Source organism: Sceloporus occidentalis, unplaced genomic scaffold (genome assembly GCF_023333645.1).
Source record: "Sceloporus occidentalis isolate IW3139 unplaced genomic scaffold, rSceOcc1.0.p SCAF_57, whole genome shotgun sequence".
NCBI classification, from domain to species: domain Eukaryota; kingdom Metazoa; phylum Chordata; class Lepidosauria; order Squamata; family Phrynosomatidae; genus Sceloporus; species Sceloporus occidentalis.
In genome coordinates, this window is record NW_028317037.1 from 3524517 (window position 1) to 3596605 (window position 72089).

General features: G+C 43.7%; 1 protein-coding gene and 1 long non-coding RNA gene across 2 annotated transcripts; both read right to left on the reverse strand.

The window, feature by feature from the left end:
- Window positions 1–19832: 19832 nt before the first annotated feature.
- On the reverse strand, window positions 19833–37420 carry LOC149287722 (uncharacterized). The gene is made up of 4 exons (XM_089492480.1): window positions 37283–37420; window positions 35914–36080; window positions 25195–25315; window positions 19833–21301 (listed from the first exon to the last, which is right to left on the reverse strand). Exons 2-4 carry the CDS (start codon window positions 35986–35988, stop codon window positions 20400–20402), a joined length of 1098 nt encoding a protein of 365 aa, XP_089348606.1. The 5' UTR covers window positions 35989–36080; window positions 37283–37420; the 3' UTR covers window positions 19833–20399.
- Window positions 37421–47249: 9829 nt separating this feature from the next.
- Window positions 47250–52256, reverse strand: LOC149287723 (uncharacterized). Its single transcript, XR_016277442.1, has 3 exons — window positions 52115–52256; window positions 51156–51276; window positions 47250–47383 (listed from the first exon to the last, which is right to left on the reverse strand). It is a non-coding gene; the product is annotated as an uncharacterized LOC149287723 (long non-coding RNA).
- Window positions 52257–72089: the final 19833 nt, after the last annotated feature.

Below are 72089 nucleotides of genomic sequence, written 5' to 3' on the forward strand. Positions count from 1 at the left end.
ACACAATATTATTGGGTTTCCACTGAATCAAATCTTTATATATTATCCATCTCTTCTTGAAGCCTTTAGTTCTTTTGTAAAAGGCTTCTTGGGGCGATACCCGTTGTAGAAGATTACTATAGAAAAGGTCTTTAACCTTCTTCCAGACATAAAGCAGAGCATTTCTAAGAAAACGATGTTTAAAGTCTTTATGTTCTTTGACCTTTTCATACCACAAATAGGCATGAATGCCAAACCTCAAGTCACAGCATTTTAAGATAACAGTCTATCATTGCTTAGATCAGGGGTAGGCAATCTTTTTGAGCTGGGGGCCGGGTTGCTGTCCCTCAGACAACTGGGGGGCCGAAGCCAAAAAATAAATAATTAACTAATTTTAAAAAAATTTAAATATATAAATAAACCAGGACAAATGTAGTACAAAATTTTCAAATGGAAGACACTTTTTTTAAAAAAATGGAGGACACGCAAAAAAAAATTGCTGATTTTTTAAAAAATGTTAATATAAATGCATGTTTCTGAGGCTTCTATAGACAATTGCCCCCCAAAGGCCCCAGCGGCAATCGGCAGCAGGACTGGGTTGGGGCCAGTCCCAAGGCCTCGCTGGGCCGCATCCGGCCCGCGGGCCGCAGGTTGCCTACCCCTGGCTTAGATTAATCCAGTTCTCTAGCCAACACAGACAAGATGCATAATAATATAGCTTAAACTTTAATAAAGCACAACCCCTCGTCATATTCGTCTGTCAAAATTTCCCATCTCACCCTAATAATAATAATAATAATAATAATAATAGGATTTATTTATATGCTGCCCAATCACTGGGAATCTGAGGGGTTTACAACAGAGGGGATAATAGACGGTTCCCTGCCCTCAGGCTTACAATCTAAATTTGGCTCATTGACCTTCCCAAAGAAATTTAGAGAACTCTTTTTGCCAGATTGCAAAGTGTTTTTCTTCGGCTATAATTGGTATGTTCTGAAATAAGTACAGAAAACGGGGGAAGGATATTCATTTCTAACGTTGCTATTCTCCCATAGAATGAGAGATGCAATTTGGACCATGAAGACATAGCCTTTGTTACTTCATTCCATAGACTTCCATAGTTGTTGTGGAGCAAGTCAATGTTTTTGGTCATTAAGTATATTCCCAGATATTTAGCTTTATTAACGACTCTATACCCAGATACATTACATAACTCCAGTTGTTCTTCTTTGATTAAATTATTTGAAATAAACACAGTTTTGTTTTGATTCACATTTAACCCCAATATTTCAGCAAATGCCTCCAGAGTATAACTGAGAGCCAAAATGCTATTTAGTGGGTTATCTAAGAAGCAAATGAGATAGTCAGAAAATGCTCTAGCTTTATGAACATAATTCTTAATCTTCACTCCCTTAATGTCCACATTGCTTCTCATATTATTTAATAACACTTTGAAGGCAGCTATAAACAAAAGAGGTGATAAGAGGTGACACACACACACACACACATGGAATGTTTCAAGACTATAGATCTTGCATACAACACCCATAGATACATCTATAGATACCCATAGATATCTGTCTGAACGTGTGCATGTGTACGCACACTTATTCAAACATATATATATATATATATATAGAGAGAGAGAGAGAGAGAGAGAGATGAAAGCACATGTACACATATATGTTGGATCATATTATATATAACACATTTATATATATATACTCTTCTACTTGCTTACAATTTAAACATAAAGAAATGCATAGAGGAATATGTAAGTACATATGAATGCGCATGTATACACCCCCCAGGTTCTGGTCAACATCAGCATGTATATATAATTATAATTGTATATATGTTTACTTCCGGTCATAACAGCATAACTGCCCTGCAATTGCTGTAATTGGAAATTTATACTTTGTGATGGTTTTATGATATGTATTTGACACGTGATTGGCTCCTGAGGACACTCTGAGGGCTGCCATTGGCTGCAATTCCCTCCCTCCCACCATCCCTGGCCCTGATTGGCTGGAATCCCTGTCCCTCCCACCATCCCTGGCCCTGATTGGCTGGAATCCCAGTCCCTCCCTCCATCCCTGGCTATTTTGTGTTCTGGCAGCCATTTTGTGTTCCAGTGGCCATTTTGTTCCAGAACTTTCTGTGAGGCCTCAGTTGAACAGAGGCCTCTCTTTCTCTCCTGAGGCTCCAGAGTCAGAAGGAGGCCAGGCTCCTTGGGCCAAAAGGAAGGAAGTGTGTCTCTTTTCTGAGAGGGTTTTCTTACACAGCTCTGCTCCTTCTGGGGAACATGGGTTTTAAAAGGGATCAGAAATGGGGAGCATAGTTTTAATACAAGCCTTATTATTATTATTCTTCACAAACATTGGGCTTTGGCTTCTAAGAGGAGGACTGCCCCCCAAACAAGGCCAAAAGTAGCTCCTTTGGAAGGTTTTAAAAGTCTCCCCAGTTTCCTTATTAAGAGACTTTTAGGGAAGAAGGAAGGAGGCAGACCAGACCATCTCATATTATTCCCAAATAAAGATAGAAACAAACAAGAACAACAAAAATAAGGATTAAACAGAAAAGCAAACTGCTTCTTTCTTTTAAAGGAAAGCCATTATTAGGAAGGTAAAAGCAAGACTTGGGTCTTTTGCCCTTTTACAACCAACTCAGGCTGTATCTGCACCGCAGAAATAATCCAGTTTGAAACCGCTTTGACTCTCCAGGCTCCATCCTGTGGAATCCTGGGATTTGTAGTTTGTTGAGGCAGAGAAGGCTAAGTGTCCAAAGGTGAAATCCCAGGATTCCATAGCACTGAGGCTTAAAGACAAACCTATTACTTGCATTTACCATCCGCTGCTTCCAAACTACCAGACTAACTTTTATTCTATCTCATTCATTTTTGAATTATCTGTTAATAAGTAAAAAGTAAATATATATTCTTTTACTTATACTTATCCTTACGAATCATTTATTTTCTCTTTCAGTCCTCATTTAAATTGTAAAACAGTTGATACAAAATCGCTCTCATTAAACTAAACATCATTGGGCTTTTAACCTTCCAACATACTTCTGTTTTACAGCTGTTATATTTCTTTGAATAAGTTAAAACACTTCAACTTAAATTAGTTCTGTCTCTAAAGTAGCATTTTCCCTCCATGCTTCTGGAGATATTCAATTATATTACACCAGTCTCCTTTATATAAATTTGACGCTCCATTCTAATTCCTCATGAGAGTTTGTCCATTTCCATCATGTCCAGAAGCTTAAATATCCAATCTTCTTTTGAAGGTATTTCTTTAGTTTTCCATCTCTGAGCAAACACTATTCTTGCAGATGACAACATATAAAATAATATTTTACCATGGTTTTATTCCTTTGGATTGTTCTATTATATTAAGCAAAAAAATTCAGCTGAGAATTTAAAAGATATAGTTACAACTTTCTTAATTTCAAATTAAATCAACTTCCAAAACTGTATCTCTTTCCCACAATTCCAAAACATTTGATAGATTGAGCCTTGCTCCTTTTCACATTTCCAACATGAATTTCTGCAATTCTTATACATCTTGCTTATTCTCTCTGGTGTTAAATACCATCAAAAATGTTTTATAGTAACTCTCTTTGATGTTTTGGCTGCAAGTATAGTTCAGTCTTTTTTCCCAAGTGTATTCCCAAGGGTCTAATTCAATTGCAAAACCAAAGTTTTGAGACCATCTGATCATATTTTCTTTAATAACTTCCTCTTATGTACAGATTTTAAGAATACAATTATAAAGTCTTCCTAATAAGGCATCTTTATTCAACATTATTTCCTGTTCTAGATCAGAGTCTGATTTGCAAATACCGTATTGTTTTTTATTCATTAGGAAGACCTCTATAATTGTCTGTCAAAGAACCATGAAAGATCATACCGTGATCATTAGGATCTTCTCATGTCTTTATTCTATAACCAGTTCTATCTACTTGCATTGATTCTTTGTAAGAGATCCAATTTGCGTCCTTTTTTGAATCTCTGGTCTCTTCTCTCAGGAACTTCATCTCGGCCCCATTGGACACAGCTTTGGGGCACCGTATGCTGGAAGTGACCCAAGTGCAAGACCACCAGGACCCCTGCCCACCTGATGGCCGACACAGAGGCCAAGAGGAGGGAGTTGGGCTCCAACAGAAAGAGGATGCAGAGATACAAAAACTCTTTGGTGAGTCAAGGTTCTTGACTATTAGTTTCATCTGTGTCACTGCTGGACCAGTTCATGAAAGCAAGCGGAGAACATACTCTCCCAATTTAGCAGAGACAGTCCTGGTTAATCCTCTGTCACCCCACTTTTTCAGGGGCTTTTAAAAATGTCCCAGTTGCTCTCTCCTCCCATTTCCCCCCTTCTCAGCTCACTTCAGTTCCTGAGTGCCATTCAGTTTGCACCCCATCAACACAAAAGTGGGGAAAGGAGAGGAAAGAAAGAGGCAGGATATTGCCCTTCCCAGGAGGCTGAAGCAAAAGCAAACTGCTGTGCCCTTCCTAGCTTGTGTGATCTTCCTCATAAACAACTTTGGCCATCTTGACCACCTTTTGGTGTTGCTTGTCCACATGTGTCTTCCTTTTCCCATCTGTGAAATGTTGGGGGATATGGGAGAACATCTCTGGGTCTAAATATGGGGTGGGCCCAGTGGACCTCAAGCCCACAGTGCTCCCCAAAACAGTTTGTTAAAATTAACTTTGGCCTCTGAAATGTGGCAAGAAATGTCTAAATGCACTATAATTCTTTGGTGGCTAAATGTACTGTATGTGTTGGGATAGTGAGTATCATAATCCATCCTCTATATCCCAGCCATGGCCTAAATTATATTGTATTTTATATTGAAAGGATTCAAGACAAACTGGATCTCGAAGGCAGTAGTTGTTTTTTTTTTTCTTGCTGACAGAATGTAAAGTTTATTTCCTGGACTGAATTGTGAAGTGATGAAATAATATTTGGGATGCACCATGGGCTTTCCTCCCCTTTTGCTTAGTCACTTTCTGGATGAGGGCTATTTTCTGTTGCAGGTGACCTTTGCAGATGTGGCTGTATATTTCACTGAGGAGGAATGGAAACTGTTGACGAACAAACAGAGACTGATGTACAGTTATGTGATGATGGAGAATTATCAGAATGTGGCCTCTGTGGGTAAGGAACCGTAATCCATTCTCCTTTCTATGAAGACTGAGGTCCCTTTTATGCTAAATTATCATGGTGCTATGATTCCACTAGCATTATAGAATCATAGAGTTGGAATAGACCACAAGGGCCATCCAGTTCAACCCCCTTCTGCCATGCAGGAATACACATTCCAAGCACCATCCAGCCTCTGTTTAAAGGACTTCACCAAACTATAAGGGAGTATATTCCACTGTTGAATTGCTCTTACTGTCCCAAAGTTCCTCCTAATATTTAGGAGGAAGCTTTTTCTCTGTGACTTGCATCCATTGTGGTGTCTCTTTTTCTCTGTAGCAGCAGAAAGCAAGCTTGCTCCATCCTCAATATGACCCTTTCCAATATTTAAACCTGGATATCATATCCACTCTTAACTTTCTTTTCTCCAGGGTAAACATACCCAGCTGTCTAAGTCACTCCTCATAGGGCTTGATGGTTTCCAGATCCTTCACCACATTGGTTTCCCTCCTCTGGGCATGTTCCAACTTCACAACATCTTTTTTGAATTGTGGGGCTCAGAACTGGACATAGGATTATTCCAAGAGAGGCCTGACCAAAGCAGAATAGAGTGGCACTATTACTTTCCTTGATCTAGAAATTATACTCGTATTGATGCAGCCTAGAATCACATTGGCCTTTAGGAGTCCTATATCCCTTTCAAGCATAGTTTAATTGTGATAGTAACATCCTGTAGAATATTTGAATTTGTAATTTAGCGAGGCACTATTGGAGAGACACCAAAGGAGAGGGGCCTTGGGGATTGGGAGACAGCCATGAACTTGACAGATTTTAAGAACTGGTTTAAGAGAACCTCTGAGAATCGGCTCAAATCTTTGTTTTCAGACATAATTAGGGGTTTCATTTAGCAATCATGAGTAAAATCTATGAAGGGAGAAAAGGGGGACACAAAACCTGCTTTTTCTTTAATGTTTCTTTTCCTACCTGAGCTTCCTTAGTTCCATGGTTGATTCCAGAGGCCCTTTGTTACCCAGAATGCTGGAGTCTGGGGAGAACCAGACTCCCAGAATGGGAGAGAAGTCAGTAACTTCCATGGCAAGTGGGGTTGGCGAGTGCATTGAGGTGCTTAGCAATGTAAACCGACAGACTATCTGTCTGTAATTGGATTGTAATTGGACTGACATCAAACAATAGCCAGTCAGGGCAGATATTTATACTGTAATTGTTTCTTGGGGTCAGAAACCGAGTGTTCAAAAAGGTTTAAATCGTTTTTGAATGTTTCCTGGGGGATGGTTTGAAACCAAATTGAATGCAATGGGTGCTTGGTGGAAATATCTCGGACAAAAAGGATTAGCATAATGGCTCTTGGTCCTTCTTGGCTCTGAATTCTGATCACATTCACAAGCCAATATACTGCACAATCTGAGGGTGGCACTCCCAGATGCAGCCAACAATAACATAGCAGAGTATGGAAACAAATGTCCAGATATAGATAATGGCAATGCACTGGCCACTTTTCACTTAAAAATAGAGTCACAAACATAGTTGATTTCATTGAAATCCTTGGAGGTTCTCTATCTTGAGTTGCAAAATAATACAAATATATGCAAGCTCTCCTCTCTGACTTCCTTCATGTTCACCATCTCTTGTATACACAATCCAATCCAATCCAATCCACATGAATCTGCATGTGAGCTGCATACTGTATTGGTTGTGGATCATCTCCTGGTGCCAAACAGCATGAAGCGTCCCCTGCATTTAGCTTGCATCATGCCTTGGGCTCTGGCTCAGCACTCTCTGGCAGTCTCACAGGAAACGATGCCACTTTTCAATCCAAATATTTTAACATATATTTAATGGAATATTTTTCAATTGCCTGACTCTCTGATTCCACTGATTTCCTCATAAAAGTTCCTTCTATCTCTTCTTTGCTAGTTCCTATGAGTAAGGATGCAATCATTATATGTATTTGGGAGCATCCAGAAGCAGTTATGATTGGGTCACTTACACCAACTTTTTAATTTAATCTGAAATAGGGAGGGATGAATGTGGGGCTAGATCTTGGGATAACATTTTCCTCTCTTAACGCTGAGATAGTCTTGTCTGTCATTTTCCTTGTTTACAGAAGAACTTGTCAGTCATGAAAGAGTCCACACAAGAAAGAAGTCACATAAATGTCAGCATTGTGAGAAAAATTTTGCTTACAAGTCAATCCTAGTCATGCATCGGAGATTCCACACAGGAGTGAAGCCATACAAATGCCAGCATTGTGGGAAAGGTTTTTCTTCGAAGAGAGACTTAGCGAGACACCAGAGAGTCCACACAGGAGAGAAGCCATACAAATGCCAGCATTGTGGGAAAGGTTTTTCTCAGAAGTCATACCTAGTGACACATCAGAGAATCCACACAGGAGAGAAACCATACAGATGCCAGCATTGTGGGAAATGTTTTTCATTGAAATCAAACCTAGTGACACATCAGAGAGTCCACACAGGAGAGAAACCATACAGATGCCAGCATTGTGGGAAATGTTTTTTATTTAAATCATACCTTGTGAGACATCAGAGAGTCCACACAGGAGAGAAGCCATACAAATGCCAGCATTGTGGAAAATGTTTTTATTTGAAGTCAATCCTAGTGACACATCAGAGAGTCCACACAGGAGAGAAGCCATACAAATGTCAGCATTGTGGGAACTGTTTTTCTCATAAGTCACACCTAGTGACACATCAGAGGTTGCACACAGGAGAGAAACCATACAGATGCCAGCATTGTGGGAAATGTTTCTCTCGGAAGTCACACCTAGTGACACACCAGAGAGTCTACACAGGAGAGAAGCAAGACAAATCCCAGCAATGAACTGTTAGGAAGGATCAAATTAGGGGGATTTTAATTAGCTCAAATTTAGCCAAGAGGTGGCCCTAACAATGCCATGTGCCAGGATCGGGTCCCTATGTGTATACCAGCGGTCGCCTAGTCCACCCCCAAGAGAAAGAGACTCTGATACCAGTTAGGTGCAATTAATCTAATAACATTTATTAAAGCACAAATAAAACCACTCAGCAAAAGGGGACACACTGTCTCACACACACACATTCAATGCTATAGCAAGGGAGGGGTGAGTTTGGGAGAAAGGTTGAGAAGGAGAGGCACCACTAGGGAATACTACCTTAGACGTCTTCTCCTGAAGTCGGATGCAGCTTGGATGGACTGTGGTATACGGCCGCGGGAACGATGGAAGTGAAGCCGTGGAGGCTTAAGAGCTGAGTTCAAGCGGGCGAAGGCTAACTTGCGACCCGATTACAGTGAGAGCTTGGCTTAGCTGAGTGATTTCAATGGAACACAAGGCTTGGAGAACTCAGGCTCAAACAACTTAATGCTCAAAAGCCCAAAGAAGACTTGAAAACTGAACATATCCCAAGGCTATGAGACTTGCTAGACAAAGGCGTTGATTGCATGGGCTTTGCTAAGCCAAGACCAAGCAATGAGTTGCACAATGCAATAGGTCTGGACACAATTTGGAAGGGCAGCCGCCTTGATTGCTGAGCCGTTAAGCTGATCACTGGCACATTAAGGAGGAAGCCAAAGCTCTTGTCTTCCTTGGGCTAACGGGCGAATCTGGTTTGGCGACTCCAAGACTTCCTGCAGAAGTTCCCCATTTTAGCTCTTTCCCTAAGGCTCTGCCTTTGCAGGGCAAGATGCCTACCTGGTCCCTCCGCTCTCAGGTTAATGGCGGTTCCTCTATGGGGTCAGTCAGGGCTCATATCACAGACCGCATGTACCCAAATTTTATATAAATCCAAACTTGGTAACAGAACTAACATTATTTTTGTCAATAAGGAATACAAACAATATATTTTCAGTCCAGCGGTGCTAAGAAAGGGCCCTTGTGATTTTGTTTGTAAGGTTTGTCTGGCCATATGTCTGTTTATGTTTTAAAGTTGTATATTGTTAAGTTTAAAGATTTTAATTGCTATAGCTACAGATAGTTGCTTTGGGTTGTAAATTTAGCTGGGGATTATGGGTCGTGGTATAGGTTAGCAAGATGGGAGGCTGGGATTTGTTGTAGCTGTCTAGTATAGTTATGGGAATGATAGATTTTGCAATGTGTGGGATGTTGGGTGAAGAATGTTGGAGGCTGGTATTAAGAGAAAGGGGTCTAGTTTCTGGGAATCGCACAGAAGGCCTTGTTTCCTGTGGGGCAGAGACTGTGGGAATTGGAGGTGGGGGCTAGGTTTGGAAGAGGGTGGAGTTTTAGGTTTGGGGTTTTTAATGTAGTTTGCTTGGAATGGGCAGTTCTGGTTTAAACACTGAATATCTGACTATGTGTTTTCAATAAAGTTCTTTGCTATTTCAACCCACTGGACTCTTTGATGCACAGAAGTTGTGCATTTGCACAAAACTGACCCTTTATTCTCTCCTCAGTCCTCAGCTCCATTCCCAGCCATAAGAACAGCAGAGGCAAACACACACACAAACATACAGGATACACAGAGAGAGCTTGATTTCCAAAGCAGAGCCTTCCTTTCCTGTCTTTTCCTCCTGAGTCCAGCGCTGCACCTTTGGCTCCATTGCGGTCTCCTCAAAGGAAGAAGGAAGGGGAGGCCGCTGAATCCCCGGCACATACCTTCCTTTCCCGCAAAGGCCACAGCTAGGCCCTGGCAATCCCTGCGCATGCTGAGGAAGGGCCTTCGAGGGGGATGTTGTGGTCAGCCAGGACCAAAAGCCTAGGCAACTCCAGCAGCAGCTCAGAGGCCAGTTGTGTCAGCTTGGCAAGGGAGTCTGTTAAGGAACAGGGAGGACAGTAAACTAACAGATTCCCCAGACTTTCCTAGTCTTTAAACTGAGGTAAATACATTCAATGTGGTCAATCATACGGATAGGTATCCTGATCAAGGCAAGATTGTCTTTATGGACCAAAGGCACTCCCCTTACCTGCTCATTGACAGAGAACCCGGCTGGAAAGGCCTGATCCCAGGTGGCTGAGCTATCATCACCCAGCCAGGTCTCTGTGAAACAAGCCAGGTCAGCCTCTTAGTCCAGAAGGAGATCATGGACTATCTGCGTTTTAGTTTTGACTGACATGGCATTACACAAGAGCAGGGAAAGGTTCTGTGGTTGGTTTGGTATGCTCTCCAGCCCTTTTGGGGTAGCAGGGTGAATGGGAGAGAGATATCTGTCAGGGTCCTAATTGCAGCCCCTCTTGCAACACAAAAAGCAAACAGCTTTTATTGAAGAAGTAGATACATGTGATAGAAGTGACTTTTTTGTCAGGAATTAAAGAATTAAACTTATCCCGTTTATAACCATATGAATCCAACCCACTTCATTTACCAATGAAGCTAATTAATTGGATAGCCCTTTCCCGCACAGTGTTCTCCCGCCTTTTCTGCGCAGTGTCCTCCCATCCGGGATTCTGGCAGCTTTTCTAAAAGCAATTAAGCTCTCATGTGCCTTTTCTCAACCACTGCACCTGTGGCCTTGGACCACAGAACTCAGCCACACAACGGTTTTCATTAACATTTTGACTTAACAATATATATAGCTATCTATAATATAAAACCCTATCACTCTCCACATAATATGATACCATGTGAAAATATAATAAGCACAAACCCATAGCAACATAATGTAATATAAAAATATCCATAACTCTCTATGTTCCCCCTCCTTTTACAGAGACCAGTCTTTTAAACTCAAGCCTCTGTTAGAAGGGTGATTCCCACACATTCCAATCCTAGCAAAGAAGCACATTCTTTAGCCACGATATCTCTATCTGTTTCTAGTATCTTCTATTAAAGCACATATTTAAACATATTATTTTAACCCACCATAAATCCCATCTATCTTAATTCTACTCTAAACCTAAACCTATAACCCTTATGGCATGAATCCCTAAATGAATAAATGCATGACATATTGTGACTTCAGTCTGATGCTCCTTACCTGAATAATTGAGACAGTACTATTGTGACTTCATGGTGGTGCTCTTTACCTGAAGGATTCAGACTGGCCCATTGTGACTTCATGCTGATGTTCTTTGCCTGAAGGATTGAGACGGGCGAAATTTCACTTCAGACTTGTGCTGTATACCTGAAGGATTGAGACTGACCCATTGCAACTTCAGAATCATTCTCCTTGCCTGAAGGACTGAGACAGGACCGTTGTGATTTGATACAGATGCTCCTTTCCTGAAGGATTGAAACTGGCCCATTGTGATCTCAGCCTGAGGTTCCTTGCCTGAAGAATTGAGATGGTACTATTATGACTTCATGGTGCTGCTCTTTACCTGAAGGATTTATACTGAACCATTGCAACCTCAGGCTGATGTTACTTGCCTGAAGCATTGAGACAGGAGAATTGTCACTTCAGACTGGTGCTGTACACCTGAAGGATTGAAACTGGCCCATTGCGTGTCAGAACTAGTGTATAAGATTTGCAGCTGTAGACTGGTTATCAAGGAGGAGTGAAGCTGGCTTGGGAACACTGCTCTTCAAGGTGAGGCTGTCTGGGAGAAGGGAAGGGGAAGTAAACACAACCTTGGTATCTATGCAACCTCCGCTTGTGTTCCTTTAGCTTGGGAATTGGGGGCTGGCTTAGGGAGGGGTTCAGTGGGTTAAGAAGGGAGCAAGTTCCTTTGGACTTCAGACTTTGCAAAAAGGTGTTAATGGATGTTTCTGCCTGGATTTCTTTTCTTTCAAATGAGTTTTATTTTTTGAGCACAGGAATGACTCCAGATATCACAGTTTGCAAAGTCTCACAGTTTTAACTCCAATGGAGACCCAGGAACAAGAAGAGTTCTTGGGGAAACCGGTGTTTCTGGAGATCCCGGAGGTGGAGGAGCAGGTGCCTTCTTCAGAGGAACTAGGGCCAAGCCCAAGGCTGGGAAACCTCCTGAAGCTCACACCATCCAGGCCACCACTGGAGGATTTGGGTTTCCGGCCCCAGACTGGGGAAAGGAAGACCGTCGGGGGGCAGAGTGACAGCCTGGGACCTGGCAGTGGGGGAGTCACTTGATAGCCGCCCCAGGATAGAAGAACCTCAGGTAGACGTTTATCGAATGGAGGAAGACATAAAGGAATTAAAGGACCTTATGGAGTGGATGGTGCCCAAGTTAAAGATGCGGAGGAGGAAGATGTCAGAGGCGAACCAAGGACAGCTGATGCTCCTTGCCTGAAGCATTGGGACTCTCCCTTTGTGATCTCAGGCTGACTTTCATGGATGAGAAAGCTGGGCCAAGTCCATGACATACAATGGCCCAGTGAAACAATGTTCATGTTGTAGGAGCCAATGTTGCCTAGTGGTTTGAGCATAGTGGAACTATGACTTTGGAGATCAGGGTTTGAATCTCAGCTCCAACATAGAAACTCGCAGGATGACTGGGTCACACTCTCTCAGCCTTAGGAAAAGGCAATGGGAAACATTAAATATAGACATTTAAATATTGTGATTGCTATGGCTGTTGTTGTTATTGCTGTATATCTATACATTATGATTTTATGTAGATTATTCTTAGAAAAAAAATAAAAAAATAGACCTATTAAAATCAGTAAGACACATGAGTCTTACCCAGCCCTCCTCCTATTGACATCTTTGGGAGTGATGAACCTGGGGCCAACCCTAAGACTCCAATTCTAGCCCCATTTTCTGGAAATAGCGCCAGATCGGGGCCACGACAAACGCTGCTTTTTGCAACTCCTTTTTGCACTATGCACTATGATAAGGCTACACTGTGGCCCTGATCTGGCCTTTCCATGGTGCAAAAGGGAGCTCCTTTCTGCGCCGGGGAAAAAGTGCCATATCCGCCAATAGTATGGCTTTTCTGCACTCTTTTCGCACTGTGTCATCTGGATGTAGTGCTAGAGGAAAGCCGTGATGTCACCTGCGATGTGGTGCAGTGTGCAGCATCACACCGGCATGTGGGAAGAGTCAGGAATGCGCTGTGCACATGCCATCTTCACCTTCATGCCGGCTAAGGATGCTGGTCTGTACGCCCCAAAAGGCCCAGTGAACTGTCTTAGTCTTTCAGCATTCACAAGATTCTCTCTTTGAGGGTTTGGAGGTGAGACTAATAATAGTAATAATAATAATAATATCAATGATTAATATCCTTTCCAACGGATTTGTTTTGAATTTTAGGGCAGGTTCAGGTTTGATTTGCCCTTAGCGCTGTTGAATTGTATTTTCGGTGGTCTGTGAAATGTGCATAAATGTGTGCACATAAAATCACTTTGTATTTTCTGCCGGTGTAGAAAGAACCAAGATGCTTCCAAAGGAAGGGACAAAAGAGAAAGGACCCTCAATTCCTCCTTTGTGGAAGAAACTGGAGGAAAGAAGACCTCTGGACAGGTTAGTGTCCAGACCTCCTTTTTTGTGGTGGAGCCATTGGGAATTTGACTGACTAGGATGCAATGGGGTGTTATTTACAATCCTCTGTCTTTCAGCGAAGGCTATTTTCTATTGCAGATTACCTTTTGAGATGTGGCAGTGTTCTTCACAGAGGAGGAATGGCCACTCTTGAGTCCAAAGCAGAAATTTCTGTACAACGAGGTGATGATGGAAACCTATGAGAATGTGTCCTCTGTGGGTAAGGACCCATTGCCCTTCCTATAGAATGGGGGTAAGTGCTCTAGGACGCTACATTGCATGCAACACTGGTTCCAATTTAATTTTTATAGCAACATCCAGTGAAATCATGGAATTTGTAGTTTGTATTTTCTAGAACTGCCCAGATTACACCGGTTCTTAAATCCCTCCACTGGCTGCCCATTAGTGTCTGGGCAAGATACAAGGTGTTGGTTGTAACCTTTAAGGCCCTACATGGCTTGGGTCCAGACTACTTGCAGGAGTGCCTTCTTCCACACAATCCTCCCCACACTGGAAAAAATCTCCTAAAGCCTAAGAAGACTAGATTGGCTACAACAACCCAGAGGACCTTTTCTTCTGCCACTCCTAGGCTTTGGAATGACCTTCCGGAAGAGATCCATCACATCACCACCTTAGAAGCCTTTAAAAAGGCTGTTAAGATGGATCTCTTTCGGCAGGTCTTTCTAGAACACTGTCACCGACACTGTTATTGATACCGATACCCCGGCTGCCCTGCATAGATAGAAGTTCTCCCCTCAGCCTCTCCACCCAATCTAGTCTTCACATGTCTTTAAAGAACAAAGGAGGTAGGAAGGAGAAAGATGTAGATGGTAATAATAAGAACAAAAATAAGAAAAAGTGTGATGTTTGTTTGAATTGTAATTTTATTGATTGTATGGTTGTTTATTCTGAAAGTAAAAAGAATTTGAACATTATTTACAGTTTGACCTCAGTATCTGCTGAGGTTTGGTTTCAGGACCCCACTTAGTAACCAAAATCCGTGGATGTTCAAGTCCTATTACAAACAATGGGGTTGTAGTATGATGTGCCTTTCACAAAATGGCAAAATCAAGGTTGGCTTTTTGGGGATATATTGAGATGCAGAATCTGTGGATACTGAGAGCTGACTTTGAAAGGTTAAAAAGCAGTTGAAATCATCCCATTAAGAGAAATGTAACCCATGTAATTGGACTCATGGAGAAGTGGTCAGATGGAACCAAGGAGAATGTGTTTCTTTGGCTGGTTTCCCTGGAAAGAACTGAGAATCTTGGCCAAGGAGGGAGTTGAGTCAGTTGAGGCTGAGAGAAGGAGGAGAGACCTCAGGACAAGAGCATTTCTCTGGGTTAGTTTGCCTGTTTCCTATTTTATGTCAGTGTTTTGAGTACTGTCTTTCTTACAGTGGAACCTACTCCTGCTTTGTGAAGGCATCACAAGTTGGACTGGTTGATCTCACCTGAAAGCATCCTTCTTATTCATTCATTCCTATTGTACCTTCTTTGAACTGTATGGTTGTGTTATTTATTACATTTCATCCCACCTTTCTCCCATGGATGGGTCTCAAGGTGGCTTAGGATACAAAATAAAGAATGAACACAATCATTGTTTAAAAAAAGAACACATGCTACTAAAATAAGGATACTGCTGTTCCTTTGGTTGGAAGTTCATTCTCCAAGATCTGCAAGGGATAATCTACAAATGTTAACTGGGAGGGAAAGAGGACATTGGAGGACAATGGCTTGGAGTTATATCACATAGAGAGTAGTGAATGGAGACTTCCATGTTAGTGGGTTGGTGAATCTGCTCTGTCTTTTAGTCTGAGCTCTCTCTGGTGCTGACTATATTTTGGAAATGGGCTCCAGCCCCATGGATGAAAACCTGGAGGAAATTCAATGCCCCAATAATATGGAAGTCACAGTCTGTCAAAGTTTACATGAACTGTGTGAAATGTGTTTTTTTCATCCACAGTCATACAGTGGAGGTGGCCTATGACAAACCTCCTTTGAACACAGACAAATGAATAGCTGCCTTCAACTTTTTCTGAGTTTCACTTAATTTGCTCAGGTAAAATTGGATTTATTTGTTAGACTGTTCTTATCCTTTAAAAAAAATCTTCTCCAGACAAAGGACTTGGAAAGAAGAAAGATCCCTCCACAAAATTGTCTGGCCTTAAGATGAATGAGAAAGGCATCATGCGAAATGAAGAAGAGACGGCGATCGTGAACCAGACAGTTCTTTCTGACCCAGAGGAAGGGATCCAAGTGAGTCTGGGACACTTTTATGCAATAGGTTCTTGGCCTTAGGAGAAAAGCCGCAATATGGAAAAGGGGCACCAGCTCCTCTTTCTACTCTTTGTTCAAATGGACAGGTTTTCTCTGACCTACGGAGTCAAAGCAGACCATTTGGATGTTGAATGTGGATTGGAGGATGACTCACATTTGCCGCTGGGATCTTACTGGCATGGCTACAGAAACATGGATCTCATAGAATCAGAGGACGACCTGGAACTAACTGAGAAGGAACAGAAGAAGCCTCATGCACTTTTCCATGGGGTTTTAGAGTTGGGCAGCGTGTTCGCATCCAGCTGTCTTGCAAAGAGAGTTAGTTATTCCTCCCCACTGAGAATTTATCCTTTAAGTAACAGAGGTCAGGGCAGGGCAACATTAAATCCACCTCAAACTTTTTATTGAACTCTCTTCCCCCCAATTAATTCAATGCCTTGGACAGTCAGAAAACCAATGTTTTCATGTTTAAAATACCATTCAAAAAATATTTTGTAGTAGTTTTTCCTTAGGGCTTGGGAAGCTGTGTATTTTATCCTCCTTTTCCAGGTTAACTCCCATTATTCCATCTCAATATTGTGTCCTGGTTTCTTGGCCATTGAACCATGTTTTCTTGAACCACTTCAGATTTCATATCATGTTTTAACAGGATTGTATACAATCTCCCCACAAGTGGACCTTTCCCGATAGCAAGCACATTTCCTAGTATTTCTGTACTAATTATTTCTATTCCATATGTTTTCATATCCAACAAAAACGTCTCTCTTATTTGCCTGAAAATAAGCCAATTACATTGTTTACCTTCTTCTCTTATTTCCTCTTATGTTTTTAATTTAATTATATTGCCTTGGTTATTTATCAAATCATTGTATTATTATTATTATTATTATTATTATTATTATTATTATTGTGCTTCTCCAAACAGATCAAAGAGGCTAACAGTAAAAGCATAAGTAAAATACAATAGCAACTTATCATTGTTGCATCCAAAACTCTCCCAATTCCTCCCATCCACATTAAAATACAATTAAATTCTTAAACAATTATTAAAATAATTATTAAAAATTGAGCAGAGGCAGTTAGAGCAGTTGTTGAACAATTTATTAAATTAATTGGAGATTGCTGTAATGTTAATCTGGAAAGGCCTGCCGGAAGATATACGTCTTGATCGCCTTTTTAAAGCCTTCAAGACGGGTGATATATCAGACCTCTTCCGGAGGCCATTCCATAAACTGGGAGCAGCAGAAGAGAGGGTCCTCTGGGTAAATGCAGAGAGCCTTGTTATGGTTGGCTGCAGTAACCTTTTACTAGAGGACCTCAATATGTGGGGCAGATTGCGTGGGAAAAGAGGATCCTGTAAGTAAGCTGGACCCAAGTCATGAAGGGCTTTAAAGGTTATAACTATCACCTTGTACTGTCCCCGGAAATTAATGGGCAGCCAGTGAAGAGAGGTTAGTATAGGTGTGATATGGTCACCTCTAGATCTTCCAGTGACCACTCTGGCTGCCATATTTTGGATTAGTTGAAGTTTCCGGACTTGATATAAGGGTAGCGCTATGTAGAGCACATTACAGAAGTCAAGATGTGAGGTTACCAGCGCATGCACCATAGTTTTTAGGTCTTCAGGTTCCAGGAAGGGACGCAGTTGGTGTATCAGTCAAAGATGATAACAGGCATTCTTGGCCATCGCATCTATCTGAGCTGACATCTGGAGCAATGGATTCAGGAGCACCCCCAAACTGCAAACACAGTCCTTTAGGGGAAGTGTGACTCCATCCAGGACCGGTTGACAAACCTCCATACCCAGATTAGGACCTCCAACAACACGCACCTCCGTTTTATCTGGATTCAGTTTCATTCTTTTCTTTCTTTATCCAGCCCACTGCTGCCTCAAGACATTCATTCAGAGGGAGATGCCTTCTTTAGTTGACACTGAGATATCTCTGGATGTCATGAGCATACTGATAGCACCCGCCCAATGCCTCTGGATGAACCCTCTTGGCGGTTTCATGTAGATGCTGAATAGCATTGGGGATAGGAAGGCGCCCTGGGGAATGCTGGATTTAAGCTCCTTTTTAGAGGAGCAACTGTCCCCAAGCATCTTCATCTGGAATCTGCTTGAGAAATAGGACCGGAACCATTGCAATGCATTGGCCCCTATCCCCAATTCTCTCAGGAGTTCCAGAAGGATGCCATGTTCACTAGTATCAAAAGCCACTGAGAGGTCCAAAAGCATCAACAGGGTCACACTTCCACTGTCAATACTCAAGTGGAGATCATCTAAGGTGAGCATAGCAATCTTGACTCTGTATCCCATCCTGAAGCCAGTTTGAAATGGGTCTAGATAATCTGATTCTTCCAAGACTACTTGGTGTTGAAGAGCAACTGTCCTCTTAATCACCTTGTTTACAAATGGAAGATGGGAGACTGGTCTGTAATTGCTAATGTCCAAGTGATCTAGGGAGGGGCTTTTCAGAAGCGGCCGTACCACCGCTTCTTTTAAGCAAGATAGAAAATAGCCTTCCCTAAGAGATGCATTTAAGATATATCTCAGGTGAGTCCTAAGTGCATCTCCTCCTTGAATGGCCAGCAAGGCTTGAGAGGGCAAGTTGTCTTCCTCACACTTCCAAGGAGCTTGTCCACATCCTTGGTACTCACAGATTCAAAATGATCCAGTATGATCTTATTCACAGAGTCACTGGACACCTCACCTATAGCCTCTAATCGAATGTTTTTACTGTTTAACTGTTTTTATACTATCATTGTTTGATCCAGTTTTAGTATTGGGATCGGGGTGGGCATAGGGATTGATTTCTTTTGGATTTTATTGTAATCTCAATGTATTTTATTGTTGTAACCTAGAAATAAATCTATTATTATTATTATCATCATCTTATGCTGGTATCGAAGTTGGTTCTTCTGTGAGAGATTTTATCTGCGAAATGGTCATTTAAAGCATCACACTGAGCTGTGGTAGGCTCTAACAATGGGTTCTGGGAGGTGGATTTCTGGATCAGGTCCCAGATGCTCCCCACTTCAGCAGTCCCTTTATGCTTCTCTGCCCTCGGCACTTTCCCTCCCTCCCTCCTCCTTCCCATCCTTTAACCTACATCCCTTCAAGGGGGTCCAAGGCCCTTTCAGCATTTTCCCAGAACCGGGAGGGGGGTAATCTTTCAGGGGCTGAAGGTCTTTCTCCTTTTCCTCCTTTGCAGGGTTGTTGTGAAGGAAAATCCAAATCTTGTGGGCCTCTATGCCTAGTTCCGAGGTTACCATGGGGGTGTCCCTCTTCCAGAAGGGGCTTTGGGTCCCTCCATCTGCCTTCTCTTGTCTGTGTCCTAAATTTGGGGTCTTCTCTCCTGCCCAGATAGAGCCCCTTCCACAAGACCCCAGGGAAAACTCATCCCACCCAAAAAATGTTATTTCCAATGCTATCCTGTGTGATGCTCTTTATTTGGCACAAAAATATTCTCCAAATGAGGCATAAGAATGGAGGGTCTTTCCTCTGCCCCACTTTCCAGGAGGAAGGGGGCTCCTCAAAGCCCTTTTTACCTTTGGATCCTGATCCCCTCCATGGCCATACCTCTCTCCAAGGGTCCTTCCTGCCCGCTTTTCTCCTAATAACCCCCCAAGTACCTAGGCCTCAAGGAATCCCCTGAGGAGAACAAAGGGAAAGAAAGAAGGAGAGGAGGCCTGGGAAGCCCGCTCCCTTTCTTTGGGGAGAGAAGAGGGGCTTTCTTCCTTCTTATAACCCCGAGCCCTCCCCCCCTGGGAGACCCTCTAGCCATTCCTTCAATAGAACAAGAGCTCTCCCCACTTCTTTGCCTCTCTCAGAACGAAGACTGTGAAAGCAGCAATGGCTTCAGGTGTGAGACTGCGCAAGCACACATACATCGAAATGCCCCTTCTGATCATGCACAGGGATCACCAGGGCCTTACTGCTGCTGCTGTTCATTCTGCTGGCGGCCTGTTCTTATAACTGGGAATGGAGCTGAGGGCTGAGGAGAGAAGAAGGTGTCAGTTTTGTGCAAATTCAGAACTTCTGTGCATCAAAGAGTCCAATGTGTTGAAATAGCAAAGAACTTTATTGAAAACATAGTCAGAAATTCAGTGTTTAAGCCAGAACTGCCCTCCCCAAGCCAAAGGATATATTGAAACCCAAAACCTAAAACTCCACCTTCTACCAAACCTAGCCCCCACCTACAATCCCCACCATCCATCCCCCACTATTAACCAGCCCCACTTTGCCATCCTTCTCACAAGCACAATCTCTCCCTCCAGACATTTGAAGAAGCTGGCTCCCTTTCTCTTACTACCGATCCCCAACTTTCTTCAGCCAACATCCCACAAATTCTGAATGCTATCATTGCTATTCTAGCTAGCTCCAACAAATCCCAGCCCCCCGTCTAACTAACCTAAACCATGACCCATAATCCCCAGCCAAATTTATAACCCAAAGCAATTATCTATACTACTAGCAATTAAAACCTAAACTCAACAAAACATAACTTTAAAATATAAACAGACATATGGACAGACAAACCGTACATATAAAATCATAAGGGCCGTTTCTTAGAACCAGTGGATTGAAAAAAGATTTTTGTATTCCTTCGTTACAAAAAATAATGTTGGTTCACTGCTTGGATTTGTGTGGCTTCTCTCCTGTGTGGATTCTCTGGTGTGTCAGTAGGGTTGACTGCCGAGAAAAACAGTTCCCACAATGCTGGCATTTGTATGGCTTCTCTCCTGTGTGAACTCTCTGGTGTGTCAGTAGGTTTGACTGCCGAGAAAAACATTTCCCACAATGCTGGCATTTGTATGGCTTCTCTCCTGTGTGGATTCTCTGGTGTGTCAGTAGGGTTGACTGCTGAGAAAAACAGTTCCCACAATGCTGGCATTTGTATGGCTTCTCTCCTGTGTGGATTCTCTGGTGTGTCAGTAGGGTTGACTGCTGAGAAAAACATTTCCCACAATGCTGGCATTTGTATGGCTTCTCTCTTGTGTGGACTCTCTGGTGTGTCAGTAGGTATGACTGCTGAGAAAAACACTTCCCACAATGCTGGCATTTGTATGGCTTCTCTCCTGTGTGGATTCTCTGGTGTGTCAGTAGGGTTGACTGCCGAGAAAAACAGTTCCCACAATGCTGGCATTTGTATGGCTTCTCTCCTGTGTGGACTCTCTGGTGTGTCACTAGGTTTGACTTCAAAGAAAAACATTTCCCACAATGCTGGCATTTGCATGGCTTCTCTCCTGTGTGGGCTCTCTGATGTCTCACTAAGTCTCCCTTCAAAGAGAAACAGTTCCCACAATGCTGGCATTTGTAAGGCTTCTCTCCTGTATGGACTCTCTGATGTGTCACTAGGCTTGACTTCAAATAAAAACATTTCCCACAATGCTGGCATTTGCATGGCTTCTCTCCGGTGTGGACTCTCTGATGAATGACAAGGATCGACTTGTAAGCAAAATGTTTCCCACAATGCTGGCAGTTGTATGGCTTCTCTGATGTGTGGACTCTCTCATGACTGACACGTTCTTCTGTATAGAAGGATAATGACAGATAATACTGAATATCAGATTTAAGAGAGGAACGTTTTAGCCCAAGCCCACCTCTCTATGAGGTGAAGAAACCCAAATATCAGTGTTTGGTAATATGCAAGAATCAATGTATATCTAGATGGAATAAAGTATGAGAGTGAACCAAAGTACACAGTTTAGAATAGAGGCCTCTGGGAGAGTGGAATGCAGAAGGGGAGCAGATTTGAAGTTGTTCAAGGTGAAGCATTTGTCCAAGCACTTAAAGGAAACAAAGAGCATTAGGAAAAGACTGCTATAGAATGTAATTTCACTGGCAGAGGTTCCTCTGAGTGCCACCATATCTGATAAGGAGCAATGGGGTGTAGCCAAGGGTATTTTAAAGTATATTTAAATGTATTCATGTATCTGAACTATGATTGTTGGAAATGTATATGTTTGGAGTGTGAAGTGCCCAATAAAGTGATGAAGATGAGTTTTCTTTGTTTATTTTCCTATAAAGGTAGCCATTTTCTTTGGCTCTGGGCCTCAGTTTTGTTAGGAATTCTACTGAGGACAGCTAGCTTTGAATAAATCTGAATTGTTAACAAAATCTGGCTCCTCTGCCTTACTCTATTCTGTCACAACCTTTTAAAGCCTATCATCCACAACACCTATTTGATATTAAATTAATAAAGTTGGAGTGGGTGACCTGAGCAATGCCCTGCTGCTTATGCCCCTAAATACATGGAACGATTGTATCCTTACTCATATGAGCTAGCAAAGAAGAGACTGGATGGGGACTGCCTTGAGGGAATCAGTGGAAGCTGATAGTCAAAGGGCTGTTGAAAAAATATTCCATTAAACATGAGTAAAAATATTTTGATTGACAGGTGGCATCATTTCCTGTGAGACTGCCATAGATTCTTAAGTCAGAGCACATGGCATGATGCAAGCTAACTGCAGAGGATGCTTCATGCTGTGTGGCACCAGGAGATGAATCACAGCCAATACAGTATACTCCTCACATGTGAATTGCTGTGTATAGGATTGGATTGGAGTTGTATATACAAGAGATGGCGAGCATGATGGAAGTCAGAGAGGAGAGCTTGCAAATACTTTTATTATTTTGCAACTCAAGATAGAGAACTCCCAAAGATTCAGATGAAATCAACTGTGTCAGTGACTTATTTTTAAGTGTGAAAAGTGGTCAGTGCATTGCCAAAACCTGTACCTGGAATTTTTTTTCCCCATACTTTGCTAAGTTGAGCTGCATCTGGGAGCATCATGCTCACATTGCGCTGTACATTGGCTTTTGAACAGGACTGGAATTCAGAGCCAACAAGGACCTGAGGACCGGTGTGCTAATCCCTTATGTCTGAGGTATTTGCACCAAGCACCTATTGCATTCAAATTGATTTTGGACTATATTTTCCCCACCCAGAAAACATTCTAAAGTGATTTAAACCTTATAGAAAACTCAGGTTCTGCCCACTAGCAACAATTTCAGTATAAATATTTCAGTCTTGTTGCAGACAGACTCTCTGTTGGTTTACATTGCTAAACATCTCACTACACTCACCAGCTCCACTTGCCTTGGGAGTTACTGACTTCTCTCCCCATTCTGGACCCTCAGCAATTGGAATCAAGTTCTGTCTAGGTTATGTATTACCATTAGCAAAGCCTAACATCTATTCACCACTCCCACCTTTGTTACCTAGTTCTTGTGTGTGCGTGTGAACACTTATATGTGTGTGCAAGCGTGTACAGTGCACCTATGTCACATGCGGGCACGCCTTGGGCGGATTTCAGCATACACTAAAAGCCACACTAGGAAAAAGGGAGGCGTGCCCCATAAGGGTTAATGGTGCCTGTGACTGTGCCGGGCACGGACATTCCACTGCGCGGAGCACCATTCATGTAAATAGGGCTCGAGAATACACTGAGTTCCCCTAATGCCGGGGGGGGGGGGGACGGGATGACTCCCGAGGCCACTGTTGCCCCAATCTCCCCTTTGAACAAAGTATGAAATTCCCCTAAAAGCATAGCACTTGGGAGTGTCCTCCCCAGACTCCAGCATTTCGGGTAACAAAGAGCCTCTGGAATCAACCATGGAGCTAAGCAAGCTCAGGTTGGAAAAGAAACATTAGAGAAAAAGGAATTTTTCTGTCGCCTTTTCCTCTATTCATAGACATTGCTCATAATTTCTAAATGGAACCCCTTAATATGTTTGAAAACAAGGACTTGAGCCGGTTCTCACCAGTTCAGTTCTTAAAATCTGTCAGGGTGGTGGCTGCCTCCCAATCCCCAAGGCCCCTCTCCTGGCCCTTCCCAGAGGTCCCTTCCTCTCCGCACAGAGCTAGGCGATCCTGGCTTTGCTCCTGCCTTCCCCTCCTGGCTCCCATAGCCTGATCCCCTTCCCTTTCTCCCTCTGCTCCCCAACCTTCCCTCTTGCCATCTGCACTGCTTAAGCATCTCATATTCAGCTTCCCTGCCTTTCAATTTTTCACTTTCTCTCCATCTCTCTCTCACAGACACATACCCACAGTGTGATTCAAAAAAAGGATACTTTGAGGCTCATTGGTTGATAATGGCAGGATAAGCAATATACAAATAACTCATTGGCAAAGGCAGAGCAAGGGGGCTGGGACTTGGACTCCAATTTTGGTGAGGGTCAAGCACCAGGGAGCAGCCTTAAAACATTATAAGACAGGCATGGACTACTGATGGGGTTTGGAGGAGACCTCAGGGGCAACCCCACATTATATTGCCTGGGGGAGGGGAGTGAAATAATATTTTGCCCCTCAACATCCCACAGCATCCCTTTGGGGAAATGGAGGCCATTTTGCCACTTTTGGGCCCTCTCTGAGCCATTGCAGACCCAAGGGAGGTCTTTCCCCCAAGAGGACTCTCCAGAGCCTTTAAAGGATGGAAGAGGGGCCAAAAGAGGTAGGAAACTTGCCCAGGGATGTGCTGAGTACCATTTGGGTGAGAAAAGCATTAATCTCTATGGCTTTTTCCTACAAAATCCTGTAATAGGCAGTTTAGGATGGAGTATTCAGAATCCTTAGAAACTGGAGAGCAATAGTGCCTCAGTGAACTACAGATTCAAATATTCTACAGGATGTTGCTATCACAATTAAACTAGGCTTGAAAGGGATCTAGGACTCCTAGTAGATCGCAAGTTGAACATGGGCCAACAGTGTGATGAGGCAGCTACAAAGGCCCATGTGATTCTAGGCTGCATCAATACAGGTATAGTTTCTAGATCAAGGGAAGTAATGGTGCCACTTTATTCTGCTTTGGTCAGTCCTCACTTGGAATAATCCTGTGTCCAGTTCTGGGCCCCACAATTCAAAAAGGATGTTGACAAATTGGAGCATGTCCAAAGGAGGCCAACCAAAGTGGTGAAGGGTATGAAAGCCATCAAGCTCTATGAGGAGCAGCTTAGAAAGCTGGTTATGTTTATCCTGGAGAAAAGAAAATAAAGAGTGGATATGATAGCCATGTTTAAATATTTGAAAGGGTGTCATGTTGCGCAAGCAGCAGGCTTGCTTTTTGCTACTACAGAGAAAAGGAGACACTACAATGGATGCAAGACACAGGGAAAGAGGTTCCACCAAAATATTAGGAGGAACTTCATGACAGTAAGAGCTCTTTGACAGTGGAATATACTCCCTTAGAGTTTGATGGAGTCCTCTTCTTTGGAGGTCTTTAAAGAGAGGCTGGATGGCCATCTCTTGGGGGTGATTTGAATGTGTATTCCTGCAGGGCAGAAGGGGGTTGAACTGGATGGCCCTTGTGGTCTATTCCAACTCTATGATTCTATAATTCTAGTGGAACCATAGCGACATGATAATATAGTATGAAAGGGACCGTAGTCTTTATAGAAAGAGCCATGGATTCAGGTTCCTTACCTACAGAAGCCACATTCTCATAATTGTCCATCATTACATAATTGTACATCAGTCTCTGTTTCTTGGTCAACAGTTTCCATTCATCCTCTGAGAAATATACTGCCACATCCGCAAAGGTCACCTGAAATAGAAAATAGCCCTCATCCAGAGAGTGACTAAGCAAAAGGGGAGTAAAGCACATGGTGCATCCAAATATTATTTCATTACTTCAGAATTCAGTCCAGGAAATAAAGTTTAAATTCTGTTAGCAAGCAAAAAGCTACTGCCTTTCCCCCCCTTTTTTATTGTGGTAATACATCTTTTTTTTTTTTTTTTACAAAGCTTGCATGTTTACAACAAGATAAATAAAAACATATATCAACAAGCTATAAATCTGTTAGGCTTATTCCTGATAACTCTCCACAAGAAACTTTTAATACAACATCTTATTCCCCTATCTCTAGGTATGAATAGAAAGGTTTTGTTTCTTGTACCTCTCCTTACTGAGCAGCCGCTAAATAAAGTCTTACAGCTTCCCAATCCTTTCCCCATTTAACCATATCCTTCTTGTTTATTAATGCTGTTAATCTGTCTAGATCTTTCAATTCTTGAATTTCGTTTTGCCAAGTCTCTATTTCTGGGATTATTATAGGTAATTTCCAGTTCTTTGCTATTATCCTTCTGGCAGCCGATATTAAGTATAATAATATTTCCCAATATTTCCTTTCTTCCTCTGGGTCTAGTAATAAGGTCTTGTTTAACAGATATATTTCTGGTCCAAACTCAAAATCAATTTTTAATATTAACTTTATTTCCAAATGAATCTTCACCCAAAAAGACTTTATATATGTGCTTTGCCACCACATATGTAAATATGTACCCATTTCTTTTTGGCATCTCCAACACCGGTTATCCTTTAATTTATAATTTTTTCTAGTGAGAATGGTGTTTGATACCATCTATTTACAACTTTCAAATAAATTTCTTTTATTTTTTGTGCTACAGTAATTTTTTTTTGTTTTTAATCTAGCTTCTTCCCATTTTTCCAAGTCTAAATTGTATCCCAATTCTTGTGCCCATTTTGTCATAGAATCATTAATTTCCACTTCTTCAAGGGATCTTTTCAGTAAGATGTTATATATTTTACATAATATATTTTTTCATCTTCTGTCATTTTATTTATGCAGATTATATAGGAGAGGTGTCCTCCGAAGTGTTAGGAGGACGACTTGCTCTCTTGATCCCTGTCCCTCATGGCTGGCAGCTCAGGGGGGAGATGCGGTGCGACTTATGTTACACCGCATAATCAATACATCTCTAAGTGAGGGTCAGTTTCCAACTAAATTAAAATCAGCAGTGGTTAAACCCCTGCTAAAGAAGCCCTCCTTAGACCCTCTGCTTCATAACAACTATAGACCCATCTCGCTGCTGCCTTTTTTGGGGAAGGTAATCGAGAGAGCAGTCGCCTTCCAGCTTCAGTCGATCTTGGATGACACCGATTTTCTGGACCCATTTCAAACCGGCTTCCGGGCTGGCTATGGAGTTGAGACTGCCATGGTCGCCTTAGTTGATGACCTCCGTCTGGGCATGGACAGGGGGAGCGTGTCCCTGTTAGTGCTTCTGGACATCTCAGCGGCCTTCGATACCATCGACCTGTGAGACTCGGGAAATACTCTGGCCAAAGATCCACAACAAACTTCAGATGAAACAGAAAATTTATTGATAGAACTGGAACAAAGTATTCTTGCCACGTCTTTGCCAAAACTGAAGACTCAGAATGAAATCAGAACCTTAAGATTCCCTCCAACCCCTCCCATTGAGTTGTTTCCCAGCACCTTTCCCTTTGATGTAGAAACCCTTTCTTTGATCTGTAAAGTAAGGAGGGGTTTTTTGACCATTTGGTTCCTGGCTTTTCCTATGGCGCAGAGAGCTAAGGCTGTATACCAGATTGGCCTCAGATTCCCAATAGCCCCTCATAATTTACCTGCTGCCATGTCCTACGTGACCATCCGGCTCGTTCCCCATGGAACCCTTCCTCACTCGTTCCAACGTTGCTGCCCGTTTGGTTATCTATCTATCTATCTATCTATCTATCTATCTATCTATCTATCAATCTATCTCTCTATCTATCTATTTATCGGTCTATTCTTCTATCCATCTATCTGTCTGTCTGTTTGTCTGCTTGTCTGACTGTCTGTCGGTTTGTCTATTCATCTCTCTATTTATCCCTCTATCTATCTATCTATCTATCTATCTATCTATCTATCTATCTATCTATCTGTCTATTTGTCTATCAATCTATCTATCCCTCTATCTATCTATCTCGTCATTTATCTATCCATGTCACTCTCTATCTGGCCATCTATCTATCTATCTATCTATCTATCTATCTATCTATCTATCTATCTTTCTGGCAGAAGACACCCTGAATACTTAACTGAAGGTGGATTCTGACAGTCTGCCTCCCCAAGCCCTATCGCCCTCCTTTTGGCTTGTCAGGATAAGCCAGATGGAACTCTTTAACCAACTTATCAGCATTTACATCTTTTACGTTCACCCATTCAGCCATGTCTACAGGGAAATGTTTCCACTGCACCAAATATTCTAATTGCCCCCGCATCATCCTAGAGTCCAACACTTTTACAATCTCAAAATGCTCTTCTCCTCCAATCAGCAGAGGCAGTGGTTCCATTTTCTCCTCGTCTTCGTTACTCCTCCCAATCGCTGGTTTCAACAAACTGAAATGGAAAACATTGTGTAAATGTTTATACATTTTTGGAAGGTCTAACTCGGCCGTCACCTCTGTGATTAGCCGCTTGACCTTAAAAGGTCCCACAAACTTAGGTCCCAATTTTTTGCACGGCAGCCGACACTTCAAGTTTTTTGTCGATAGAAAAACTTTGTCCCCCACTTTGATATCCCAACTTGGTTTCCGGTGTTGATCCGCGAACCTTTTGTAGTCTAGCTTAGCTTGCTTTAGAGCATCTTCAACCTTCCCCCAATTGTCTCTTAATAGTTGGCTCCAATTCCCCACTGACACTGGATCCTCCGGGGCTGGAGTTAGTTGAGGGATGACTCTTGGCTCGTAGCCGTATACAGCCTGAAATGGTGACACTCCTGTACTGGCGTGTACCCCCATGTTAAACGCTACCTCCGCGTGAGGCAACAGGTCCATCCAGTTGTCTTGCAGGTGGTTTACATAACATCTAAGGTATCTTTCCACACACTGATTAGTGCGTTCCACCTGACCATCTGTAGCTGGGTGAAAAGCCGTGCTCAGCGCTAATTGCACCCCTAATTTGTCCTGTAAGCACCTCCAAAATTGAGAAATAAAGGTTCCTCCTCTATCGGAGACTATCTTATCTGGTAAACAATGTAACCGGTACACATTTTCTATGAACAAGTCTGCCAACCGTGGCGCGCTGGGTACCCCCTTACACCCCACGTAATGCACTTGCTTGGAAAACAAGTCTGCGATCACCCAAATGGTGTCCTTGCCCTTGCTGTCAGGCAAGTCTGTAATAAAGTCCATGCCTATGTGTTGCCAGGGCCGAGTGGGGGTTTCCAATGGCCTTAACAACCCACTAGGTTTCCCTGTGTTAGGCTTAGCTCTGGCGCAAACCACGCAGCTTTGAACATAGTTCTCCACCTCTTTCCACACCCCTGGCCACCAATATTTGCTTCGCAGAGTGTGCCAAGTTTTCACAAATCCCCAATGTCCCGCCGCCTTGACATCATGGCATGCTGCCATTACCTTAGCCCTTAAGTCCTCGGGCACATATATCTTATTGTCCTTGCCCCACAATCCATGCTCCGTCTGCTGTAATTCACTTTTCAAATTATTGATTTCTAGATCCCCTTCGTAAGCTTGGAGGACCTCTCGTAATAGGGGGTCTAAGTCTGCGACTGCCCGCTCTTGTTCCCTTTTTGTCTGGCTTCGTGTGGTCACCCCTAGCCCCAGCTGTTGTGCTGTGAACAGGGCCTGTTTCTCCAACTCCTCCTTCTCCCCAGGCCCGTGCATCCGTGAAAGCCCATCAGCCAGCCCATTCTCCCTCCCTGGGATGAATTTTATGGTAAAATTGAATTTAAAGAAATCTTTAGCCCATCGGCGCTGTTTTGGGCTTAGCTGCCTCAGAGTCTGCAATGCCTCTAAGTTCCGGTGATCAGTCCATACTTCGAAGGGGTGGGGAGCCCCCTCCAAGAATTGCCTCCAAGTGTCTAAAGCCCACTTAATAGCAAATGATTCTTTTTCCCAGCATGGCCAAAGGGCTTGCGTCGAATCAAACTTCTTGGAGGAATAGGCACAAGGTCTGAGCTGGCCCCCCTCATCCCGCTGCAATAATACTGCCCCCACTGCTGCATCCGAGGCATCTACCTGCACTACGAAAGGCTGCTCGGGGTCGGGGTGCTTAAGTATTGGCTCTGAGCTAAACAACTGCTTCAGAGCTGCAAACGCCTTAGTGCATTCTGGAGTCCAGTTAATCTTGTTAGATGGCTTGGGTTTCTCTATCCCTGGGGGGCCCTGCCCTCGCTGCTTTCTCCCTTCCCCCTTAGAGGTTTTTAACAGATTAGTAATAGGTAACGCCACTTGAGCAAAATCAGGGATGAATTGTCTATAAAAGTTTGCAAATCCCAGGAACCTCTGCACCTGCTTGCGCGTCTTGGGTTCAGGCCAATTCAGAACGTCTTGGACCTTGTGGGGGTCCATGTGCAGTCCCTGAGTAGACACCCTGTACCCCAGAAAGTCAAGTGTGTCTGTGTGGAAGTGGCATTTGGACAGTTTCACATACAGTTTGTGGTCCAGCAACCTCTTCAGCACTTTTCTGACTAGTTGTACATGGCTATTCAGGTCCTGAGAATAGATCAAAATGTCATCTAGATACACTAACACTCCTTCAAATAGCAGATCATGCAATACTTCGTGTACAAGCTTCATAAAGCACGAAGGACCTCCCGAAAGGCCAAACGGGAAAACCAAATATTCAAACGCCCCCAAAGGACAATGGAATGCGGTTTTGTATTCATCTCCTTCCTTGATTCTTACTCGGAAGTAAGCATCCCGCAAATCCAACTTAGTGAAAATCTTCCCTGTGGATAGCCAACTCAGCATATCCTTCATCAGGGGAAGTGGGTATTTACTGCAGGTGCTTATGGCATTCAGGTTTTTATAGTCCGTTACCAGTCTCAAAGTCCCATCCTTCTTTTCCCTGAAAAATACTGGAGCCCCGAAAGGCGAGCTGGAAGGGCGAATAAACCCCCTGGCCAGGTTTTTCTCAATAAATTCCTTGAGCGTGCTCATTTCCCGGGGTGTCATGGGATACATTTTTGGTTTGGGTGGGGCAACCCCTGGGTTCAGTTCTATTGCGCAGTCTGTGTCCCTGTGGGGGGGCAGCACATCACATTCCTTTTCTTCAAAAACATCCCCCAAATCTCGATATACCCCTGGGAACCCTAACAGAGGTTGGACCCCTGTCCCTGCGCTCATGGCACAGGGGCCCCTCATTTTTACTGTCAAAGCTTGACTATTCTCGGCTGACGGGTGTCCATTCAGCCTCAGATGCTGCTTGCATCCTGGGTCGTTAAAAGTCAACAGCTTGTTCCTCCAGTTAATAGCAGGATTGTGCTGCGCCAGCCAATCTATGCCTAGCACCAAGTCCCAGCCCTGAGTTGCTCCAATTACGAACTGTATGGGTTCCTGGTGTCCAGCAATTTTCAACGTTAAAAGTTCTGTTTGTGTCCTACTGGGCACCCCCCCCATCATGGAGCCATCCATCTGCATGAACGGGATCTCCTCAGGTAGAGGCTCTTGGTTAATTCCCCATTCCTGCACTGTGCTAGGGCTCATTAGGCACCTGGTGCAGCCCGAGTCCAAGGCTGCCAGCAAAGTTCCCATAGTTCCTTTGCGCTGGTGCCCAAGTTTCACTTCCAAAAAATAAATGGGCACTCCCCCACTCACCACATTTGGGATGTTCCCGTCCTGGTCTGTATCCTTCTGGTGCGCCTCAAAACGTGGAGCTCCAGTTCCTGGGTGGGTGATTTGCCCCGCAGTCTCCCTTCTTGCTCCTCCTCCGGAGCTCGGCGGCGCCTTGCCGGTGGCCTTGTCGCCGGCCCTTTCTGGACACTTGGCGATGAGATGTCCCTTCATGCCACAAGCCAAGCACAGCCCCAGCCTCATCCTGCGCTGTTTCTCAGACTCCCTCATCGATTTTGGGTGCTGTTGGGCGCCTCCTCCGGAGGACTTTACCATAGCCTTGCCCTGTTGGAGAGCCGCCCGCTGTTTGGCCAGTCGCACTCGCTCCTTGGTGGTCTCGGCTTCTCCAGCCCACCGCATCCATTCCTGCAGCCCCGCCGGGTTCCCTCTCATCAGCACCCACTCTAGTATTTCGGAGTTGAGTCCGTCCTGAAACTGACGAACCAGCATGGGCTCTGGGAAATCTGGGATCTGGGCGGCCACGCTTCTAAACTCTAACACATACTCCCCCACGGATCGCTTGCCTTGTTGCAGCGTCATGAATTTAGTTTTAGCGCGGTCTACTCGGAAGGGATCTTCAAATCGTGCTCGAAGCGCTGTCATGAATGCCCCCAAGTTCTGCAGCTCCGGAGCCCTGCAGTCGTAGAGCTGCACCAGCCACTGGGCCGCCTGGCCCTCCAACCTTCCAGCCACGCAGCGCACCTTTTCTCCTTCATCCGGGAAGTAATCTCCTCTGGTCCTCATGTGTCCCGCCACCTGAGCCAGGAAGAAAGGGAGCTGTTCCGGGTCCCCGTTAAATTTGGCTTCCAGTTTACTAGCCAGGAGCTCCCTCAGCGCCTCCGTTTCTCCTCTCCCCCTCCTGGGGCCCGCGTTTAGACCGCCGTGCCGTGAGTGGGGTCGCGAGGTAGTCTCTGCCTCCTCGTCGCTCTCCTCCTCCGAGCCCTCGCCGAGCGCATCCGTCGCCGGCTTGGGGGTGGAGTGATTCTCCCGCTGCTCTGACTCTCTGGTAGTCAGTTGAGACATCAGGGATTTCAGTTCCCTCAAATCCTCCTTAAGGCCCGCCACCTCATCTGCCAGGTTTTCCTCCCTTGGCGCCCTCAGCATGGCCTCTCCCACAGCTTGGTCCCAAGCTGTTACTCTGCCGGCTCTGCGGCGTTTCTTCTCGTCCTCCGGGAGTGGGAACCACAGCTCCTCCAGTAGTCCGCCTCCCTCGCCCATTTGCTTGGGTCTGGCTCCCCGCTGCTCAGCGCCCTCGAAAGATTTCTCCCACTCCGAGATCCCTCCTGAAGCGGCTGGCACCTTTCCGGGTGGCGGAGATTCCCTGGTCGTCATTTTGTGTGGAGTTTTGGCAAACTGTGAGACTCGGGAAATACTCTGGCCAAAGATCCACAACAAACTTCAGATGAAACAGAAAATTTATTGATAGAACTGGAACAAAGTATTCTTGCCACGTCTTTGCCAAAACTGAAGACTCAGAATGAAATCAGAACCTTAAGATTCCCTCCAACCCCTCCCATTGAGTTGTTTCCCAGCACCTTTCCCTTTGATGTAGAAACCCTTTCTTTGATCTGTAAAGTAAGGAGGGGTTTTTTGACCATTTGGTTCCTGGCTTTTCCTATGGCGCAGAGAGCTAAGGCTGTATACCAGATTGGCCTCAGATTCCCAATAGCCCCTCATAATTTACCTGCTGCCATGTCCTACGTGACCATCCGGCTCGTTCCCCATGGAACCCTTCCTCACTCGTTCCAACGTTGCTGCCCGTTTGGTTATCTATCTATCTATCTATCTATCTATCTATCTATCTATCTATCTATCTATCTATCTATCAATCTATCTCTCTATCTATCTATTTATCGGTCTATTCTTCTATCCATCTATCTGTCTGTCTGTTTGTCTGCTTGTCTGACTGTCTGTCGGTTTGTCTATTCATCTCTCTATTTATCCCTCTATCTATCTATCTATCTATCTATCTATCTATCTATCTATCTATCTATCTATCTATCTATCTGTCTATTTGTCTATCAATCTATCTATCCCTCTATCTATCTATCTCGTCATTTATCTATCCATGTCACTCTCTATCTGGCCATCTATCTATCTATCTATCTATCTATCTATCTATCTATCTATCTTTCTGGCAGAAGACACCCTGAATACTTAACTGAGGGAGTTGGGAATTGGGGGCACTGCTTTGCAGTGGTTCCGTTCCTACCTCTCGGGCAGATCCCAGATGGTGGAGCTGGGGGACTGTCGCTCCGACAAGAGGGCCCTGACATCTGGTGTCCCTCAGGGAGCAATTTTGTCCCCTATGCTATTCAACATCTACATGAAGCCGCTGGGAGAGATCATCCGGAGACATGGGGCGCGGTGTTATCAGTACGCTGATGACACCCAGATAATTTTCTCTATGTCTCCGACTGATGCAGTAACTAAGGATGGCATCTCTCCTCTAGATGCCTGCTTGGCGTCGGTAATGGGCTGGATGAGGGAGAACAAACTCAGTGTGAATCCAGGGAAAACGGAAGTACTGGTGATAGGTTCCCCGGTTTCGGGTGGTGAGATCTGTCACCCGGTCCTGAATGGGGTCACGCTCCCCCTGAAGGACTCGGTGCGCAGCTTGGGAGTACTCCTTGATTCGTCGCTCCAGCTGACTTCTCAGGTGGATGCGACGGTCAGGAGTGCTTGTTATCAGCTACGGCTGATACGCCAGCTGCGTCCCTACCTGGACCGAAAGGACCTTGAGTCTGTTGTACATGCTTTGGTAACCTCTCGATTAGATTTCTGCAATGCGCTCTACATGGGGCAACCCTTGTACCAAACCCGGAAGCTGCAATTGGTGCAGAACATGGCAGCCAGATTGGTCGCTGGTAGCTCCAGGTCGGACCATATAACACCTATTTTAAAAGATCTTCATTGGCTGCCTATTTGCTTCCGAGCTCAATACAAGGTGTTGGTTTTGACCTATAAAGCCCTAAATGGCTTGGGCCCAGGGTACTTGGAGGACCGCCTCTCCCCACATAATCCGCCTCGCACGCTCAGAACTTCCGGGACCAAATTGTTGGAGGTCCCTAGGTCCAACTTGATGCGGACCTCACAGAGGGCTTTTACTATTGCTGCCCCTTCTCTTTGGAATAAGCTCCCTGCAGAGCTTCGCTCCGCCGCCTCATTAGCTGTCTTTAAGACACAGCTGAAAACATATCTATTCCGGCTGGCCTTCCCACCTTAGACTGTCTGTTTTTTCCTGCTCTCCTTTTCCCTTTTGACCTCCGGACCATTGTAAAGTCCTCCTCTTTTCTTCTTGAACCTGACATGTATATTTTATCGTCTTCCTGTTCCGTTTTTGTACTAATGTTTTTAACTGTTATATTGTATTTTTAACCTGTATTGGCATGTTTTAATATTTTTGTAAGCCGCCCTGATCATACCTATGGAAGGGCGGGGTAGAAATAAAATTTATTATTATTTTATTTATTAATATTCATTATATTCTTTCTCAAAACCAAATAAACTCTTATCCTTTGTAAATCTGGCTTGGTAAACCTATTGTGACAAGGTCTATCATGCATATGATGAATTGGGCACCAGGCCATGAAGGTTCATGTTGCCAATCTCTTCCTTTTAGTTGGTTTCAAGGTGCTACAAGATTGCTTTGCATACTGTTGGGCATGCTTTGATTGTGATTTCCTGCATGGCAGGGGTTGGACTTGATGGCCCTTGTGGTCTCTTCCAACCCTACAATTCTGTGATTCCTTCTTTAAGTTGAATATAATTCAACCAATTCATATGGCCTATTTTAGTTATGGTTTCTTCCTTTAATCTTAATATAACATTTCCTTCATTATCATGAGTTAATATGTCTCTGTACCTTATCCATTTCTGATCTTTTCCCCATTGGCCTAAAAAAGCCTCCTGTGGGGAAACCCAAAGTGGAAGTCCAACGTAAAACATTTTTTCACAGTTAGCCAGTTATTAATGAAAGGTTTCCTCAATAGATGTTCATTAAAGACTTTGTCCCATTGTGCACATCATATGAGACGTATACAAAAAAGGTACTGCCTTTGAGATCCAGTTTGTCTCAGATATTTTCAACATAATATACAATATAATAAACAGTATAATTTAGGCCATGGCTGGGATATTGAGGATGGATGAGGAAGGATACTGACATTCCCAAAACATATAGTACATTTAGCTACAAAAGAATTATGGTGCATTTAGCCATTTCTTGCCAAATTTTGGAGGCAAATGTCATTTTAAAAACCAGTTCTGGGGAGCACTCTGGACTTGAGGGCCACTGGGCCCACCCTCAGTTTAGATCCAGAGATGGTCTCCCATATCCCCAAAATTTCACAGACAGGAAAAGCAAGGCACATGTGGACAAGCAACACCAGAAGGTGGTGAGGATGGCCAAAGTTGTTTATGAGGAAGATCACACAACCTAGGAAGGGCACAGCAGTTTGCTTTTGCCTCAGCCTCCTAGCAAGGGAAGACCCTGGCAACCTATCTCCTCTCCTATCCCCCCTTTTGGGTTGATGGGTGCAAACTCCTTGGTAGTCATTTTTCACCGACCCAAGAGAGCTGAAGAGAAGGGGGAAAGTGGGAGGAGGAGAGAGAAACCGGGACATTTTTGAAAGCCCCTGAAAAGGTGGGGTGGCAGAGGATTAACCAGGACTTTCTCTGCCGAACTGGGACAATATGTTCTCCACTTGCTTTCATGAGCTGGCCCAGCAGTGACACAAATGAAACTAATAGTCAGGATGTCAACTCACCAAAGAGTTCTTGTACTTTGCCAGCCTCTTTCTCTTGGAGCCCAACTCCCTCTGCTTGGCTTCTGTGTTGGCCATTAGGTGGGAAGGGGTCCTGGTGGCCCTGCACTTGGGTCTCTTCCAGCAAAATATGTCACAAAGCTGTGTACAAGGAAGCCGAGATGAGGTTCCTGAGAAAAGAGACTAGGGTTAGGCTTGGTTTGTCAAGAAATCCTGCATCACTCAAAGACACAGAGAACAGCATGCTGCTAGTGAGATATGTAGGTGACATATGCCTCCTTTGAGCTAATGCAGAGGTGGGTATCCCCTTCCTCTCTCTGCACCAAACAAAGCCCCCTGGACCTAGCATAGATTCACTGCAGCTCCCCTACACAACAGATAGTCCATGTTAAAACGCTTTTGATGTTGCTATGTTGCGCAGCACGTGAGGCAACACGTTAACTTAACATATGGCGCCAGATACTCCACCTTGACTGTAGTCAGTAGCTGGTGAGCTGAAGAAACACCTGTCGCTTTCTCAGTAAGCAAAGAGACACTGTAATCTTCTCTCAGATGAGGCTTTTATTCATATAAGAAGTTCCACTGTGTACAACACTATATACATCGACACCCTCCACCATCCACACCAGTAACAACCCACTCTGAGGCACACACTGTCTGACTCTTCCTCAGAGACAGTTGAGAATGACAGGTGACAGTTGCATCAACATTCCAATGATGCACTGTTTAAATGCTGACACATCTAACTGCTACTAGAGCTGTAAATGACTCCCACAACAGCTCCATCTAGTGGCCACATGCATGTCATTTCCTCAGACCTGTTCTCCATGGTCCTGACACTCCATGCCTTGTGAGAGTGGAGGGGGGTCAGGGGATGGGGAATGGGAGAGGACCCTGGCTATGTCCCTGTAGCTAGATGTGAAATGAGCGCATCATCTGCTGAAACCTCCTGACCTGGCTCTTTGATCTTTATACATTGCCTTTATCCATCTTAAATAAGAAGCTCCTGTTTAGATTTTTTCAAGTCTTGCAAATGACATATCCCATCCTATGTTATCGAAGGCCTTTTCTAAATCGACAAAGATAAGTGCAAGTTATTTTTTATAAACCCAGTGAAACAAACACCTTACAAAGCTCTAGTAAACACCATGTACACACACAGTCCCCACACAAAGGAGTCACTGGCTCACTGTGTGTCTGGGTCTGGAAATCTCACTTCCACCTTCTGGGAAGACAATGTTGCCAGAGACTGAATTTGGGGCTTTATGCCTGCAAAGCATGGGTTCACTCTCTCAGCTGCAACCCTTCCACACAATCCTGGACTGATGCATTTAAACAAAGTCCTGCTTCAGCTCCAGGAATAAAGGCCTACCTTCAGAACAAAGACCCTGATTCCTGCAGCCCCAGAAAGGCCTCTTCTGCGGTCCTTTATGGCCGGAGCTTCCCTGGGTCAGAGTCCGTCTCCTCAGCCGTAGAGAAGGGTTGCTCTGAGTGCGAAGGAGGAAGAGATCCACAGGGCTGACGGAGGGAAGGCAATTTGGAAAAGATCAGTGTCAATGGCCATGGAGGGCAGAAAGTGACAATGCCTAGGAAACTCCCCTGAGTCCCAGCCATTCTAGGAATGAGTGGCAGGAGTGAGTCCAGGGGGCTGAGGGGGTCTCCTTTCCCAAAGGGGGAGGCAAGGACCGATGGACCCTCCCCAGCTAGGGCCCAAAGGGAGGGTCTCTTTCCCCACCTCTCTCTCCCAGCCCCGAAAGCCCAGCCCTGGGTCCCCTGCCTCCCCTTCCTCAGACCCCCACAGGCCCCTTCCTTCCTTCCTTCCTTCGCCTCAAAATGGAGGGTCAGAGGCACAAAGGGACACCCTTCCTTTTTGCCCAAGGAACCTGGCCTCCATCTCACTCTGGAGCCTCAGGAGAGAAAGAGAAGCCTCTGTTCAAATGAGGCCTCAGAGAAGGTTCTGGAACATTATTTCCCACAGTCACAAGCAGCACAAAATGGCCACCAGAACACAAAATGGCCGCCTCTGCCTCAGCGCTTGGCAGTTTTCAGTTTGTGGCCTTCAGGGAAACCAAAATGGAGGATGAAAGGGCCCCAAAGTCGGAAGGGACCCAAACAGGACTTCTAAACCTTAACAAAATCTAAACATTTTCCTGATGCTATTGAAAGGAGGAACCTGATTAATTACAATCAATAGTGAAAGATATCAATATTAATATTAAGAGTGTCCATCGTCCACAACCCAGCTCAGGTCTTGACCGCTCAGGGAGGCCAGTCCAGCTGCAGGTGGCCCTCTGTCTGTCCGTCCTCCTTTCCTTCTGCATTCCTCCTCTTTTCCCCAGCATCAGCCCCTTTCCCAAGAAGGCTGCATCTGCACTTTAGAAATAAGGCACTTTGACACTGCTTTAACTGCTCAGTGCTATGGAATCTAATCTAATCAGAGTGATTTTGTCTCAAGTGTTTTACAATTTTAATGAGGACTGCAAGAGAAAACAAATTATTTGTAAGGATAAGTATAAGTAGAACAATATATATTTACTTTTTACTTATTAACAGATAATTAAAAAATGAATGAGATAGAAATAAAAGTTTGTCTGGTAGTTTGGAAGCAGCGGATGGTAAATGCGAGTAATAGGTTTGTCTTTAACCCTCAGTGCTATGGAATCCTGGGATTTTACCTTTGGACACTTAGCCTTCTCTGCCAGAGAGCTCTCATGCCACAAAAACTAGAAATCCCAGGATTCCATAGGATGGGACCAGGAGAGTTAAAGTGGTTTCAAACCGGATTATTTCTGTAGTGCAGATACAGCCAAAGTCGGTTGTAAAAAGATAGAAACACCCATGTCAAATTTTTATCCTGTTAAATATGGTTTTGCCTTTTTTGAAATATAAGCAGTTTGTTTTTCTGTTTTATCCTTATTCTTCTTATTTGTGTTTGTTTGTATGTTTGTATGTATCATTCTTGGTAATATGAGATGGTCGGGTCTGCCTCCTTCCGTCTTCCCTGAAAATGTATTAATAAGAAAACTGGGGAGACTTTAAAAAATTCCAAAGGAGCTACATTTGGCTTTTTTGGGGGGACAAGCTTCCTCTTAGAAGCCAAATCCCAATGTTTGTGAAGAAGAAGAATAAGGCTTGTATTAAAACTATGCTCCCCATTTCTGATCCCTCTTAAAACCCATGTTCCCCAGAAGGAGCAGAGCTTTGTAATAAGAAAACCCTCTCAGAAAAGAGACACAAAAGACACACAAAGAGACACACTTCCTTCCTTTTGGCCCAAGGAGCCTGGCCTCCTTCTGACTCTGGAGCCTCAGGAGAGAAAGAGAGGCCTCTGTTCAACTGAGGCTCAGAGACGGTTCTGGAACATTATTCCCCACAGTCACAAGCAGCACAAAATGGCTGCCAGAACACAAAATGGCCACCAGAACACAAAATGGCTGGGTCTGCCTGAGTAGTACATACTCCAAGGAGATATTTACTATAAATAACAAAATATGACTGAAATATAAGTCATACAAGATATTAAGAATCTTTCAGGTACAATATTTGTAAGTATATAATATTCAATTCCTACAAGCTATTAAAGAAATAAATAAACCGAAGCCTCCAATTCTGAGACTAACTTCCAAGATCCGCTCTTTAACTCTCATTCTCGATCTCCAACCGACACAATTCCCCCAACTGTCTCTTGGTCTCTCAGGCCTTATATCTCCTTCTCATGGAAGCTTCCAGAAGAACCTTTATCTTGCTCTCTGATTGGTCAAGAGAGCCTTCCGTAGCAGTGATGTCATTCTGCATTTGCATAAACCTCCCTTTTCTGCCTGAAGAAGACCTCCATTGACTGGAGCCCAGTCATTACACTTTCCCAAGGCAAGGCTTGCCCCTATTTCCCAATGTTGTTCTTGGGGTCTGCCTTCCAGTTGTTTCCAGGTCTTATGGTGACCTTTTGGGAGTCTCTGAAGGGGTTTTCTTGGCAGGTTCCTTCAGAGTGGGTTTCCCATGGCCATCCTCTGAGGCTGAGAGAGTGCAACTTTATCATCATCATCATCATCATCATCATCATCATCATCATCATTTATTTCTATAGCGCTGTAAATGTACACAGTGCTGTACATACAAATGATCAAGTCAATAAAAATAAAACCTGACAATCTACAAAACATGTATAAAACAATAGGCAATAATATAAAATAGAATTGGTTAAAATAAGCATCAACATCAACATGAGGGACGTTTTCGCCATGCTTCTGGGAAGCAAGCGGAGGACACCTCATCTTATGGTGTTAAATTGACCCAGGGGTCCCACAAAACATGGCGGAAGTGCCCCTCACATCCCAAGATCATGAAAAGACCCCAGACATTTTTGACCGCTGTGGGTTACAGAGAAGTCCCTGATGCATGGAGCCGTGGGTCATGCTTTGCCCACCACATTTTAACCTGAAAGGGAAGCCCAGGGTGGGATGGGGAGAATCTGGTGTCACTTTTGAGGCATGTATTATTTAAGCATGAGCTGTTTTGCATCATTTCAAATGTGTATTTTTATTTCTTGCAAAGTAGTAGGGCCCAGGGCAGTTCACCAATGCTCCCAGAAAGAGATTTCGGAGAGGACTATTATGGGTTCTTGGTGGGAAGAAGCCATTGTATTCCATGGGCACAAAAGGAAGGTCCCAGAAAGTCCAATGCTTCAGACAGCAACTCCTCCTCAGAGGCCCTGCTCCTAGGTCTCTGGCCTCTCATCCTGGAGAGACACAGCTTCTTTCCCAGGGAGCTCTCCATTCGGCCTCCCTCTCTCCTCTCCCAAAATGGAGGACAAAAGAAGGTTCTGGCTACTAGGGTTGCCATGACTCTCTTCCACAAAACTCCAGACGCAAGTCTACAAAAGCATATGCTACAACTTTTTTCACTCCGTTAGTCTCAAAGGTGCTACAAGATCCCTTAGGATACTGATATTCCTGAATAACATGGCTTATGGTTGAATCTGCACTGCAGAATTAATGCAGTTCAACATCGCTTTAACTGCCATTTCTCAGTGCTATGGGATTCTGGGATTTGTAGTCTGTTTTCACACCAGAGCTCACTGACATTAGCTCACAAACCTACAGATCCCAGATTTCCATAGAATTGACCCATGGTAGTTAAAGCAGTGTTGAAGTGCACTATTTCTGTAATGCAAATTAAACCTCTGTCTCTGAATCCTAGCCCCTTGGAAGAGACCTTCGCAAAGGTGAGTCGAGTCCCCCCTTGACTATTATGGGGCAGAGAGGAGGGAGGGAGAAAAGCCCCAAACAGCCATGAGACGAAGAGGGATTCCTACTCTAGGGATCATATCCAGAGGTTGCCATGCTGGCTGGACCATACAGCAAACCACAATCACACCCACAATCCACAAAACAGGGATACCTTTAGTATGCTGGGAAAATATGTGGATATTGAGGAGGATTTGATGGAGGCACAGATTGATAAGATATTTAGACTTAGCTCAAAGATAGCAAAGGAAAGGAAATTGGACAGAGACATTACAGTATGTTTTACAAGCTCAAGGATGAGAGAGCAAATATTGCAAAGAAATTATGAGAAAAAATTGATTGTGGAAGATAGAATAGTGGAAATTTATAAGGATTTACCATTGCAAATAATTAGAAAGAGACAGGAATATAAATTCCTAACAATATTCTTTTGCAGTAAGAATGAGATACTGTACAGATGGGATAAGATAGAAGGAGTGATCTTTCATTACCATCAGAGGAGATATAGGATAAGTACAATAGAACAAGGAAAAGCCTTTTATGAGAGATTAAGCAGAGATAACAGAGAGCAAGAAAAAAGAAATAAAGAAAGGGACAAGAAGGAAGGAGAAAGTGTAAACAGACAAAGAGAAGAAAAGACCCAGAGAAAAGGGCAAGGAAGGAGAGATAATCTAGGGATTAAGGAGGTAAATACTGACAATTTGGGAAACAAAAGCTCAGAAGAGGGTTACTCAGGAGAGATAGGAAAGTCTACATAAAAGACATAAGAACCTCTCTAAAAGGAAAATGGGGCTTAAAATAGTTTCGTGGAATGTAAAAGGAATAAGCCAAGAGAGAAGGAGAAAGCATGTAATGCAGTATCTAGGGAAGAATAATTTTGATTTATTGTGTTTACAGGAAACAAAAATAAAAGATGGATATATAAAGAAGAAAGATAAAGACGGTAGATTCTTGTGTGTGGAGATTTTGATAGATAATGTTAAATATGTACTGATTAATGTTTATGGGCCATTAGAGAAGAAGGAAACCTTTTATAGAAATTTGGCGGAGGTTAAGAGAGAAGTTGATAATGACAAATTAATCTTGACAGGAGATTTCAATGGAGTTCTAAATCCAATTTGGGACAGGAAATCCCAGAAAAAAGTAATTAAGAAAAGACAAGGAAAATTACCAAGAGGTTTTTTGTTTTAAAAGAGGAATTTAATTTCTTAGATGTTTGGTCACATTGTAATGGGAACAAAGGAGGGTATACCTTCTATTCAGATGCACATAAATCCTTCTCAAGGTTGGATATGTTTTTCGTGACGAAGCAACTGGTTACTAAAGTGAAAAAAATAATGGAAATTTGGCCAAGGACGATGTCGGATCATAATATGATAGAGCTGGAATTAAATATAAATTGGGACAAAAATATAGGATGGAGAATGAAAGAGGATGACGAAGAATTTGTAAATAAGGTAAAGAGAGAGTTAAAGATGTTTTTCAAAGAAAACAGTGGAAAGGAGGTAAAAATGAAGGTTGTATGGGATACTAGTAAGGCATTTGTAAGGGGACTGTTTATACAAAGAACAATGGAAATAAAAAATGAGAAAAGCAGAAAGAGGAAAAAATTAGGAATGAATTTAAAATTAGAGAACAAAAACTACAACAAACAAAAGGGGATAAAAACAATGAATGAAATAAAACTATTGAAAGAACAATTAGAGAAAAAATGACAGAGGAAATAGCTATAAATTTAAGAAGATCAAAGCAAAATCAATTTGAGAATGCTAATAAAATAAGCCGACGGATGGCTAATAGATTAAAGAATGAGAGAGAAAAGAAAATGATAACTAAAATTAAAACAAAATAACACAATCATAACGGAACAAGGGAAAATTGAAAATACTTTCATTACATACTTTGAAAAATTATTTGAGGAAAAAGGTGAGAAGATATATTCAGAAAATCAGTTAATAGAAATAATTGATAAATATAATGAAATAAAATTAAGATCAGAACTGTAGTTTTTAGGTCTTCAGCTTCCAGGACTGGGTGCAGTTAGCATATCAACTGAAGGAGATAATAGGCACTCCTCGCCGTCACATGTATCTGAGCTGACATCTGGAGTGATGGATCCAGGAGCATCCTCCAAACTACTAACATAGTCCTTTAGGGAAAGTGTGACCCCTTATACAGGTGGATCACACGTCTCAAACCTCCATACCTGGATTAGGATCTCCAGCATTACGCAGCTCTGTCTTATCTGGATTCAGCTTCATTCTGTTTTTTTCTCACCCAGCCCATTAATTCTTCAAGACATTCATTCAGAGGGGAGATGCCTTTCTTAGTTGACGCTGAAGTCCGGGACATGGAGAGATATATCTGGGATTCCTCAGCGTACTGATAACATCCAATGCCATGTCTCCAGATGATCTCTCCCAGCAGCTTCATGTTTATGTTAAACAGCATTGGGGAGAGGATGGTGTCCTAAGGAACATCAGATTTAAGCTCCCTCTTAGAGGACCAACTATCCCCAAGAATCTCCATCTAGAATCTGCCCAAGAGAAAGGACCAGAACCACTGCAATGCATTGCCTCCTCGTCCCCAATTCCTTCAGACGTTCAAGAAAGATGCCATGGTTGATGGTATCGAAGGACCCTGAGAGATCCAAAAGCACCAGCAGGGTTGCACTTCCCCTGTCCATACTCAAGCGGAGATAATCTACTAAGGCGACCATAACAGTCTCGACTCCATATCCGATCCTGAAGCCAATTTGAAATGGGTCTAGATAATCTGTTTCATCCAAGACCACGTGGAGTTGAAGAGCAACAGCTTTCTCAATCACCTTGTTTAGAAATGGAAGATGGGAGACCGGTCTGTATTTGTTCATGTCCAAGGGATTTAGGGAGGGCTTTTTCAGAAGCGGCTGTACCACCGCTTCATTTATGGAAGATGGAAAATAGCCCTCCCTCAGAGATGCATCTATGATATATCTCAGGTGAGTCCTAAGTGCATCTCCTCCTTGGATGACTAGCCATGAAGGGCAAGGGTTGAGAGGGCAAGTTGTCTTCTTCACACTTTCAAGGAGCTTGTCCATGTCTTCAGTACTCACAGATTTAAATTGATCCAGGATGATCCCATTCACAGAGTCACTGGACACCTCACCTATAGCATCAGCAATAATGTCAGCATCCAAGTTGGCTCTTATCTGAGAGATTTTATTTGCAAAATGGTCATTTAAAGCATCACAGTGAGCTGTGGAAGCCTCTAATAATGGGTTCTGGGGGGGGGGGAGTGCCTGAGTCAGGTCCCAGATTCCCCCCTCCTCCCCCCAAGACCCCAGAGAAACCCCCCCCCCCCCGAATAATGTTGTTTCCAATGCTATTGAAGCCTATGCTGTGTGGTGCTCTTTATTTGGCACAAAAATCTTCTCCAAATGAGGCATCAGAAGGGAGGGACTCTCCTCTGCCCCACTTTCCAGGATGGAGGGGGCTTCTCAAAGCCCTTTTTATCTTTGGACCCCCCTCCATGGTCATGCCTGTCTCCAATGGTCCCCCTTCCCTCTCTTCTCATGATAACCCCAAGTACCAGGGCCCCAAGGAATCCCCCGAGGAGGGGCAGGGAAGGAAAGAGGGAGAGGAGACCTGGCAGGCCCCCTGCGTTTTGGTTGGGGGGAGAAGAGGGGATTCCTTCTTCTTATAATCCCCAAGGGCCCCCCCCCCCCCCGAAGACATTCCAGCCATTCCTCTGAACAAAGAATGGTTTCCCCCCATTTCCATCCTTCCTTCCCTCAGAACAGAGTGTGAGGGCAGCAATGGCTTTAGGGCTGAGACTGTGCATGCGCACATATATCTGAAGACCCCTTCTGATCATGCGCAGGGATCACCAGGGCTTTACTGCTCCTGCTGTTTATTCCATTGGCGGCCTTTGAGGGAAGGGAATGAGTGTGCCGGGGGTTCAGCAACCTCCCCTTCCTTCCCTATTTTGAGGACACTTCGAAGAGGCCACAATGGAGCCCAGGAAAGGCAAGAAAGGAAGGCTCTGCATTGGAAATAAAGTCTATGTATACACACACACACACACACACACACACACACACACACATAAATGTACAGTAGTGCCTCGGGATACGAAATGATCGCGTTACGAAATTTCCGGGATACGAAAAAGTTGGATTGGAAAAAACTGTTCCGGGTTACGAAATATTTTTCGGGTTACGAAATTCATTTCGGCGCGAAATTCAAATGCAAAGTGCAGCTATAGGCTTTCCAGTGCTAACGGAAAGCCTTTTCGGGTTACAAAATTTTCGGGTTACGAAAGGAATGGCGGAACGAATTAATTTCGTAACCCGAGGCACCACTGTATGTGTGTTTGCCTCTGCTGTTCTTATAGCTGGGAATGGAGATGATGGCTGAGGAGAGAAGAAAGGGTAAATTTTGGGCAAATGCAGATCTTCTGTACACCAATGAGTCCAGTCTGTTGAAACAACAAAGAATTTTATTGAGAACACATAGTCAGAAATTCGGCGTTTACGTCAGAACTGCCCACTCCAATCCAAACAATACATTAAAACCCCCAAACCTAAAACTCCACCCTCTTAAAACCTAGCCCCCACCTTCAATTCCCACAGTCTATGCCCCACAGGTAACAAGCCCCCCTTTGCCATTCCCAGAAACTAGCCACCTTCCTGTTAATATCAGCCTCCACTTTCTTCAGCCAACATCCCACAAGTTCCAAACGCTGTCATTCCCAAAACTATTCTAACCAACTGCAACGAATCCCAGCCCCCCATTTAGCTAACTTATACCACGAACCACAATCCCCAGCCAAAGTTACAACCCGAAACAATTATCTATCCTATTAGCAATTAAAACCTAAATCTAACAAAATACAATTTTAAAACATAAACAGACATATGGACAGAAAAACAAAATCACAAGGGCCTTTTCTTAGCACAGCAGGACTGCAAATATATTTTTTGTATTCCTTATTGACAAAAATAATGTTAGTTCACTGCTGGCATTTTTATGGCTTCTCTCCAGTGTGGACTCTCTGATGTGTCACTAGGTCTGACTTCTGAGAAAAACATTTCCCACAATGCTGGCATTTGTATGGCTTCTCTCCTGCATGGACTCTCTGATGTGTCACTAGGTTTGACTTCGAAGTAAAACATTTCTCACAATGCTGGCATTTGTATGGCTTCTCTCCTGTGTGGACTTTCTGATGTGTCACTAGGTTTGACTTCGAAGTAAAACATTTCTCACAATGCTGGCATTTGTATGGCTTCTCTCCAGTGTGGACTCTTTGATGTACCACTAGGTGTGACTTCATAGAAAAACATTTCCCACAATGCTGGCATTTGTATGGCTTCTCTCCTGTGTGGACTCTCTGATGTGTCACTAGGACTGACTTCATAGAAAAACATTTCCCACAATGCTGGCATTTGTATGGCTTCTCTCCTGTGTGGACTCTCTGATGTGTCACTAGGACTGACTTCATAGAAAAACATTTCCCACAATGCTGGCATTTGTATGGCTTCTCTCCTGTGTGGACTCTCTGATGTGTCACTAGGACTGACTTCATAGAAAAACATTTCCCACAATGCTGGCATTTGTATGGCTTCTCTCCTGTGTGGACTCTTTGATGTCTCACTTGGTGTGACTTTGAAGTAAAATATTTCTCACAATGCTGGCATTTGTATGGCTTCTCTCCTGTGTGGACTCTCTAATGTGTCACTAGGACTGACTTCATAGAAAAACATTTCCCACAATGCTGGCATTTGTATGGCTTCTCTCCTGTGTGGACTCTTTGATGTCTCACTAGGTGTGACTTCATAGAAAAACATTTCCCACAATGCTGGCATTTGTATGGCTTCTCTCCTGTGTGGACTCTCTGATGTGTCACTAGGTCTGACTTCTTAGAAAGACATTTCCCACAATGCTGGCATTTGTATGGCTTCTCTCCAGTGTGGACTCTTTGATGTATCACTAGGTGTGACTTCATAGAAAAACATTTCCCACAATGCTGGCATTTGTATGGCTTCTCTCCTGTGTGGACTCTCTGATGTGTCACTAGGACTGACTTCATATAAAAACATTTCCCACAAAGGTGGCATTTGTATGGCTTCTCTCCTGTATGGACCCTTCGATGCATGACAAGGATTGACTTGTAAGCAAAATGTCTCCCACAATGCTGGCATTTATGTGACTTCTTTCTTGTGTGGATTCTCTCATGACTCAAATATTTTTCTGTAAAGAAGCACAGTGACAGATAAGACTGAAAATCAGTGTTAAGAGAGGAGGCTGTTACCCATGATTTAGCCCTCATTAACCCCTCCTTATTAGAGATTAAATTAAGAGAGTTTCTGTTAGTAACCCAAGGATGACCGTACTACTTATGCCCCTAAATCCATGGAACAATTGTATCCTTATTTATAGGCGTTAACAAAGAAGAGATTGGAGGGGGACTTAAGGGAATCACTGGAAGCAGATAGTGAGAAAAAGGAATGTTGCAAAAATATTCTATTAAACATGTGGAGAAATAGTTTGATTGGCAAGTGGCATTATATCCCATGAGACTGCCATAAAGTCCTGAGTCAGAGACCAAGGCATGATGAAAGCTAACTGCAGAGGTCCCTTCATGCTGTGTGGCACCAGGAGATGACTCACAACCAATACAGTATACAGCTCACATGTGGATTGGTGTGGATTAGAGTTGTGTGTACAAGGGATGGTGAAGTAGATGGAAGTCAGAGAGGAGAGCTTGCAAATAATTGTATTATTAGGAGCAGGTAACTGTTAAAGTTGCCAGATATTGTGCATCTGCGATTATTTTTTTTTTAACAGATGTAGAAACACCCATGAAATATCTTGAAATAATTATGACCCAGAGTCAGGCTATTACAATTTTATACAACTTCCATTTTGGAATTAATAGGATTGTATACGGTGTTTTCTGCACTATATCCATTTGACTGTTCTGTTTTATATGAATCATTTTAGAAGTTTGAAGTTAATGAGTGGGTTGCCACTATAAACACTATAAACACGCCATGTGCAGCTTGTATTCTTCTTGAAATGTTATATAACTCAGCTTGGGAGATACTCGATTAGGATACAACTTTCTAAGCAACCGTGCCAAAGCGACTATTTTAAGTCTATATTTCTCAAAGTTATTTGGGACAATTTTTACCTGCCAGGTTTAGGATTTCATTTTATGGATTGATGTTTACCCTTATTGCTACAATACAAATTACTTCTTGTGATGCTTTGTGTGTTTTTCAAGCTAGGCGATCCTGGCTTTGCTCCTGCCTTCCCCTCCTGGATCCCAGAGGCCTGATCCCCTTCCTTTTCTCCCTCCGCTCTCCAACCCTGCCTCTTGCCCATCTGCACTGCTTTACCATTTGACCTTCAGCATCTCTTCCCTGCCTTTCTGTTTTTCACATTGCCTCCATCTCTCTATCACAGACACACACCCACAGAGTGTGATGCACAAAAGGGACACTTTGAGGCTCATTTCTTGAGAAAGGCAAGACAATCATTATACAACTAATGCATTAGGAAAGGCAGAAATAGGACTCTGGGACCTGGTTTCTGATATTAGTGAGGGTCAAGTGTGAGAGATGAGCCTTAAAACAACCTTAAGGCATCTCTAAGACAGGGATGAAGTACTGTTGGGAAGTGGGGTGGTCACATTGGACCCCAGGGGATCTCAGGGGAAACCCCAAATTGTGTTGCCTAAAAATATGGTATAATGTTTTGCCCCTCAATATCCCACAGCATCCCTTTGTGGAAGTGGAGGCCATTTTGCCACTGTTGGGCCCTCTCTGATCCATTGCAGGGCCAAGGGAGGCCTTTTTCCCATGAAGCCTCTCCAGAGCCCCAAAAGGCTGGAAGAGGGGCCACAAAAGCCAGGAAACTTGCTCAGGAATGGGCTGAGGACCATTTAGGGGCAAAAAGCATTCATCTCCATGGCTCCTTCCCACAAAATTCCAGAATAGGCAGTTTAGGATTGGATACTGAGAATCCTTACAAAGTGGAGAACAATAGTGCCTCACTAAAACTAGAAATTCCAAGATTCCACAGGAAGTTGTTATGGCAATTAAATTACATGTGAAAGGGAACTAGGAATGGTAGTAGAGCACAAGTTGAATATGTGTCAACAGTGTGATGCAACAGCTAAAAAGGCCAATGTGATCCTAGGCTGTATCAATAGGAGTATAGTGTCAAGATCAAGGGAAGTAATAGTGCCACTCTATTCTGTTTTGGTCAAGGCTCACTTGCAATAATCCTGTGTCCAGTTCTGGGCACCACAATTCAAACAGATGTTGAGAAGCTGGAGCATGTCCAGAGGAGGGAAACCAAAATGGTGAATGGTCTGGAAACCATGCTCTTTGAGGAATGACTTAGGGAGCTGGGTACGTTTAGCTTGGAGAAGAGAAGGTTAAGAGTGGATATGACAGCCCTGTTCAAGTATTTGAAGAGATACTGAGTATGCAGCAAGCTTGCTTTCTGCTGCTCTAAAGCAAAGGACACAGAACAATGGACGCAAGTGTTAGGAAGGATCGAATCAGAGGAATTTAATTAGCTCAAATTTACAAGAGGCGTGTCCTAACAACGCATGCAGCGGATTGGGTCCCTATGTGTATACCAGAGGTCATATAGTCCAACCCCAAGAAACAGAGACTGCAATGTCAATGAGTTGCAAATAAAATATAAACATTTATTAAAGCCACACGACCAAAAAGGGATCACACACGCACACGCACATTCAATGCTAAAGCAAGGGAGGGGAAGAGTTGGGGGTAAAGGAGAAAGGATAGAGGCACCGTTGAAATATTTACCTTAGGAGTCTTCTCCAAGCGACAGATGTGAGGGATGTTGGTAAGTGAACACGGCAGCAGGGAACAGAAAGCAAGCGGCAACCGCGATGGCTAGGAGCTAAGTTCCAGCGGGCTAAGCTAACAAGAGGCCCGAAAGAGACAGTGGGCTTTGGCTTGCCCAAGTGATTTCAGCAGGGCACCGTGCCCAAGAGAGCTCTGGAGCGATTGCTCGACAGAGTTGAGGTTTGGAAGTGTAGCTCAGAAAGCCCAAAGGAGGGCTGGAATCTGGATCTTATGTATACTGCGAAACGTATCCTCAGGCTATAGCTACCTGCAGAACAAAGGTCTTCATGGCTATCTATTGACTAAGACTAAAGTTAAACAATGGATACACAAAAGGGTCTGCCACTTCTTTGGGAGAAGACTACTATGTAGATGGCTGGGTATTTAATACCATCAATAGGTGAGGCAAACTTCCTTTGTCCTCATTCAGGTTGCCTGCGACAATGGCAACTCCCAGAACTGGTTTTAAAGGTTTAAATCTACCTTTCTGCTTTAGCCATGGCCTGCTAGGCTTGTCTGGCTATGTGGTCAGCTCGCTTTTGGGATAATGGCGGCTGTGATGGGGTCAGTCAGGGGTCATGATTTTTGATCGCTTGGTACCCAAAATTTATATAAATCCAAACTCGATCACACAAGCCACAGGAAAAAAGGTTCCACCAAAATGTTAGGAGGAACTTCCTGACAATAAGAGCTATTCAACAGTGGAATATACTCCATCAGAGCATGGTGGCATCGCATTATGGTTGTTATTATTATTATTATTATTATTATTATTATTATTAATTTCAAATTAATGGACATGGAACAATGGATGCAAGCCACAGGGACAAGAGATTCCACTTAAACCTTAGGAGGAACTTCCTGATAGTAAGAGCTCTTCAAAAGTGGAATATACTCCCTCAGAGTTTGGTGGAGTCCCTTTCTTTGGAGGTCTTTAAACAGAGGCTGGATGGCCATCTCTTGGGGGTGCTTTGAATGTCTATTCCTGCATGGCAGAAGATTGAACCGGATGGTCCTTGTGGTCTATTTCAACTCTTTGATTTTATAATTCTAAAGTGGAATCATAGCACTCTGACAGTGAATTATGATAGGGCCCTCCGTCTTCAAAGGAAGTGAAATGGATTCAGGTTCCTGACCCACAGAGGCTACATTTCCATAATTCTCCATCATCACATAACTGTACATCAGTCTCTGTTTCTTCGTTAACAGTTTCCATTCCTCCTCAGTGAAATATACAGCCACATCCGCAAAGGTCACCTGCAATAGAAAATAGCCCTGATCCAGAGAGTGACTAAACAAAAGGGGAGGAAAGCACATGGTGCATTGCAAATATTATTTCAACACTTCAGAATTCAGTCCAGGAAATAAACTTTAAATTCTGCAAGACAGCAAAAAGCTACAGCCTTTGACATCCAGTTTGTCTTGAATCCTTTCAATATAATATACAATATGATAAACAATATATTTTTGGCCATTTCTGGAATATTATTGATTGATTAACATACTGGCTATTCCAACATGTATATTAGTTTTCATCTAGCCATATTTCACCTAATTTCAGAGGCAAATTTCATTTTTAAAAAACAGTTCTGGGGAGTACTCTGGGCTTGAGGGCCACTGGGCTCACACTCAATTTAAGTCCAGAGATATTCTTCCATATCATCCAGCATTTCACAGATGGGGAAAGCAACACACATGTGGACAAGCAACACCATAAGTGGGTCAAGATGGCCAAAGTTGTTAATGATAAAGATCACACAAGCGAGAAAGGGTACAGCATTTTGCTTTTGGCTCAGACTCCTGGCAAGGGCAAGACCCTGCCCCCTTCTCTCCTCCCCTCTCCCCTCTTTTGCATTGATGGGCTGTAGACTCTTTTGAACCTGGAATGCACTTTGCAGCAACTGAACTGACCTGAGGAGAAAGGAGGAAATGGGAGGAGGAGAGTGAAATAGGACATTTCCTAAGCCCCTGAAAAAATGAGGAGACAGAGGATTAACCAGGACTCTCTCTGCCAAACTGGGACAGTATCGTCTCCGCTTGCTTTCATGATCCAGCCCAGACACAGATGAAAATAACAGTCAGGATGGCAACTTACCAAAGAGCTGTTAAACCTCGGCAGCCTCTTTCTGTTGGAGCCCAGCTCCGTCTGCTTGGCCTTTGTGTTGGCCATCAGGTGGGCAGGGGGATCCTGGTGGCCCTGCACTTTGGTCACTTCCAGCAAACAATGTCCCAACGCTGTGTACAAGGGGATCGCGATGAAGTTCCTGAGAAAAAAGACCAGGGTAAGGCTTGGTTTAGCAAGAAACCCTGCAGCACTCAAAGACACAGAGAACAGCATCCTGCTGATGACATACGCAGGTAACATATGCCTCCTTTGGGCCGATGTAGAGGTGAGCATCCCCTTCCTCCCTCTGCACCAAACAAAACCCCCTGGACCTAGCACAGACTCACTGCAGCTCCTCTACACAACAGTTACTCCATGCCTTGTGAGAGTAGCTGGGGATCAGGGGATGGGGAATTGCAAAGGGTCCTGACTATGTCCTCATAGCTGGATGTGAAATGAGTGCATTATCTGCTGAAACCTGCAGAGGTCCCCAGTGGCGCTCAGAGGAAGATTTCTTCATTTTGCTTCTGACTACAAAAACACAACTGGATGCTTCTCTAATACCTCACACCAACACTCTCACCAGGCATGGAATGGGTATGCGGGATGGCTTCCACAACTGTATGGTAGGACCTGGGTCACTGAATGGCCAGTTGTAGTCTGATTCCACTCGGAGCAACACTGGAGCATAGAGGGTTTTGCTGGGTCAGGCTGTCTGGCCTGGTGGTTCCTCATTCTCCCAGTGGCCAAACCAGCAGAACTCTCTATGCTCCAGTGTTGCTCTGCGTGGAATGCGTCTAAAAATGGCCCTTCCCCAGGGAGGCCCCTGGTCAGGAAGGGCAGGAAAGGAGCTCTCTCTTCTCAGGTTGCTCCCCTTCCATGGGATCCAGCCCTTCTCCCAGGATCAGGGGGCACCAGAGGATTGAGCTGATGGAAAGGGAGTACCCAATTCCCATGGCAGCCTTCTGCATGCAGAGAAGTCACAATTCTGATAGTGTCTTTGCCCATGTGGAGAGTGCCCATTTTCCACATTGTTGCCTGTCCATCTTGTCTTGGGAATATCCTGTTCCAGCCACATGCAGACCTAAATCCTAGCCTCTATCTTGTGCCTAGTCCTGATCAGAGTAGAATCACTGAATCAGTGGGATTTATCTATAAATAATAATAATAATGTGTTTTATTTATATACCGCTATTCCAAAGATCATAGCGGTGAACAGCAAGTAAGCTAATTAGCAAGTAAGCTAATTTGCCCCCAACAGTCTGGGTACTCATTTTAGCGACCTCAGAAGGATGCAAGCCTGAGTCGAGCTTGGGCCCTTTGCTGGTCTTGAACTCGCAACCTTGTGGTTTCGAGTGAATGGCTGCAGTACAGGCATTTAACCACTGCGCCACCAGGGCTCCTATAAGTTGACTCACCAGTCACTTATGGGTTCAGTGGGTCTACTCTCTAGGGATAACCAACAGGATTCAGGACTCCTCAGATTTTTGAATGCAGGAATGCAAATTTTTCATGCTATGTTATCCTCACTGATGAGAATTTGACTTCTCTTTCACACAGAGGATGAGGGGGAGGACCTGCTCTATGTCCCAGGTGTAGAACCTGTAGCTCTTGGGCTGGATGAGACATGAATTACTTTACATATCTAATCCATGCCCTCCCCTCATCATGGCCCCCTCCCCATTTAAACACTGGTCAAAATAATTACTTTATTTTTGCAGATGAGACTATTTTTCTAAGCATAACTGCTGCGTTTCCGATGTCAGTCATAGCAGGAGCATGAAGTATGAACCTCCTCCCTCTTCTTGCTGAAGCCACATAGAAATTGAGGCATGTACATTTGTGTGCATTGTTTCTGAATGGATCTATTGTTAAAATCACAATTTCTTCATTTTTCCTTGAATATTTTTTAAAAAGATGCACACTGCTGAATATGTTGCACATGATATAACAAATGTCTATAAATGTATAGGTTTATGACTTGAATATTGCACCCTGGATTATGCTCATTTGGGGTAAGTGAAGATGTATATAAATCTCCCTTCCACCTTCTGGGAAGAAAATGCTGTTAGAGAGCGAATTTGGGGCTTTATGCCTGCAAAGCATGGGGTCACTCTCTCAGCTGCAACCCTTCCACACAATCCTGGACTGAAACATTTAAACAAAGGTCCTCTTTGAGCTCCAGGAATAAAGGCCTACCTTCAATACAAAGACCCTGATTCCTGCAGCCCCAGAAAGGTCTCTTCTGCAGCCCTTTACAGCTGGAGCTTCCCTGGGTCAGAGGCCGTCTCCTCAGCCGTAGAGAAGGGTTGCTCTGAGTGCGAAGGAGGAGGAGGTCCACAGGGCTGAGGGAGGGAAGGCAATGGGGAAAGGTCAGTGCCAATGGCCATGGAGGGCAGAAGGTGACAATGCCTAGGAAACCCCTCTGAGTCCCAGCCATTCTAGGAATGAGTGGCAGGAGTGAGTCCAGGGGGCTGAGGGGGGTCTCCTTTCCCAAAGGTGGAGGCAAGGACCGGTGGGACCCTCCCCAGCTATGGCCCAAAGGGAGGGTCTCTCTCCCCACCTCTCTCTCCCAGCCCCCAAAGCCCAGCCTCCCCACTGGCCCTGAGTCCCTGCCTCCCCTTCCTCAGACCCCCACCGGCCCCTTCCTCCCTCCCTCCCTCCCTCTCTCCCTCCCTCCCTTCCTTTGCCCCAAAATGGAGGGCCAGAGGTACAAAGGGACACACTTCCTTCCTTTTGGCCCAAGGAGCCTGGCCTCCTTCTCTCTCTGGAGCCTCAGGGAGAGAAAGAAGAGCCTCTTGGTTCAACTCAGAAAAGGTTCCGGAACATTATTCCCAACAGTCACAAGCAGCACAAAATGGCCGTTGGAACACAAAATGGCTGCCTCTGCCTCAGCGCTTGCCAGTTTGAGACCTTGAGAAAACTCAAAATGGAGGATGAAAGGGCCCCAAAGTTGGAAGGGACGCCAAACAGGATTTCTGATCCTAAAGAAAGGTTTTCCTGATGGCATCCGATGGCTGTGAGAACACAAAAAGTTCCCAAACAGGACTTCCAAGCCTTAACAACACCTAACCATTTTCCTGATGCTATTGAAAGGAGGAACTGATCCCCTCCTTAATTACAATCAATAGTGAAAGATATTAATATTGATATCAAGAGTGGCCATCGCCCACAACCCAGCTCAGGTCTGTCCGTCCGTCCGTCCTGCCTTCCTTCTGCATTCCTCCTCTTTTCCCCAGCATCAGCCCCTTTCCCAAGAAGGCAACATCCGCACTATAGAAATAAGGCACTGACACTGCTTTAACCGCTCAGTGCTATGGAATCCTGGGCTTTTACCATTGGGACACTTAGCCATCTCTGCCAGAGAGCTCTGGTGTCACAACAAACTACAAATCCCAGGATTCCACAGGATGGAGCCAGGAGAGTTAAAGCAGTTTCGAACTGGATTATTTCTGCAGTGCAGATACAGCCTGAGTTGATTGTAAAAGGATAGAAGCACCCAAGTTGAATTTTTATCCTGTTAAAATGGTTTTGATTTTTTAAAATGTAAGCAGTTAGTTTTTCTGTCTAATCTTTATTCTTGTCGTTGTTGTTCTTGTTCTCTGGAGCAGCAGAAAACAAGCTTGCTCCCTGCACAATATGGCATCCCTTCAAATATTTAAACAGGGCTGTCATATCACCTCTTAACCTTCACTTCTCCAGGCTAAACATCCACAGTTCCCTAAGGCGTTCCTCATAGGATATGGTTTCCAGACCCTTCAGTATTTTAGTCGCCCTCCTTTGGACACACTCCAGTTTCTCAACATCCTTTTTGAATTGTGGGGCCCAGAGCTGGACACAATATTCCAGGTGGGGCCTGACCAGAGTAGAATAGAGGAGGACTATTACTTCCCTTCATCTGGACACTATACTTCTATTGATGCAGCCTAAAATTGCATTTGCCTCGTTAGCTGCTGCATCACACTGTTGACTCATGTTCAACTTGTGGTCTACTTAGACTTCTAGATCCCGTTCACACATAGTTTCATTCATCCAGGTGTCTCCCATCCTATATCTGTGCATTTCATTTTTCCACCCTTAATGTATCCGTTACAATTCTCCATGTCGAATTTCATTTTGTTTGCTTTGGCCCAGCTTTCTAGTCTATTCAGGTCAATTTGAATTTTGATCCTGTCTTCTGGGGTATTAGCTACTCCTCCTAATTTGGTTTCATCTGCAAATTTGATAAGTATGCCCCCAATTCTGTCATCCAGGTCATTGATAAAGATGTTGAATAGCACTGGGCCCAAGACAGAACCCCACTGGACACCCCACTGGTCACTTCTCTCCTGGATGAAAAGGAGCCATTGCTGAGCACCCTTTGGGTTCAGCCAGTCAACCAATTACAGATCCATGTAACAGTTTCCTTGTCCAGCTTGTTTCATGTTTTTGTTTTATATACTGTTTAATTTGGTTAACTGCTATTAAGGGACAGAGCTATGAGATTCTATGATATGGGGTGCACTAAAAACCTTTTAATAAATGAACAGGTATTGCAATCCTATATATTCATATTATCAGACATAGCTCCAGAGAATGTTAGCCTTTTGGATGCCAGAAGGTTCCTCATTCTTCAGAGCAAGAAGCAACCCTTCAGCTGCCTTCTAGAAGATAAAGCAAAAAGGCTTCCAAAAGAACTGAAGCCTTGGGCAAGTCACACTCTCTCAGCCTCAGAGGATGGCCATGGGAAACCCACTCTGAAGGAACCTGCCAAGAAAACCCCTTCAGAGACTCCCATAAGGTCACCATAAGACCTGGAAACAACTGGAAGGCAGAGCAACATTGGGAAATAGGTGCAAGGCTTGCCTTGGGAAAGTGTAATGACTGGGCTCCAGTCAATGGAGGTCTTCTTCAGGCAGAAAAGGGAGGTTTATGCAAATACAGAATGACATCACTGCTACGGAAGGCTCTCTTGACCAATCAGAGAGCAAGATGAAGGTTCTTCTGGAAGCTTCCGTGAGAAGGAGATATAAGGCCTGAGAGACCAAGAGACAGTTGGGGGAATTGTGTCGGTTGGAGATCGAGAGATAGAGTTAAAGAGCGGATCTTGGAAGTTAGTCTCAGAATTGGACGCTTAGGTTCATTTCTTTGTTTAATAGCTTGTATGAATTGAATATTATATACTTACAAATATTGTACCTCCAAGATTCTTAATAATTTGTATGACTTATATTTCAGTTATAATTTGTAATTTATATTAAATACCTCCTTGGAGTATCTACTACTCAACGCTCCTTTTACACGTGTTTTGGCTCAGTTGATGCTTGGGAGGATCAGGAAAAAAGTAGAAATAAGGTTCCTTAACTGGTCCCAGTGTAGGTTAAGGAAAGTCCTTTTATAATTCACTGGATGATGGCAGCGTGATTTAAGGAATTTCAGGGTCTGCTGGGCTAAGACCCATAATGTCTAAATGTCTCATTAACAATTTGTAAGCCACTCTGATAGCCTTTTGTTTGAAGAGAGGGGTATGAAACTATTATTATTGTTATTGTTATTGTTATTATTTCAGGGCCGCAGTTTGGCTGCTTGGACCACCGGAGATCATCAAAGTGAGTCAGTTGGAAAAGCCCATCTCACTCCAGAAAATAAAGGTACTTGAGGAGTTTGCACTCTACGTCTTTCTGTAATAATAGCTACAAAACTGAAAATAGCATTTGGGACATTTAGTCTTTTAAAAGCAAATAATGCAGATTTAAATGCTGCTTTAAAACCTCTTTCCATCTGCTAGCTTTGCTCTGGTTTTGGGGGGAAATGAGAAAGTGTTGGGAGGGAGGGACAGCCAACAGAATTAGGAGATGCATTGCAGGCTATGGACAGTTTGCGGCCAAGAAAGGTCCAAAACACACGGCAGCAATAGTCCATTTTGAGAGCGCTTTAACTGCCCTGGCCCAGTGCTAGGGAATCCTGGGAACTGGAGTTTATTGTGGCACCAGAGCTCTCTGACAGAGAAGGCTGAATGTTTCACAAAACTACATTTCCCAGAATTCCCTAGCACTGAGCCAAGGCAGTTAAAGCAAGAGAAAAGGCTACTACTGCCTTTCAGATCCAGTTTCCCCCAAATCCTTTATGAGGCCAGAAACCCCTTTGTTAGGAAGCAAACCCCGAATATCTCAGGAAGGCTCTCTATCTCCCAAGACCCCCTCCCTCCAGGGCCTCCTTCCTCTCTTCCCTCAGTCTCTCTCTCTCCCCTAAAGGTCTCAAACTGACAACTGCCAAGTGCTGAGGAAGAGGCAGCCATTTTGTGTTTTGGCAGCCATTTTGTGTTCTGGAGGCCATTTTGTGCTGCTTGTGATTGTGGGGAATATTGTTCCAGAACCTTCTCTAAGGCCTCAGTTGAACAGAGGCCTCTCTTTTTCTCCTGAGGCTCCAGAGAGAGAAGGAGGCCAGGCTCCTTGGGCCAAAAGGAAGGAAGTGTGTCTCTTTGTGTGTCTTTTGTGTGTCTTTTCTGAGAGGGTTTTCTTATTACACAGCTCTGCTCTTTCTGGGGAACATGGGTTTTAAAAGGGATCAGAAATGGGGGGATAGTTTTAATATAAGCCTTATTCTTATTCTTCACAAACATTGGGCTTTGGCTTCTAAGAGGAGGCTTATCCCCCAAAAAAGGCCAAAAGTAGCTCCTTTGGGAGGTTTTAAAAGTCTCCCCAGTTTCCTTATTAATAGATTTTCAGACAAGAAGGAAGGTGCCAGACCAGACCATCTCATATTACCAAGAATGATAATACAAACATACAAACAAACAACAATAAGAAGAATAAGGATAAGAAAGAAAATCAAACTGCTTATATTTTAAAAAAGCAAAACCATTTTTTACAGGATAAAAATTTGACTTGGGTGCTTCTATCCTTTTACAACCGAGAGGCTGTATTTGCACTACAGAAATAATCTAGTTCGAAAGTGCTTTAACTCTCTTGGATCCATCCTATGGAATCCTGGGATTTGTAGTTTGTTGTGACACCAGAGCTCTCTGGCAGAGATGGCTAAGTGTCCCAATGGTAAAAGCCCAGGATTCCATAGCACTGAGCGGTTAAAGCTGTGTCAAAGTGCCTTATTTCTATAGTGCGGATGTTGCCTTCTTGGGAAAGGGCTGATGCTGGGGAAAAGAGGAGGGATGCAGAAGGAAAGGAGGCCAGATGGAGGGCCATCTGCCGCTGGACTGGCCTCCCTGCGTGGTCAAGACCGGAGCTGGGTTGTGGACGATGGGCACTCTTGATATTAATATTAATATCTTTCACTATTGATTGTAATTAAGGAGGGGATCAGGTTCCTCCTTTCAATAGCATCAGGAAAATGGTTAGGTGTTGTTTAGGTTCAGAAACCCTTCCTTCTTTGGGGCCCTTTCATCCTCCATTTTGGGTTCCCTGAAGGCGTCAAACTGCCAACTGCAAAGCACTGAGGCAGAGGCGGCCATTTTGCATTCTGGTGGCTATTTTGTGCTGCTTGTGACTCTGGGGAATAATGTTCCGGAACCTTCTCTGAAGCCTCAGTTGAACTGAGAGGCTCCTCTTTCTCTCCTGAGGTTCCAGAGTCAGAAGGAGGCCAGGCTCCTTGGGCCAAAAGGAAGGAAGTGTGTCCATTTGTGCCTCTTGCCTTCCATTTTGGAGCGAAGGAAGGAAGGAAGGCAGGAAGGCAGGGCTGTGGGGGTCTGAGGAAGGGAGACAGGGGACTCAGGGCCTGTGGGGAGACTGGGCTTTGGGGGCTGGGAGAGCGAGGTGGGGAAAGAGACCCTCCCTTTGGGTCCTAGCTGGGGAGGGTCCCACTGGTCCTTGCCTCCCCCTTTGGGAAAGGAGACCCCCTCAGCCCCCTGGACTCACTCCTGCCACTCATTCCTAGAATGGCTGGGACTCAGAGGAGTTTCCTAGGCATTGTCACCTTCTGCCCTCCATGGCCATTGGCACTGACCTTTCCCCATTGCCTTCCCTCCCTCAGCCCTGTGGACCTCTTCCTCCTTCGCACTCAGAGCAACCCTTCTCTACGGCTGAGGAGACGGCCTCTGACCCAGGTACGCTCCGGCCATAAAGGACTGCAGAAGAGGCCTTTCTGGGGCTGCTGGAATCAGGGTCTTTGTACTGAAAGTAGGCCTTTATTCCTGGAGCTGAAAGAGGACCTTTGTTTAAATGCTTCAGTTCAGGATTGTGTGGAAGGGCTGCAGCTGAGAGACTGAGCCCATGCTTTGCAGGAATAAAGCCCCAAATTCAGTCTCTGGCAGCATTGTCTTCCCAGAAGGTGGAAGTGAGATTTCCAGACCCCAGACACACAGTGCGCCAATGGGTCCTTTGTGTGGGGACTGTGTGTGTATGTGGTGTTTACTAGAGTTTAGTGAGATATTAGTTTCAATGGGTTTATAAAATGAATTTACATATGTCTTCACATTCCCAAAATGAGCATAATCCAGGATGTAATCTTCCCTCATAATCCTAAAAAGCAATGAAAATATGGAATAAACTTAGATATCTAAAACAAAGGTATTTTCAACATTCAAACGACCAGGAAGATGGCTTACAAATAAAATAACGAAGTAAAAAGAATGAAACATCATTACGTAAATAGAAAAAGATTAGACATTAACATCTGGCCAAAATAAAATTAAGAAGACCTTCCAAGAATTCTGTGCTAAATTGTATAAAGGATCTCAAACTTTTAGAGCCAAAATAGAGGAGTTTTTGGGAAAAGCTTATTTAAAACGTCTTTCAGACCAACAAAGAAATATATTAAATGGACCAATCATAACAGCAGAAATCATACAAGTAATAAAAAGTTTTAAAAGGGAAAACACATGGACTGATGGCTTTACCGCCAGTTATTATAAAGTATTTGAGGATCGATTGTTAACACCACTCAAATTAACGATAAATGCCATCAAAGAAAACCATTATCCTGAAACATGGAAACAAGCTAATATAACTTTGCTGTTAAAAGAAGATAAAGGTAAAGAGCTATAGGCTAATTTCCTTATTAAATATGGATTATAAATTGTTTCCTATGATTTTGGCCAATAGACTCAAAAAGGCTCTTAAAGACTGGATTCATAAGGACCAATCGGGATTTCTCCCTCACAGAAAACTCAGTGATAACATACGAAACATCTTAAATATAATTGAATATTTTGAAAGGCACAACAAATAAAACCTTGCCCTTATCTTTGTCGATTTAGAAAAGGCCTTCGATAACATAGGACAGGATATGTTATTTGCGACACTTGAAAAATGGAAATAGGACCTTCTTATTTAAGATGGATAAAGGCAATGTATAAAGATCAAAGAGCCAAACTAATAGTTAACTATAAAAAACAGAGGAATTTAAGGTTTCTAAAGGTACAAGGCAAGCTTTCCCACTATCACCCCTTTTGTTCATTCTGACCCTTGAAGCACTGAATAATAGGATAAGATTAGAAAATAAGATCAATGGAATAAAAATTAAAAACAACTGAGTTTAAAATGAGAGTCTTCTCAGACGACATTTGTATTCCCTGGAGAACCCAGAAAAGAGCACAAGACAATTGATGGATGTAATAGTGGAACTGGAATATGATTCAGGACTAAAAGGAAACAGAGACAAAACAACATTAATAAAAAAATATGGGGAAAAGGAAGAACAAATCCTGGAAGAAATTAGTGGATTTAAAATGGGAAAGAAAGTTAAATATCTAGGAATAAATTTAACAAATAAAAACTCAGATCCATTTCAGAATAACTATGAGACACATGGAAGGAAATCAGAAAAGACCTAGAAAAATGGGGGAAATTACACTTATTGCTATTAGGAAAAATATCACTGATCCAAATGAGTTTCCTTCCTGAAATACTGTTTCTGTTCCAAGCGATACCCATCATCCAGAATGAAAACCCATTGAATCTATGGCAAAAGGAAATTTCAAAATTTATTTGGAATAAAAAAAGACCAAGGATAAAAACAAAAATACTTTGTGATGACAAAAGTAGAGGAGGGCTGGGTTTACCAAACTCAAAACTTTATCATGCTGCTTGTTGTTTAGTTTGGATTAGAGAATGGGTTTTGTTAGAAAATGAATAATTGTTATGTCTGGAGGGTGAACATTTAAGATTTGGGTGGCATGGATACCTAATTTACGGTAAAGAGAAAGTTCATAAAGAAAGCACAAATCATTTCGTAACAAAAGCTGTATTGAAGATCTGGGGGAAAAACAAGTGTAGAATATGTCCAAAAATACCTTTATGGTGTTTGCCGCATGAGGCTCTTTTTGGGAGGAAAAGTATCCAGAAAACTAAATGGTTGAGATACAAGGATGTACTGAAAGAATCGCAAGAAAAACTAGAGATCAAAACACAAGAAGAACCTAAAGAATCTGGCCTAGATTGTCACTGGTATCTTTATCGTCAAATGAGGGAGAGGTTTAAAATAGATGTGAAATTAGAAGGAATACAAAATGAAACATGGGAATTGTGGAAGCCATGCTCCATGGTCCTTCCATGCCTGATGAGAGTCTTGGGTGTGAGGCATTGGAGAAGCATCCAGCTGTGTTTCTCTAGCCAGAAGCCAAAGGAAGGCATTCTCCTCTGAGGGCCACTGGGGAGGTCAGGAGGTTTCAGCAGATGATGCGCTCATTTCACATCTAGCTACAGGGACATAGCCAGGGTCCTCTCCAATTCCCCATCCCCTGACCCCCCTCCACTCTCACAAGGCATGGAGTGTCAGGACCATGGAGAACAGGTCTGAGGAAATGACATGCATGTGGCCACTAGGTGGAGCTCTTGTGGAAGTCATTGACAGCTCTAGTGGCAGTTAGATGTGTCAGCATTTAAACAGTGCATCATTGGAATGTTGATGCAACTGTCAACTGTCATTCTCAACTGTCACTGAGGAAGAGTCAGACAGTGTGTGCCTCAGAGTGGGTTGTTACTGGTGTGGATGGTGGAGGGTGTCGATGTATATAGTGTTGTACACAGTGGAACTTCTTATAGGAATAAAAGCCTCATCTGAGAGAAGATTACAGTGTCTCTTCGCTCATTGTGAAAGCGACAGGTGTTTCTTCACCTCACAAGCTACTGACTACAGTCAAGGTGCAGAATCTGGCGCCATACAGTAACGTGTTGCCTCACATGCTGTGCAACATAGCAACGTCAAAAATGTTTTAACATGGAGTATCTGTTGTGTAGGGGAGTTGCAGTGAATCTATGCTAGGTCCATTGGGCTGTTTGGTGCAGAGGGATGAAAGAGACACCCACCTCTGCATTGGATCAAAGGCATATGTCACCTGCGTATCTCACCAGCAGCATGCTGTTCTCTTTGTCTTTGAGTGGTGCAGGATTTCTTGCCAAACCAAGCCTAACCCTAGTCTCTTTTCTCAGGAACTTCATCTTGGTCTCCTTGTACACAGCTTTGGGCCATATTTTACTGGAAGAGACCACCAGGACAACCTCCCCCTTGCCCACCTAATGGCCAACACAGAGGCCAGGCGGAGAAAGTTGGGCTCCAAGAGAATGAGGCTGTCGAAGTACAACTCTTTGGTGAGTTGCCATCCTGACTATTAGTTTCATTTGTGTCACTGCTGGGCCAGCTGATGAAAGCAAGTGGAGAACATATTGTCCCAGTTTGGCAGAGAAAGTCCTGGTTAATCCTATGTCACCCCACTTTTTCAGGGGATTTTAAAAATGCCCCAGTTTCTCTCCCCTCCTCCCACTTTCCCCCTTCTTCTCAGCTGTTTCGGGTTGCTGCAAAATGACTTCCAAGGAGTTTGCACCCCATCAACTCAAAAAGGGGGACAGGAGAGGAGATAAGTTGCCAGGGTCTTCCCTTGCCAGGAGGCTGTGGCAAAAGCAAACTGTTGTGCCCTTCCTAGCTTGTGTGATCTTCCTCCTAAACAACTTTGGCCATCCTCACCACCTTCTGGTGTTGCTTGTCCACATGTGCCTTGCTTTTCCTGTCTGTCAAATGTTGGGGATATGGGAGACCACCTCTGGATCTAAACTGAGGGTGGGCCCAGTGGCCCTGAAGTCCAGAGTGCTCCCCAGAACTGTATCCCAGCCATGGCCTAAATTATATTGTTTGTTATAGTGTATATTATATTGAAATGATTCGAAACAAACTGGATCTCAAAGGCAGTAGCTTTTTGGTTGCTAACAGAATTTAAAGTTTATTTCCTGGACTGAATTCTGAAGTGATGAAATAATATTTGGGATGCAACATGTGCTTTCCTCCCCTTTTGCTTAATCACTCTCTGGATGAGGGCTATTTTCTATTTCAGGTGACCTTTGCAGATGTGGCAGTATATTTCTCTGAGGATGAATGGAATCTGTTGACAACGAAACAGAAACTTTTGTACAATTATGTAATGATGGACAATTATGAGAATGTGGCTTCTGTAGGTAAGGAACCTGAATCCATTGCTCTTTCTACAAAGACTGAGGGCCCTTTCATACCATATTATTATGCCGCTATGGTTCCACTAGAATTATAGAATCATAGAGTTGGAACAGACCACAAGGGCCATCCAGTTCAACCCCCGTCTGCCATGCAGGAATACACATTCAAATCACTCCCAAGAGATGGCCATCCAGCCTCTCTTTAAAGACATCCAAAGAAGAGGACTCCACCAAACTAAGGGAGTATATTCCACTGTCAAAGAGCTCTTACTGTCACAAAGTTCCTCCTAATGTTTAGGTGGAACCCCTTTCCCTGTGGCTTGCATCTGTTGTGGTGTCTCCTTTTCCCTGTAGCAGAAAAAAGCAAGCCTGCTCCTTGCGCAAAATACCACCCTCTCAAATATTTAAACTTGGATATCATATCCACTCTTTATCTTCTTTTCTCCAGGCTAAACATAACAAGCCCTCTAAGCTGCTCCTCATAGAGCTTGATGGTTTCCAGACCATTCACCACTTTGGTTGCCCTCCTTTGGACATGCTCCAATTTGTCAACATCCTTTTTGAATTGTGGGCCCCAGAACTGGACACAGGATTATTCCAAGCGAGGTCTGACCAAAGCAGAATAGAGTGGCACTATTACTTCCCTTGATCATATATGAATATGCACAAACACACATGCACACATCCATCTGTTGTTGATCTAGAAAGTATTCTTGTAATGATGCACCCTAGAATCACATGGGCCTTTGTAGCTGCTGCATCACACTGTTGGCCCATGTTCAACTTGTGGTCTACTTGGAATCCTAGATCCCTTTCATACGTAGTTTAATTGTGATAGCAACATATTATAAATATTTGAATCTGTAGTTCAGAAAGGCATTATTGCTCTCCAGTTTCTACAGATTCTAAATACCCCATCCTAAACTGCCTATTCTAGGATTTTGTGGAAAGAAGCCATTGAGATTAATGCTTTTCACACCCAAATGGTACTCAGCACACCCCTGAGCAAGTTTCCTTTTAAAGCTCTGGAGAGTCTTCTTGGGGGAAAGACCTCTCTTGGGCCTGCAGTGGCAAAATGGCCTCCACTTCCCAAAAGGGATGCTATGGGATGCTGAGGAGCAAAATATTGTTTCATTCTGCCCCCCGCCCCCCCCCCCAGGCAATACAATGTGGGGCTGCCCCTGAGATCTCCTCCAAACCCCATCAGTAGTCCATGCCTGTCTTATAGATGTTTTAAGGCTGTTTTAAGACTGCTCCCTGGCACTTCACCATCACCAAAATTGGAGTCCAGGTCCCAGCTCCTTTGCTCTGCCTTTGCCAATTAATTATTTGTATATTGATTATCCTGCCTTTCTCAAGAAATGGGCCTCAAAGTGTCCCTTTTATGCATCACACTCTGTGCGTATATGTCTGTGATAAAGAGACGGACGGAAAGTGAAAAAGTGAAAGGCATGGAAGAGATGCTGAAAATGAGATGCTGATGAGCAAGAAAGAAGGTTAGAGAGCAGAGGGAGAAAGTGAAGGGGATCAGGCCTCTGGGAGCCAGGAGGGGAAGGCAGGAGCAAAGCCAGGATCGCCTAGCTGTGAGGAGAGGAAGGGACCCCTGGGAAGGGCCAGGAGAGGGGCCTTGGGGATTGGGAGGCAGTTCTGACAAATTTTCAGAACTGGTTTCAGTGAACTAATGAGAACCAGATCAGGTCCTTGTTTTCAGACATATTAAGTGGTTTTATTTAGCAATTATGAGTAATATTTCGGAAGGAAGGAAAGGAGGACACAATTAGAGAAAAGGCACTTTTATTTTCCAACCTGAGCTTGCTTAGCTGCCTTTTTGGTTCCAGAGGCCTTTTGTTACCCAAAATGCTGGAGTCTGGGGAGGACACTCGCAAGTGCTATGCTTTGGGGGGGGGGGGGGATTTGGTACTTAGCTCAAAGAAGAGACATAATTTTCGTCAGGCAACAGTGACCTCGGAGGTCAGCCCAACTATACCAGGCATGCAATCTCACATAACTCCAGAGGCATTTCAAATGGGTTTTTATGTTTTATTTAGGGAAAAAGCAAAATACATGCACCCACACGGCGCACGCGCGCACACACACACACACACAAGCATTCATTCATACACACAAGAGGTAAGTAAAAAAGGTGGGATTGGTGAATAATGTAAAGCTATACTAATGGTAATACATTACCTAGAATGTTCTTGATTCGAATTGCTGAGGGTCCTGCAAGGGAACGGAAAGTGGTTTTGTTGAGTATATTGAGGCGCTTAGCCATGTAAACCAACAGAGTTTCTCTCTGCAACGGGACTGACGCCAAAGAACAGTAAATATCAGGGCGGACATTTATACTGAAATTGTTGCTTATGGACAGAGACTGAGTGTTCAAAATGGTTTAAATCGCTTTAGTATGTTTCCTGGGTGGGGAAAGAATTGTCTGAATCCAAATTGAATGCAACGGATGCTTGATGCAAATACCTCAGACAAAAGGGATTAGCACACCGGCTCTCAGGTCTTTCTTAGCTCTGAATTCCAGTCCTGTTCATAAGCCAATGTACAGCGCAATCTGAAAGCAACACTTCCAGATGCAGCTCAACAATAACATAGCAGTTTATGGAAACAAATATCCAGATATAGGTTTTGGCAATGCACTGACTACTGTCCACACTTAAAAGTAACTCACAGACACAGTTGATTTCACCCAAGTCCTTGGAGGTTCTCTATCCTGAGTTGCAAAATAATACAAATCTTTGCAAGCTCTCTGACTTCCATCAACTTCACAATCTCTTGTACACACAACTCCAATCCAGTCTACACCAATCTGCAGATGAGCTGTATAGTGTATTGGTTGTGAGTCATCTGGGGCAAAAGAGCATGAAGTGACCTCTGCAGTTAGATTGCATCATGCTTTGGGCTCTGACTCAGGAAACTATGGCAGCCTCATAGGAAATGATGCCACTTGTCAATCAAAATATTTTAAATCATGTTTAATGGAATATTTTTTCAACAGCCCTTTGACTATCTGCTTCGACCAATTCCCTTAAGGCAGTTCTACTACAATCTCTTCTTTGCTCCTGTCAGTAGGGATACAATTGTTTCATGGATTTCGGGACATCTGCAATAGTGTCATGCTCGGGTCACTCTCACCAACTTAATTGATTTAATATCAAATAGGGAGGGTTCAGCAAGGGTTAAAAATTGGGGTAGCACCCTCCTCTCTTAATTCTGATATTCATTCTTGACTGTGATTGTCCTTCTTTACAGAAGAACTTGTGAGTCATGAGAGAGTCCACACAGGAGAGAAACCATACAAATGCCAGCATTGTAAGAAAGGTTTTTCTTCAAAGTCACACCTAGTGAAACATCAGAGAGTCCACACAGGAGAGAAGCCATACAAATGCCAGCATTGTGGGAAATGTTTTTCTCGGCAGCCACACCTAGTGATACATCAGAGAGTCCACACAGGAGAGAAGCCATACAAATGCCAGCGTTGTGAGAAATGTTTTTCGTCAAAGTCAAATCTAGTGACACATCAGAGAGTCCACACAGGAGAGAAGCCATACAAATGCCAGCATTGTGGGAAATGTTTTTCTCGGCAGCCACACCTAGTGATACATCAGAGAGTCCACACAGGAGAGAAGCCATACAAATGCCAGCGTTGTGGGAAATGTTTTTCTGAGAAGTCAAGCCTAGTTAAACATCAAAGAGTCCACACAGGAGAGAAGCCATACAAATGCCAGCGTTGTGAGAAATGTTTTTCGTCAAAGTCAAATCTAGTGACACATCAGAGAGTCCACACAGGAGAGAAGCCATACAAATGCCAGCATTGTGGGAAATGTTTTTCTCGGCAGCCACACCTAGTGATACATCAGAGAGTCCACACAGGAGAGAAGCCATACAAATGCCAGCGTTGTGAGAAATGTTTTTCGTCAAAGTCAAATCTAGTGACACATCAGAGAGTCCACACAGGAGAGAAGCCACTCCAATCTCAGCAGTAAACTAACATTGTTTTTCTCAATAAGAAATACAAAAAGGATATTTTCAATCCAATAATGCAAAGAAATGCCCTTGTGATTTTGTGTGTTACGTTTGTCTGTCTATATGTCTGTTTCTGTTTTAAAGTTATAGTTTGTTAAGTTTATTGCTATTAGTATAGATAATTGCTTCAGGTTATAAACTTGGCTGGGGATTATGGGTCATGGCATAGGTCAGCTAGATGGGGGTGCTGGGATTTTTTCTTACAACTGGCTAGAATAGTTATGGGAATGATAGCTTTTGGAAAGTTTGGGATGTTGTCTGAAGAAAGGTGGGGGCAGGTATTAACAGAAAGGGGTCTAATTGCTGGGAATGGCAAAGGGGGCCTTGTTCCCTTTGGGGCATAGACTGTGCGACTGTGGTGGTTGAGGCTAGGATTGGAAGAGGGTGGGTTTTAGGTGTTGGGGTTTCAATGTATTCTTTGTCTTGGGGAGGGCAGTTCTGGTTTAAACACTGAATTTCTGATGTTTTCTCAATAAAGTTATTTGTTGTTTCAATGTGTTGGACTCTTTGATGCACAGAAGTTCTGAATTTGCACAAAATACACTTTATTCTCTCATCAGTCCTAAGCTCCATTCCCAGCCATAAGAAGAAAAGAGGCAAACACACACAAACACATACCAAACAAACAGATAGAGCTATATGTACAAAGCAGAGCCTTCCTTCCTTCCCTTTCCCTCCTGAGTCCAGCTCCTCCTTGGGCTCCATTCTGGCATCCTCCAAGTCTCCTCAAAGGAAGGAAGAAAGGAAAGAAGGGTGCACTCCTTCCCTTTCCGCAAAGGCTGTCAACAGAATAAGCCTCAGCAGCAGCAGCAAGGCCCTGGTGATCCCTGCGCATGCTCAGGAGGGGCCTTTGCGACATGTGCACATGCTCAGTCTCAGGCCCTGAAGCCATTGCTGCCCTCACAGTCTGTTCAGAGGGAGGAAGAGATGGAAGTGGGGGAGAGAAATGTATGAGAAAAAGGGGGCAGGGGGCACTTGAGGAGAGGCATGGTCATGGGGGGGAGGGGGCAGGGTCCTTAAGATGTAAAAAGGGCTTTGAGGAGCCCCTCCCTCCTGGAAAGTGGGGCAGAGGAGAGACTCTCCCTTCCTTCCTCCTCATTTGGGGGGGAGATAAGGGCTGGCAAGCCCCCCTCTTTGGTCTTCCAATGGGGGTACCCTCTTCATCTCTGGGAAGAGGGGAGGCTCCCAGTCAAAAGACTTTTGTGACAAATAAAAAGCATCAGATAGCATAGGCTTCAATAGCATTGGGAACAACAGCTTTCTGGGGGGAAGGGGTTTTCCCTGGGGGAAGGGGGCTCTGTCTGTGGGGGACAGAAGAGCCCAGATTTAGGCCAAAGCCAAGAACAGGCAGACGGAGGGAGCTCAAAGCCCCTTCTGGGGAGAGGGATACCCCCTAGGCAACTAGGCTTAGAGGCCCACAGAATCTGAATTAGTCCCCCCCCCACACACACACACATCCTTTAGTTACCCTTCACAACAACCCTGCAAAGATCAGTGATCCTCCTCTGGGAACATGCAGAAAGGACATGGAAGCCATTGTTAGTTTTTTGCCTGAAAGCCCCCTTCCTTGAAGGGATGGAGGTTAAAGGAAGGAAAGAAGGAAAGTGTCAAGGGAAGAGATGGCATAAAGGGGGCTGCTGAAAGACAGGGGCCATTTGGATAGGAATCCCTGAGCAGCCATTTTGGGAAAGAGGGCTCTGCCTCTGGACAGAGAGACGGACAATGTGCTCATTTGGGGAAATGTTAAGGTCCCTCTATTGGGCCACATTCTCCTCTGCCCTGGAGCCTTCTTTTGAAGCCCCATAGACAGGGAAGATCTAGACCATGCCCTCCCCAGGAAAGGAAGCCCCCTCCCTTTGCAGGCCCCATAGACGGAGGGAAGATAAGAAGATGATAAAGAGGGGAAATCCCCTGGAGTGGACGGATTTACAGCTAGATATTATAAAACATTTCAAGGGGAAGTAGTAGATCCACGATATAAATGGTTTAATCCTATTAATGCAGAGGGGATTCCAGACTCATGGGAGCTAGCGAGTATCACTTTAATTCCTAAAGAAGGAAAGGACAGCTTGTTAATGACTAATTATAGACCAATAAGTTTGCTGAACACTGATTAGAAGATATTCACACAAATACTTGCCAGCAGACTGAAGGGAATTTTGAATTCGACAATTGGGAAGGAGCAATAATCATCCAATGAGGAAATCTTTACTACTCACTTGGAACAAGATTAAAAAGACATTTTATTTTAAGTTACCACTTCGGACTTCGGTCCAGAAGGCACTCTTCGGTAGATGGATAAGCATCAGTAATTGGCTCACTTACAAACATTGGCTTAAGAAGGATCAATCAGGGAATTGGCCGATAAGATCTAGGTAAGATATTAACAAGGATGGACATAATAGACAGTGGTTTAATTCCTACCAGCTAAAACAAAGATTTCTGGTGGACAACAAAACAATAGGGATCGAAGCTAGACTAAACGGATTGGATGATTTGTTCTGGCAACCTGATAAGAAAAAGATATCCAAATGACACAAACTACTGTTGATCAGGAATATGGAACAGGAGACTGTAAAAGAGTATATGGGGAAATGGGCGCAGGATATGGGATGCAAAATTGAAATGGAAGAATGGCAAAACGCCTGGAACAGAACAAATACATTTACAGTAGCGCAGGATCTAAAAGAGAATCACATGAAAATAATGAACAGGTGATATTACACCCCATGGAAGCTAAACAAACCTTATAAATTAGCACAGGGGAATTAATTGTTGGGGGTGTGATTGTGAAAAGGGAAACATCTATCATAGATGGTGGCATTGCAGGGAAATTCAAAAACTTTGGAAGAAAGTACATGACTCAATACAGCAGATATTGGGAATAAAATTCCCAATGAGCCCTAAGTTGTACTTACTCAATATAACTTCGATTTTAAGCCCTCAGGACGAAAAACAATATTGGAGGATTATATTATATCTTGTAACAGCAGCTAGAATTGAAATAGCAAAGTTATGGAAGTCAGATGAGACTCCAAGACGGGAAAATTGGATGCAGAGAGTTAATGATTACAGGGAACGGGACAAACTCTCTTGTAGGGCCCAGAATTACAATATGGAAAAAGAGAAGAGGAATGGGAAAAGAATGGAACTGAAATCTGAAGGACATTGAGGTCTGAATTAACTGGAATTGAATCTACAAAGTCTGTTCTTCAAACATTTGTTTAAATGTGTATTTTTATTTCCTGATTAATTATAGTTCAGTAGAAGAAAGTTTGAGTCTCCTGCTTAAAGTAAAGCATGATAAAGAAGGAATCGAATACTGCGAAGTTATGCATACGGTATTTTGACAATAGATAAGAACATAAATGAAAACTGATATTATCAATAAGCAATTGGGATATATTGTGTTCATACGTTTTAGAGTTGTGCATAAAATGTGTGTTTAAAAGCAGGGTTCGGTTATAATATTATGAAAGTGAGCTCCTTGAAAGGCCAAGAAGACAGAAAGCAGAAAGTGGGTCCAAGGAAACGGAAAGATTTGTGACAGTGAT

Bases quoted from the DNA above. Each gene is read 5' to 3' on its own strand.
- LOC149287722 (XM_089492480.1), bottom strand. From the start codon at position 35,988: ATGGCCAACACAGAAGCCAAGCAGAGGGAGTTGGGCTCCAAGAGAAAG. The intron at 25,316-35,913 runs GTGAGTTGACAT...TTTCTATTTCAG, and splicing joins CAAAGTACAAGAACTCTTTG to GTGACCTTTGCGGATGTGGC. The intron at 21,302-25,194 runs GTAAGGAACCTG...CCTTCTATACAG, and splicing joins TGAGAATGTGGCTTCTGTAG to AAGAACGTGTCAGTCATGAG.